This window comes from Castanea sativa, chromosome 5 (genome assembly GCF_040712315.1).
Source record: "Castanea sativa cultivar Marrone di Chiusa Pesio chromosome 5, ASM4071231v1".
Taxonomy (NCBI): Eukaryota; Viridiplantae; Streptophyta; class Magnoliopsida; order Fagales; family Fagaceae; genus Castanea; species Castanea sativa.
Window position 1 is genome coordinate 63,251,874 of NC_134017.1, and position 72,089 is coordinate 63,323,962.

The following is a 72,089-nucleotide window of genomic DNA, read 5'->3' on the forward strand; positions in this document are numbered from 1 at the left end:
ATACCATATCAATGTATTCAAATTATAAAACCATGCTGCGGAATAGAAACCTCAATAGTCATAGTACTGAACTTAACATATCCCTATAATGAATACAATTTTCTCATAAAGTTACATTTTCAAAACTAGAAATTTAGAACTAGCACCTGTTATATTATAACATTAAGATGTGAGAGGAAATAGTTGTTCCTATGTTAGGCCATTTCGACTCTTATTGCAATAATTGTATATATAATTATTTTTGTGCCTCAAACTAGTGCTATAAAAATAGACAATCAAGACTCTTTTCAAGTTTTTTATTTATTTTTTATTTTTTTTAATACAAGATAGAAATTTTATTCTAACTTAATTTAAGTGTATATATATGTGTGAAACTCCCTTCTGGAGACTTGAACCCTGGCCCTTGCCTGCCACACCCTACAAGCACTTATATTTGTAGAGTGACCATCGCATTAAGGGTATGCAGTGGTAAAAGAAATGTTTTCTAAAAATAGCTAAAATAGATGGTTACACATATAATATATTTATAATTAGTGTAGTTACTTTAATGTTTCAGCACTCTAAAAAACTCACACATCAAATTAGCGTAAAATATTTAGCTAAGAAAGTTGCTCACCACGCCCAGCGAGGACACTTCATCGCTATTGTATAAAAAGTAATTTTTATTCACTTATCATTCACTGCGTCTGGCTCTTCTCTCTCCATCTCTTCTTCTTCTTAAAAAAAACCCTTCTCTTCTCTCTCTCTCTCTCTCTCTCTCTCTCTCTCTCTCTCAAGGGATTTTCTCTCTCATTTCTCTAATTTTAGTGTCATTCTCTTTCCTAATCTTCTCCATAACCTTCCCTTCCTTCTCAATCACAGACCCTTTGAGCAACCTCTGCCAAAAGCCAACATGGCACCACCCTGACCCCAATGCCTTTTTCTTTCCTATTCTTCTCTACAACCTCAACAATTCTCTCAAACACCTTTGATTTGCTTTGCTTACCTAATCCAATCCTTGAGTTGGATTTGCTATACTTACCCAATCCGATCCTTGAGTTCGATTCGCTTTACAACTTGTGATTTTGGTTGAATCTTGCATGTGGGTTAAGGGCCTTAAGGCAATGGATGTTGCTGTTGCTATTGAGTGGGTTGATTGAATCAATTGTTGTTGAATTGGTTGTTGCTGAGTGGGTTGGTTTCGGTTGATCAGTATGGGTAGCTGGCTGCTTGTTGTTGGTATTTTTATTTTGATTGTTGTTGTTTCATGAACTAGGTTATCTATGGAAGTTAAGTTGATTCTGGTATTTGGCTATTTGCTAGGTTGTGTAGATGCTAGATTGTGGTTGTTTTTGTTGGATATATTTCAACAATTTACTTTTGTGATAAAGCAAAAGGAATAATACACAAATCTAAGAATAAGCAAAAACACAAATAGATGTGATAGGCAAAGGCAATTAACAAATACTGAAAGTATATATAAAGAGAAATTTGCAAAATAATTAACAACTCACTGACCAAATGCGTGAAGGATGAACAATTTAGATTAAATCTTGTGTTTGACACAATTACCTTAAAGCAGATTTCGCCCCTCACACAATCACCATGGCGCTTTGAGACTCATGGACGTTTGCCTACTAGGATAAAATGATCTATAGCACGAAAACGAGGCACACAAGGTCGTGCTCTGAGAATTACTCAATGTCTCTTTCTCTCTCTTTGACACAAAATAAAAATGCACAAAATATTCTCACTAGGAGAGATTTTTCTTCTTCTGAAAGTAGTTTTTATGAATGAGGGGAGGGACTATGTAAAAATTATACGTTACTGAACAGGCACTCTGTTTCAGTAATAACTGTTGTGCACAGACTAACTGACTCAAAAAATTAAAATAATAAAATATTATTGTTTGAACAAGTAGGCCCAGTCCACATATGCCAAAAACCCAACCCAATGTCCAACTCATGAGCATATAAACTCATATATTATCTCTTTCCTTTCCTAAGTAGGACCCATGATTTTTACCACTTATAATAACATCTTCAAGTGAACATAGAAAACATCAATTTCTTATTCAATCCATGCTATTTTTCCAACAATCTCCCACATGAATAGAAATTGATAAACACAATGCAAATGATGATGCAGACACAGAGAGTAGAAGAAAAATTACTGTATCGGGAGAAGTAGCTTGTGGCTTTGAACTTTCCTTTGTGAAAGATTATCGGTTATACCAACTAACTAGTGAATATGATGTCTTGAACTGTTCAGTCGTTTGTGTATACCAAGACAATAGAATTCACATAGCTCCTTTTCGGACATATTTCGTTCTTATAGTTGTGTTCATTTCGGTCCGGAACGTATCCTAGTAAATTCATAAAGTGCTTTAGAGAATTCAACCTTGAAACTCTCGTGGAAGTAGCCCACTTCACACTTATATAGGTGATTCTTATTAAGAGTATCCTGCTATACCCCACTCGGAATTCCAAGATATAAGAATCATTAAAAGCAAAGCTTACCCTAAACATCGCTTACAGGTATCACTATTTCATCACAGAAATGGGAGGGAGATGTTATCTCCATAGTGATACAACTAGTCTGCACGATTCGGTTGTCCCTTTGAACCTAGATCTTGGGATCTCCAATCAGCTAGGTTGGGTTGCCATCCCGGAGACTTTTAAGTAATAGGCTTTAACCCCATTCTTCTCGATGAGCAGTTTACTTGCTCTCCACTCAAACAACATATTACGGATTCGTTTTATAATTTGGAACAATTTCCATTTGAGAGCAATTGCCTCATGGTAATATGTCTTTGACAAATATGTCAAAACCTACCATAACTATGTGTACTACCAAGACACTTAATTCGTAATTACACATTTAGAAATAGGTAGCAGATTTCTCATGTCATTGTTTTGTATCTCAATCAAAACCTCTTTAAACAAGTCACCTTCTTTTTAAGAAGACACCCCCACATTTAAAGAATTATAAAAAGTTATTTGACCTTTCCATAATCCATAGAGTCTTACAAATTTTCTTTGAGGTTAGAGAATATAATATTAGCAAAGGAACTCTTCCTTTTGATATATCTAACACCTTTCACACCTGAGAATGTTTTTCCTCTTATGACTCACTTTGACATTGAACAAGTTCACATGGCTTAAGCATATCAATTAATCTTACAAGTCTATCTTGTCACTTTATATATCTAGGCCATGTGAACTCCTTTTCCTTCTGTAATATGCCAAACTACTTTCTCCAAAAGGCAATTAAGAGGAAAAGTTGAGAGAATCATATACACAAATAAAGAGAAGCCGAAAAGTAATAAAGTAGTCTAGATATTTACATCAAACACATATATAAGTCAACTGAAGATTATATATATGCTTTTACAATACAAAGGTACGTAAACTCCAAGCTGGCTGAATATATATATATATATATATATATATATATATAAAATTCATCTCTATATCATACAACTACAATATTACACTTAAATTATTACAAACCAAATCCACAGTTGCAATTATCCAAATTTACTCTATATTAAATTTGAATAGCTCATTGCTCATATAACCCTTTCCCATGTACATGCCATTCTTTGTGAGTACAAACTTGTCGGATTCAATGACCAATTTGAAACCATTCTTACTCAAAAGTGAGCAAGAAACAAGATTCTTACGAATATTTGGCACATGTAGCACATCATTCAAAGTAAGTTTCTTGCCTGAAATCATCTTCAATATTACCTTTCCTTTTCCTACAACCTTATTGGTTGAGGAATTCCCCATGAATATTTCTTCTCCATTGTCCACAGGGTGGTATGAAGAAAACAAATTCTGATTTAAACATACATGACAAGTAGAACTAGTGTCCATCCACCATTCCTTGGTGTCTCCTCCTATCAAGTTCACTTCAAAAATCACTGCAGAAAGGTCTATATCATCTACATCTTTAGAAAGATTTTTCATTTCAGTAATGTTGGCTTGAAAGCCTTTCTTGGTCCCTTGATCTTTATGCTTATGGAAGTCCTTAGCACGATGCCCCATCTTGCCACACACATAGCATTTTCCATTGAACTTTGTAAAGTTACCCCCGCTAGTTCTTTGATTCGAACTTTCACCAAAGTACTTCCTCTTATTCTTATTATGCTCCACAATGTCTGTTTTAGATTCCATGTAGTGATTCCCTACGGCTTTTTTTGAAGAGCGATTGTCTTCCTCAATTCTCAATCTTACGATCAAGTCTTCTAGCCACATCTCCTTGCGCTTATGCTTTAGGTAATTTTTGAAATATTTCCAAGATGGAGGCAGTTTCTCAATAATAGTAGCCACTTGAAATGATTCACTTACAGACATACCTTTAGCATGTATTTCATGTAAGATTACCTGAAGCTCTTGCACTTGACTAAGCACAGTTTTGGAATCCACCATTTTGTAATCCAGAAGTTTGCCCACAATGAACATTTTAGTTCCAACATCTTCTGTCTTGTATTTCTTATCCAAGGAATCCCACAATTCTTTTGCTGTCTTGATTGAACTATACACACTATACAATGTTGTTCAATCCATCAGATTGAATTCTCAAAATCCAACTAAAGCATTGTTTTATATTACACAACAACCAAAATATATAGACATGACACTACATTCAAGTATCACTTTAAAGTAAAAATCATATTCAATATAATAAGCCATCTAGTCTCTGTGCAAAGTCAGAATATACAAAGGATTTTGATAGTAAAAGTATTCTACATAGGTACCAAAGAAATTCAATCAAAATTCAAAAAGAGAGCATGAATTTGCACTACAAACAAATCAACAACTGACAATCACTTTTGTAGACTAGACAATACATAGCCAACACAATAACAGAGCTTTTAGAGTCACATGAATAAGAAAGATCATAGCATATATAATATTGTATCCAACAAGTATTTAAAATACCAGATTGCAAACACATACAGTGATTGAACAAATAAAACCAAACCCCAGCCAAACAAAAATTCAAGTTTCACAAATATCCTAATATAATATATCATAAGCCAACTATACTTCAAAACCAAACATTGTAGACACAATACCAGCAAATATATAGACCAATGCTCAGTCAAACAAAGATTCAAGAAGACAAATATCCTAATATAATAATATAATAAGGAAGAAGGAAAGATCAAGTAAAACAAAGTTTAATAAATGCCAATCCTCAAAATTGTATTGATACCTTTTTACACAGCGTTGAAAGATTATCAATATCTCTAAGATTAGTCGGTGATTGAATTGCAAAGATTCTGTATGCATAATTATACAAAACTATTCGCAAAGTTACCTAACCACTGTAACAAATCCTTTTACATAATTCACAAAAAGTAAATTACGAAATCAAGAAAATCTGCTTTAAGACTATTGGATATATTTCAACAATTTATTTTTGTGATAAAGCAAAATGAACAATACACAGATATAAGAATAAGCAATAACAAAAATAGATGTGATAGATAAAGGCAATTAACAAATACTGAAAGTATATATAAACAGAAATCTGCAAAATAATTAACAACTCACAGACTAAATGCGTGAAGGATGAACAATTCAAATCAAGTCTTGTGTTTGACACAATCTCCTTAAAGAAAATTTTGCCCTTCACACAATCGCTGTGGTGTTTTGAGATTCATAGACGTCTGCCTCTCAGAATAAAATGATCTATAAGATGAAAACGAAACACACAAGGTCTTGCTCTGCGAACTACTCAATGTCTCTTTCTCTCTCTTTGACACAAAATGAAAATGAACAAAATATTCTCACTAGGAGAGTTTTTTCTTCTTCTGAAAGTAATTTTTATGAATGAGGGACTATGTAAAAATTATACGTTACTGAACAAACACTTTGACACTCTATTTCAGTAATAATTGTTGTGCATTGACTAATTGACTTAAAAATTAAAATAATAAAATATTATTGTTTGGACAAGTAGGCCCAGTCCACATATGCCAAAAGCCCAACCTAATGTCCAACTCACGAGCATAAAAACTCATATATTATCTCTTTCCTTTCCTATGTAGGATTCAGGATTTTTACCACTTATAATAACATTTTCAAGTGAACATAGAAAACATCAATTTTTTATTCACTCCATGCTATTTTTTCAACAATTTTGTGGTCGGTGATGGTGGAATTTGGGATTAAAAATGTGAATATCAAGAAACTAGCCTCAGCACATGCTTAGCATGGGCGATGAGACTCTTTTCTTTTTGGGCTTAGTATCATAATTTTGCATTCATCACAATTTGAGGCATGTACATTTACAAATTATTAATATAAACAAGAGTATCATGAGTCTAACTTCAAAAAATGAACAAATTTACACAATAACATATGATTTTTAATGTTTTTTCGGTGTTTAGTTTTGGTAGCAAGTCTAATGACATTAATAGAAAAAAAAATCTGTAAAAAAAATAAATTGAACATACACACCATTAATATTGTTTAATTGCAAATCAAACTATCAATTTGATTGCAAAGACACTTTATCTGAATTGGCTAAATCAAACAATTGTCAGTTTGATTGCAAACTGTACAAATAATGTTTGAGCAATATATGAAGGCTACAATAGAGATTTGAAAATTTATTCACAAAATGTACATTTCTAAACAAACCCATCCCTCTTACTAAATGAATAAAATTCCTACAAAATAAAAATGAATCTTTTTTTTTTGTTGGCTCATACGTTCAATACAATTTATCATGAACAATAAATCTAATTATAGCCCCTAGGTTTACTTATGTTTCACATGTTAATCCTCTTTTTCCAAACTCCGCATTACTAATTAATATACAAAAAAGATGTAAAGAAAAATAAATACACTCATTTCAAACCAAATGTAAAAAACTACGAATTATTTTGACTCCAACAACACCGTTCTATTACTGTGAAGAATTCCTCAATCTCTATCTTTGTTACCATTATTGCGGTTGGAAATATTCTCCAGTGACACACTCCCAAGGGCTTCTTCATCGGAGAGTCCATTTTAACTGAGTCTTCACATAACTTGCTTGACTGTGTTCTTCCAATGCTGAAACCATTATGAACCAATTAGTTTTGAATTTACATAATTTGGGAGAGAGACCTAAAGAAACCTGAATTTATTGATGTAGTCAGAGTGAAAGATTTCAGACGTATTCGTTTGTAATGCATATTCAAGATAAATTGATATGTTGTGCTTTGATGGGATAAGGAAATGGTAATTATAACTGTACATGACTAATTCTCATTTCAAATTTGAATCCATTTTGTACGTGTGTGATCCCCATTTTGAATTCAAGTGCATGTGGGTGGGTTAATGGTATCGGCAATGAAGGTGGGTTTGAAAGATTGAATACGAGCGGTTTTTTTTTAAAAAAAAAAAAAATTTAATTCTTGTACTATTGTATGTGCCTACGTGGGTTTATAACTCTTACACAATTTTTTTTTGAAAATGACATTTAAATAAAGTAACATAAACATAAATATTTTTTTCCTTTTTGAGCAACAACATAAACATAAATATATATACATACAAGAATAATTTTGTAATCATGAATATTTTTTTTTTTTGATGTAAAAATACAAACATTATAAAAGGGAGTGATGTAAGTTACTTGAAGAATAATTGTGCCTTTTGCGTTCCAAAAGAGAGTGATGTAAGTTTCTTATTTTTAACTTATTTGTTGTTCAGTTGCTAAATGAATTGACTTAGTTTTTTTTTTTATTGCCTTTTGATATAACTTGATTATTTATAAGTGCCATATACCTTTTTTTTAACAAGCCATATACTTTTTTAAGTTACTCTTTGGTGAACTTTGTAAAAATTTTTTAAAGCGGGATCATTCTTCAGACATTTGCGTAAAGGATTTTTTTTACAACCTAAAATTTCAACAAAAAATAATGATGAAAGTGAACCCAACACACTTATGGGGCTCACAAATGGTGCACAATTCTCACTTTTGTAGCCACTAGATTCTATGATATGCGTATTATGGTACAATATATGATCGAGTCCTTTTGTTTTTTTTCTAAATTTTTACGGTGGCTCCAATAGTAGTGCTTGCATCTTGAATGAGTTATGAAAAGTAGTCTAAAGTTTTTAAAGAGCAATTCCAATTGTGCCTGCTCCCCATTTCTCACAGACTACAACAAAATTAAAATAAATAATACATTATAATAGCTTCTCTTGGAGAAAAAAAAAATTGGAGGCAGGCTCCATCTCTAGTCAAGGAAATGAAGAAATGTTTTATGGTGAAGAAGAAGACAATGTTTTCAGGCATAATAACTTAATTAATAACACAAGTCTATGGGTGCTAATATGCATAATATAAAATCAATTTGGTAATTCCGGGAACCGATATTTCCAGAGCAGTTGAAGTCTGGACGTCCTTCATAACTACTATCCTCAGTGTGGAGTTTCTCACGATGGAACAAGTTGGGCCAAAGAAGAAACAGGAACTGAGCAGAGGTGATTCATGTTTGCCCACGTTGGAAGAAAAAAACCATGGCTACATTATAGAATCTGGTTGACTTCTTTTAATTATTATTATTATTATTATTATTATTATTATTATCATCTTTGTTGTTACCGTTGTTATTGTTATTGTTGATGTGTTTATTTATTTTTTTGACATTTGGATTTAACAATATATAAAAACAATATTCATAACCACATTATTTGGGCCACAAGAGCACAAATATGTGGCATTCTAAAGGATCAGATTTGAGCATCTACATCCTACTTTTTTCAAAAATCATGATATATTATTATGGACAAATATTAGGTGGAGCTGCACATAAGTTTTATCGAAGTTGGAAAAAAAGATAAAATACACTAGTGGTCCCTCAAATTTCAAGTAAGCGCAATTAGTTCCTGAAATTTAAAAAAATGAGCACAAATGGTCTTTTTGTTAATATTGTTAGTCTCAATGCTTACTGTGGCTAACTAAACAATGGCATAACAATTTTTAAGTGACATGTCATCAGTTTTAATATTAAAAAAATTTGAAAAATCAAATCTAATGTGTTAGACTTGTTTGAAATGGGTCTCCTAAAATCAAATCCCCATTTTGATGCCAAATTTAAAATTGAAACGATAAAGAGGGAGAAAACTGACATATGCCCTCTGCCTTTGAGAATGACATTAGAAACAGAAATAAAGTAGATTCAAAAGTAAACCATATGGCAAAAGACGTTTTAGTAAAATCATATTGCCAAATCTAATTGCGATTTTATAAGTATATACTAATCTTCTGTTCAACACTTTTCATAACTAATCAACAAAAGAAAATGATATTATACTCACATCAATTAACCAAAAACTCGTGTTGCTAGTGTGACTTTCGATCTGTGGCTATGCAATGAATGGGTGACAATGAAATGACCACGAGATGTCTCTTTGAATCATTCCATATTGGTATATGTGGTCGGGGTCGCTTGCGCAGTGGCTATGCAAGGGATGGGTCGCGAGGGGTGGAGGACGACGACTTGGGATCTGGTTTCTTCTCTCTTCCTAGTTTCGCTTTTAAATTTTTAGGGAAAAATGCTCAAACACCCCCTAAACTTTCAAGTAGTGGTCATAACACCCCCTTAACTTTAATTTGGCCAATTTAGTCCTTGAACTTTAGACACCTGCCAAATTAATACCTCTGTTATTCTTCTGTTAATAAACTAACGGTAAATCTCAAGTGAGAGGCACGTGGGAATAAAAACCAAAGCTAAATAACCTGAAGGTCCTATCTCTTCTTCACTTGCACACTCAACACAGTAAAAATGGTGGTGTCTCTAAGACTCCCATCTCTCACTTCTCTCTTCTCTTTCGTTTCTACAGCGGAGTCGGAGCCACCGGTTTCAATCTTAGCAGCTGCCACCGCCGTCGCCGCTCTTAGCTGCTCGATTCTCGTTGGCTCAGGGAACTGCGGCTGCGGAGACGGCGAGCTAGGAACAATGAGTCGATAGCAACGCAAAGAGCCGAGTCAACCCGGATAGAGATTGAGCCATAACGCCTCGATCGCAAGACTTCAACGCTTGGTACCTAGATGTCATTGCCAACGCTGAGCTCGCTGACTATGGTCCTGTGCGTGGCACCAAGGTTATTTGGCCCTACGGTTATGCCATTTGGGAAGCAATTCAGGTTAATTCTATTTCCCAATGTAATTTCATTTCTCGAGAAAAAAGAGCAAGGAAAACTATTTCTTTTCATTTTTGGATTCACAGTGAAAATTTTTGGGGGTTTTGTTTTTGCAGGAATATCTGAATGTTAGGTTCAAGGAAACAGGTCATAGTAACATGTATTTTCCACAGGTGTGTTGTGGCTCTGAGCCCAAACTTTCTCCCTCTCTCTCAACGGTTCAGGACCTTCAGGTTATTCGGCTTTGGTTTTTATTCCCACATGCCTCTCACCTGAGATTTACCGTTAGTTTATTGACAAAAGAATAACAGAGGTATTAATTTGGCAGGTGTCTAAAATTCAAGTAGTAAATTTGCCAAAATTAAAGTTAAGGGGGTGTTATGACCACTATTTGAAAGTTCAGGGGGTATCTGAACATTTTTCCCAAAATTTTATTTGGGAGACCCATTTCATAACAGGCCTAACACTTCAGATTTGAATTAATGTCATATCGATAAAAAAAATTGCCAAATCATTCTTCCATTAGCCATCTAGACATTGAGACTATAATGGTTGTAACAAAATGAACAATTGCTCTTATTTTTGAAACTTTAGGGACCAATTGTACTCACTAAAAACTTTAGTGACTAATACTACTCAATAGACAAACGTCAAGGACCAATAGTGTAGTTTTGCAAAAAATATATGCAAAATGACATCTATACAATATAATCATAAAATGGTTATGTTAGCCGGTGTTCTTAGAGTAATTGTTAATAGAAAAGTGCTACGTCTACAACATTTTCACAACACTTTCGTAACAAATCATAGGTGGTAAGTTGTTTTTGGTTTTATTTGAATCACAACTTAAATTGCTTTTTTGCTCACCCATAAAAACTAATAATAACCTACCACTTAGGATTTGTTGTAAAAATTTTATGGACATAGCATTTCTTTTGTTAATAAGTCATTTTAGGAAATTTTTTATACTACTTTGTAGGAAATTGAAAAAGTTGTAAAAAAATTAATTTTTTTTTCTTTTTCTATAAAAATTTTCTTAAAATAATTCAGTAACAAATACCCTTAGGGCATTCATTAACCTTTCCAATCATAAAAATACCTAATCGTTCAAATCGTAGGTGTTGTTCAAAAATTTCAGCCACCTGTTAAATAAAATTTAAAAAAAAATCAACAATGACGTTAGAAATCAATCTCCTTTTGTTTCTTTTTCTTATTCATTTTCTCTTGGCTGTGTTAAAATTGAAAACCCATTTGGAAATCCAGCGATAAAACCCCAAAAGAAAATCCATAGCCAAGTCTCCATGGCTAAAGCTACCAGCTACCAATTTCTACACCACCGCCAATGGTGGTGCTTATCGGTGTGACCTCCTTGTCTCTCTCTCTCTCTCTCTCTCTCTCTCTCTTACCATTCTCCCAATCACACACACACTTGTTTAAGTATCAGACAACAAGGATGAAAAGAAGGGTAGTGTGGTTTGGTCAATGATTGTGAAGTTAATGGGGATGCAAATGGAGTTGGTTTGGGATTTTCCTATTTAATACGAAGGATTTAAAAAGTAGAACAATGGTTTCTTCAAACCAGATGCATTTGGGATTACGTTATCAAAGTAGATAGTAAAAATAAACCATTGGAAAAATGAAGATGCAAGCCACTTACAAATACTATCCTAAAAGAACATGAGAAAAGACCAAGGTTTTAAAAAGGTGACTGGACCGGCCGGTTCAATTGGGAATCAGACCTTAATCCAGTCCAGTTATTAGTTAAAACTGAAAATGAAGGAAAAACCAGGCAAACAGTGCAAGCTAGCGGTTCAACTGGCATAACAAGAAACAGTGCGGTTAAACCGGTTTTAGCACTTCTTCATAAATACTTAAGCTATTGTGTTTTTTAACCTCCAAAAAAAAAATTAAAAATTAAAAAGAGAGATCTTGTTTCAGATTTAAGAAGAGGTTTTGATTTTGAAAATGTTCTCTCAAGTATGAAGTGGTGAAGCCTAAGACACCTATAGTGACCCAAAAACACCAGATTTACCAATGTTATGAAGCTAAGCCTTGGTGAAGAGAAAATAAATAAATAAATAAATAAGAAGATAAAGAAGAAGAGGAGATGATGATGAGAACCAAGATTAGAGGAGAAGAGTACTGTTTTTGCTGTAGAGGAGATTCCTTGCTGGTTGTTGATGGCAACAATGCAACTGTAAAAATCAGAAAAATATGAGGTTTGAAATTTTGAACTAGCCTGACTCTAGGTGTTTCAACTTTCAAGAGAGAAATGTGAGACTTGAGAAAATTGTGATGTCTGAAACTTTAAATGATGAGAGAGGAGATAAAACTTAATAAATGTGAGATTTGAAAGCTCATCCATGTGGGTACCTGTGAAGTGAACATGTGGTTGTGAACTCTTTGGGGTTTTGTTTTTTATTTCTTAATTTAATTTGCTTAAAACTTGCATGCCACATAATTATTTTTAGAAAGGTGCTATGGTCATAATATTTTTACAACATTTTCACAACATTTTCACAACAAATCATAAATTGTTAGTTATTATTGATTCAAATTTGAACCTAACACTAAGATTACTTTTTTGCCCCAACAATAATAATCAGTAACAATCTACCACTTATGATTTGTTTTAAAAATGTTGTGAAAATGTTGTAGGCATATTATTTCTCTTATTTTTATAATAATAAATTTTATAATTATTAATTAAATTATTTATGACGTCACAGGTTCGACTATCAGTCGGACCCTAGTCCAACCAGAAAACTAGTATTCAGTCCCTTTTTCGGTTTTTTCATTGTACCAGTTTTTAAAACCATGGTAAAAGACATTGAGCTTTTATAAAAATTCAAATTCTACTAAGTGAAAGAGAACAAAGATATTGACTACCATTTTTAGAAAGAGATTAAATTCTATAAGGACTTGGTGTAAATCCTTTGGTTTACACCCCCAATACAGACATGCCATATTATCATATTACTAAAACATAAATACATCTAATCACATAGTATAACATCTCAATAAATACCAAATTTCAAGTTTTGAGTAAAAGGCTGATGTGATGTTATTAGGTGTGGTATAATAAATTGAGTTTTAAGTAAAAATTAGTTAATGTGATGATCTCTTATTGGATGATGTAAAATATAGAGTTTACACTCCATCCTTACCGAATTTGGGCTCAAAAAGAGATAGACGCAAATATTATAACTAGTGACAAACTTATACTTACATAATTTAAACTTTTAAATGTAACATCACACAAGAAAGTACGAACTTGCATTTAATTAATTGCAGAATTTTAATTAATTTAATAAGCATTATTTCTAAACATAAACATAGGCTTTTTTAGACATAAACACACAATTGTAACATATCTTCTAGAGTTCCGCCAGTTAAATTTCTTTAAATATTCACCTTTCATTTTAAATTAATGGTTTAAGATGCTAACACGTTATCAATCCACTAACTGAGTCTTTTAAAAACACAAAAAAGGAAAGCAGCCGTGAACCTTAACGTTAGCAAACGGAACTAAACTTTCTTTTTTTTCTTTTTGGATTGAACAAATCTCAAACTTGAGAAATTCATCAACCCACAAAATCTCACCCGCCATTTTTCCCATCAGAATCCAAAAGACACTCCTGGGCAAGAAGAAAACCGGACTTGAGATTACAACTCTCCTATATCCTTGAAATTTTCAATACTGTCAATCACAAACTGATGGATCCACACAGCTCAATCCCTTCAAACCGTCCATGGATGACCATTGAAAGCCCATTGTTCTCTATCTATTGTCTACTAACTATTAGTTTCTTCCTTTCCCCTATATGTATATATCGAGAGATGCACACGCCAGACCCGGTTCCGTAAAAGGAAAGCCTTCTTCGCCCTCGCACTCGCCCTCTCTCAGACTTTGAACCCTGAACCTTAGAAGTCAGTCATGGCGTTTCCGTATATGGAAGCTGTCGTTGGTACTCTATCTCTCCTTCTCCATTTTCTTGATCCTTTTTTCCGTTCTCTCTATACGTTTTATAATAATTCGTTCGATTAGGGATTTGATTTTAGGTTTTTAACTTATCAGTTGATTTTCAAGTCTTTCATTTGTGGTAGTTTATTAGTATTTGATTTCTTTTAAATGTTCTCTGTGAAAATTATATGAACACAAATATGTTTCATTTTTTAGATATAATTTCAGAGGGTTTTTGTTGTTGTTGTTGTTGACATTTATTTTGCAAACCCTTTTTGTTTCAAATACTGGGTTTACTTGTATTGGGCAATCTCTGCTTGAGCCTTGGGTGCTGAGAAAATGTACGTGAAGATGGTAAATTTGAATGTGATGGAGTGGTTATTAATTTTTTATGCTAAAAATGGTGCGGTTATTATTTTAGATTTGGTAAATAAATAAGTTTTTGCGTGTTTTACCCAATGGGCGCAGTCCAATACAACTACTGGGTGTATTTAGAGTGAGTTTTACATGATTTGTTGGCTGTAAAATTGAATAACTAGGATTCGAAGGTGTTTGATAAATGTTCTAGATAAGAAATAGAGCAGACAAAGAAGATAGTTGTACTAGTTTGGGCTCCATGGTGTGGGCCATGCCGTGTGATCCATACAGTAATTGGTGAACTGTCAAAGCAATATGTTAGCTGTGGCAATTGTTGCTGCACTTCACCTTGGCAAACTTGGGGCTAGGCTCATCAAGCTCAGCAAGGACCAGGCTGACTACATTAGTGTCCCTGTAGAGGGTCCATACAAGCCTGCTCACTATAGGTACCGAGAAGAGTCAAGAAAACAAGGCATATCGAGAAAACCAATATATTTGATATTTGGACCGGCTTGATGGTTTCTTTTACAATTTATGACTTTTATTAGGATGTTAGGTTTTGAATTTTTTTTTTTTTTTGGTAGGGGCTTTTGTGTTTGGTGGTGGATGTAATGGAGGAAAGAAATTTGTTGGTCTCTGTTGAAAGAAGACCAATTGGGGTTTCAACAAGGGTTGGATGGGTCTGTGTGGGAATATATTATTGACAGATGCTGTTTGGGTTTTAGTTGCATTTGTTATTAAAACCTGAAAAAAAAAAAGACTGCTATTTCACTTATCAAAAAAAAAAAAAAAAAAAAAAAAAAAAAATATATATATATATATATATATATATATGTTAGCCGTGCTGAAATTGCACTCAATAAAAATGTTGTGAAAGGTTTAGAGGGAACTATTCAGCAATTTTTGTCAATGTGGTGACTTGAAAATTGCATTTCAACCTTAGACCCAGGTTCAGTCTTCTCAATCTATACAAAAACATGCTTTTCATGACTTTTAATTAAATCTAGAACTTTTGACTTGACTGGTTCTTCACATGGATTCAATGAAATTTGTATGATGATTTTGGGGAAATTTGTATGATGAAATTTTTTGATAATTGCTTATTACCCTTTATTTTCACTCAAATGATAATTTTGAGTCTTCTTTGACACTTTGACACTTATTTTAATGTATCATATTGATCTTTACAGTCCCACTTTGACACTTTTTTTTTTTTTCCAGCTTCTAATTTCAGGTTCACTTGAAAGCTTGGATGTTGATGATCTATGATTGCACACTAATTATGCGGGTGGCTATCACTGAGTAGCATTCACAGTGGCTTTTAGGATTTAGTCCTTTGGAAAAAGGACAGTAGTAGAGAGATCACAATATTTAAGAAGAATATGTATCAATAGTGGCTAAAATGCTTCATGTATTACCAATGTTTCAATAGTTATAAATATGTAATGAATGGTTATTGGCAATAATATTAGTTTTATCACTCTTATCTTACTTTGTTATTTCATAGGTGCTTGTAAACTATACATGGCATTCTTATTGTGGATCTTTGGAGCCAATGCCTGCAGGTAGTGGTGGTACAACCCATGCCTTATTTGTCTCCAAAGATCGCAGAATTCCTAAGATTCGAATCCACACCCGGCAGCTTGAGAATCTTCTCGACAAGAGAATTATTGTGGCAGTTGATTCTTGGGATCGTCTTTCTCGATATCCTTCTGGCCACTATGTACGGACCATAGGAGAAATAGGTGATAGAGATATTGAAAGTGAGGTGGTCTTGATAGAGAATGATAGAAACTCGAGACCGTTTTCTTCTCAAGTTCTAGCATGCTTGCCACCATTGCCATGGTCAGTATCTTCTGAAGATTTGGCAAATCCTATTAGGCAGGATTTGAGAGATTTGCGTGTCTTTAGTGTGGATCCCCCAGGATGCAAAGATATTGATGATGCCCTACACTGTACAGCTCTTCCAAGTGGAAATTTTGAAGTTGGAGTTCGTTTCCTATAACCTGCTGAAAATTTCAATGTAAATGAATTAACTGCATTTTAAGGTTGATGCATTCAAAGGAAAATTTACATATTATATATTTTAATGGATAAATTATTGGGTTGCAGAAGGGAAATTCAAAAGCTTTGGATTTTGATAGTTAGATGTCAGTACTAAGTATTGATCCATCAGCTTTGGATGATATAGGATTTGGCACATGGTATTGTTTATTTAGATATTTTAGCTTTGAAAAAAAGTTTATAATCCTTCAAATTTATAATTTGAGGCCCTATTGACATTTTATTATTATTATTCTCCATCTGGAGTTTCTTGTGAATCTTCATTGTTTTGATGTAAAGTCTTTTTGTTGTCGAGTGAGAGACTTGGGTTCAAATATCACGTCCACAAAAAATATAATGTAATTTATTGCTAAACATTCAAATTGCCAATAATATTGATTTAAAATCTAGAAGTTTCAACTTTGCACAATGTACAATTGTTTTAAAGAAGGGAAAATGCTACATACCAAAGGCCTATCCCTTCTTTTGTAACAGGGACAATCTTAACAAAAGAAAAATGTAACATTGGTAGCATTAACAATGGTCTATCCCCTCCTCTCTTTTACAACAGAGACAATCTTAACAAAAGAAAAATGTAACATTGGTAGCATTAACAATGGCCTATCCCCTCCTCTCTTTTACAATAGGGACAATCTTAACAAAAGAAAAATGTAACATTGGCGGCATTAACAAAGGCCTATCTCCTCTTCTCTTTTTACAATGTCCATAGCATTGACAACATCAAAATCACATATCTGTACATATTTCAAAAACCCAAGGTTATCTTATGACAACTTAGTAAAGGCCAAAAAGAAAGAAAGAAAAAAAATTCCATCATTTGTTAATCCATACCAACCTTTGGGGTACAATCATTCATGGTGTCCTTGTTTTGACAAGAATTGTCCATCATCCTATAAAAATACAACCAAAAAATAAAATAAAATAAAATAAAAAACTCAATCCCAATTAACTTATGCTGAATATTTCAAATATTATTAATATACCAAGGTTTCATTACTAATATACTCAAACTAAATAAACAATTTTGAAACAATCATTGCAATAGCAAAACCCAATAACATGAAAAGCAAAGCACCAAGCAGATTTCCAAATCCAACAGCTAGCAAATCATTAGAAAAATTAGCAAAAACACAAAGCAAATTGATTTAACCAATATGCTGACTTAACTAAAATATACAGCTGATTTCTCCTCTGTCAAACACAACCATCTTTGGAATTTGAATTTTCCTTATCACCGCAGCAGATTCTGTATGAATTATATCTGAATGTTTCTATTGGAAACAATAAAAAGTGCCAACTAGCCAACTAAGTTACAAATGCTCTTTGCGAACACAAGTTATTTATTACTTTTTCCAACTATATATATATACGTATATGGTCTATTGGGAACTAAGCCTAACTCACCAATGATAAAAGTAGTAATCTTATAAGATATATTACCAATTAGGTATTTCTAAACCGATCCTGGATACTGCATTTTTTTGGTCCAGGCATGGATTAGTTGCTGGGTTCATAGCTATGATGCACGGACACGGACACGGACACGGACACGACACGGACACGGACACGGCGATACGACAATTTTAGAAAAACAAGGACACGACACGGCGTGGACACGGCAATTAAATAATTAATTAAATTTTATATTTAGGCATATTTTTAAATATTTTTAGACATAAAATACGTTTATATCTAGAATTTAAATTATGTAAGAACTAAAAATAAGTAAACTAACATCCAAAAATAAGTAAACTAACAAAAATAAGTAAACGTAAACTAAAATACGTTTATATCTAGAACTTAAATTATGTATGAACTTCATAGATGTATTTTTTTTGGTCCAGGCATGGATTAGTTGCTGGGTTCATAGATGTATTTTTTTTGGTCCAGGCATGGATTAGTTGCTGGGTTCAATGATGTATTTTTTTGGTCCAGGCATGGAGTAGTAATCTTATAAGATGTATTCCTTTTAGTCCACAAAGGAATGGTTGCTGGGTTCATAGAAATAGACCTCATTTTTCTTTCAAAATGCCCATGTATTGATGTATGCTTAATTACCAACAAAAGTCATTTGTTAAAAGGTTCATGGCGGAATACTTAACTAGTACTATAATTACTACATTATTCTATAACATCTGTTTTGGCCTTTTATATCGTCTTATAGTATCTGTTTTTGTATGTGACTTATAAAGTCAATGTATATTATTGTATAAAGTCGATGTATATATATTCGTTTGGATTGGAAAATCAAGTATCCTCAAAAAAAACACAAAACAAAATTGGATCCATAGATGTCAAAGCATTTCACAAGCAGAATGGTTAGAACCGAAATGTTCATCTCACACCATGGAGCCCAAAAAATAAAAAACACAGTACAGCTCTATTTCTTATCTTGAACATTTATCAAACACCTTGCAGGCAGAGGATATAGCCCAAAAAACACAGCCTTTCTTGAGCAATCATTAAACATTTTTGCAGTAGTAAAATTGCAAAACAACAAAAGTCTAATATCAACCATAGTCAGAAACGAAAAAAAAAATGAAAAGAAAGATAGCTAATATGAATAGACAACAGACAGAGAAACGGAAAAACGAAAGATAGCTAAAGAAACGAAAAAAGCGAGAAAAAAAAAAAGAAAGAAAGGAAGAAACTAATAGTCAGTAGACAATAGAAAAAGAACAAAGGATAGCTAATATACCTGGCCTCCATTGGGCTTTCAATGGTCATCCATGGACGGTTTGAAGAGCTGAGTGGATTCATCCTTTGTGATTGAAAGTATTGAAAATTTCAACGATGTGGGAGAGTTGTAAAAGAAAGTCCGGTTTTCTTCTTGCCTAGGATTGTCTTTTGGATTCAGATGGGAAAAATTGGCGGGAGTAATTTGGGATTGATGAATTTCTCACGTTTGAGATTTGTTGAATCCAAAAAAGAAAAAAAAAAAAAAAGTTACCTCCGTTTGCTAACGTTAAGGATGACAGCTGCTTCTTAAGGTTTTTTTTTAATTTTTTTTAATTTTTTATTTTTTTAAGAGTAAGTTTTAATGGGTTGATGATGTGGCAGCATCTTAAACCATTAATTTTAAATGAGAGGTAAGGATTTAAAAAATTTACCTAGTAGAGTACGTACCCTACGAACTCTAGAAGATCTGAATCCATATCGATATATATTATATATATAATAAGTAAAACAGAGAGAAACTCCAATTGTAATTTTTAATTAGAATCCTAATTTTGTGCCATGTGTCAATATTCATGTGGTTTCATTTGTCTAAATTTAAGTGGATCAATTGTAATTCTGGTGTTTTTTTTTTTTTTTTCCACACCTATGTATTTCAAGGTTCATCTCCCATTTTCCAATAATAACCTTCATATACAACTCCCATGTTGTCCAGTGAATGCTATAGAATTTGATAAGAATCTCTTGGTATTAATGATGCATGTATTTGGGTATTTCTGTATATTATATAAGAAGAGGTTTTCCATAGATTCAAATTGTACTCACAATTTTAATTGTCCTGATTTATGCTTTCTAAAGTTTAATTACTTCTTTCTTTTATCTGCTTATACTTTCGTTCATTTTTGTGAATAATTATTATTTTTTAATTATAATTTTTTTTCCTATCATTGATGTTGCATGTTTATTTTCTGTTTCATAACAAGTTGCAAGAAAATTCAAAATTTAATGGTCGTAATATTTACTAAAAGAAAGTGAAATTTTTTCATTAAACCTTGGTCCAAATAAATACCAGCGCACCGATAATCGCACAAGTTGAATAGCTCAAAATTGAAATTTGAGTAAAAATTCTTGTTTAATAGAAAATAAAGAGAATAAATATAGCCAACAACTTGAGATGTTAGATACCAAGAATATATATAAATATATATATATATATATATATATTAATACAAATTTATAATATGAAGGTATTAATTAGATATCCTACTACTATAGTGGTTTCCCTTATCTTGGTGGGGCAGCCTTCGTTAATGAGCAATAGTCTCTAGCTCAAAATCAAAATTTAAATCAAAAGCTCCTATTTAACAGAAAATTTGGTAAACAAATATAGGTAATAAATAGAGAAGTTATGATTAACATAAACGTAAACATAAACTTTGTTATCAATCCCAAAAACAAACATAAAAATGTATTGTACACATTAAAAGAAGTAAATTAAATGATCTTATTTTTATTCAATGTGTGCATATTTTATAATTTTACGCATAAGTACTCTCTCTATAGACACGCAAGTGGTTTCAAGAATTAAGTAAAAGGATTTAGCTAAACCTTCCATTATAAAGTATTGGTGTGCTTTAATTAAAAACGATGATTTTTGTAAAGTTGCTCGCAAGTTTGCTCGCACAAGCAATGTCACAACTTTTAGCCGTGGTTACAATAAAGTTTGAAGCTAAATTTTATTCTTATTTTTCTCTTTTTGCCTTAGTTTTTTGTTTTTAAAAATAGCAAAACTAGTTTTCTGTTGTTGTGTTTTTTTTTTTAATCTTAATGGCGTGGTGAATCAATGAGCCTGACCTTCTTATCAGTTTTAAGAGAAAAGCAAGTTTTGTTCAATGTAATAATTATTGGTATATATAATTCTTAGAATTACAAAGTGCTAAATTATTTTAGTTTTAAAAAAAAATTAGAGGAATAGTTCAAACAATTTGTGTAATTCAGCCCAACCTAAACAAATTCTAATAAAATAAAGTTCAATTTTAAATTTTTTTTATATTAAATTCTATTTATGCCCTCTTCTAGAAACTTTCTAATTAAAAATTTAAATTATTAATACTTATTAATCATATATGTATTATAGCATAAATGTGTCAAACTTTTCTTATTTATATTGTGGGGGAATAAAATTTAGTTTTCCTATGCATGGGGGAATTCTTAAATAGTCCGGGACTAGAAGGTCAGCAAGCCAATAGAGAGAAGACACATCATTAGAAAATGAATGACATTGGTTTACATGCCACATCATGCCAACACACCCACAGATTTTAACAACATCAGCGTTGTCCGTTAACCACGTCCTACGTGCAAATTTTAAATTTTTCATTAGGGAATTGAGCAGGTTGCCGAGAGATTTCAAATGGTAAAAATTTTCAAATTTCATTTTTCGGGGAATTCTCACTCTTATTTCTCTCTCCCTCTGTTATGGCTATAAATTTTCCTGTTCATCATCATCAATCATCACTATTTGCTGCCGTTTCTTTCCATCGCAACATTGGCAACACTTCAGCTCTGTTTCTATTTCGTCAATCCCTGCCCTTATGGCTATCTTACTGCCACTGTCATCATAGGTGAGCCACCCAGAAGATAAATCTAACATGGTCCATTTGTGAATTGGAGATAGGATCAACGTCATATATATATATGAATCAAGATAGGTTTTCACAAAACGGACATGTTTATCTTGATCCTATCTTGGAAGGAGGGGTATTAATCCAAGCAACATATAACTTTAAGGGCTAAATTCTAAAACTTTAAAGTGTAAAATTGAGGAAAAAACAAAAACAAACAAACCTTTAATGTGGCGTTTGGTATGGGGTAATGTTTTAGGATTCCCAGGAATGTTTAAAGATTCTCATGTTTGGTTACAAATCACACTAAGGAATCAGATGCCAGGAGAATGTGGATTTCCCTCTCAGTAGGAATGTGGATTCCCTTTAAAACAGGTGGGAATCCAGATTCCCAAGCTTAAAGGAAATTGTATTTTTTATAAATTGACAATTTTAACCCTTTTTTCATTATCATTTAAGCAATTAAGATCAAATATAAAACAAATTATTATGGATTAAATTCTTTTAAAATTATTATTAAGAATAAAAAAATTTGAGAATTTATATAGTTATTTTTGTATTGTACCTGTCATTTTGAAATGTTTAGACTATAATTTTAATGAATTTTTCATAATTAATAATTTATATTTGGCTTTTCATTATTTATTTAGATGAAGATTTTTTTTTTTAAGGACTTGATAATTCACATTCAAATCTAAGGATAGAATAGGAAAAATAAATAATTCATTTAAGATTCCTGGGAATAAACCAAACATTATCATCTCACATTCTTAGGAATCTTAAAATATTCCCAATGAAACCAAACACAGGAATAGCTACATTCTTAGGAATGTGATTCCTAAGAATCACATTCCTAGGAATCTGGATGACGAGAGTAATGTGGATTCCCCGTACCAAACGCCACATAAAAGTATAGTTTGCAGTTGAGCCTTTTTAAGTGTGGGTGGCGCAATGGTCTTGGGGGTGGTGGGGGCCAAAAATGTCTCTAGGCCCAAATCTATTAGTAAACCCCATCCATGATGAACCCCCACGTAGCCCTCATTTAGTGGATTGTAGGTCTAATGTTACTATGAGGAGAAGAAAAAAAAACCCGTGACTTAAAAATAGTTTTCATGATATACATCAGGCTAAAATGCAGAATTATTCCTTGAAGTTTTACTATTTTTCTTTTCAATTTTATAATTTTGGATTTTGTTATTTCAATTCTTTAAATTTTAATTATTCTCAATTAAGTTTTTCATTAATGTACTGTTAGTTTCTGTCATTAATTTTTATTTATTTATTATATATTTCTTAATTTTTGAAAAAAAAAACGTTAATTAAAAAGGGACAGAAAGCCAATTAAATGTGCATTCTCGTCAAAAGGGCAGATAAGAGAGAGTCTTCGTCAAATGTTGGGATTCGGTTCAGACCTGTTCTGTCTAGCCCAAGTTTCATGTTTGGAAGAGCAATATAATTCGGATAATCAAAGCTTTGACATAGTACCAAACTTGTGCTGTTTCATTATGGATCAAGATTAGATTTCCTGGATCCAAGAGCTGAGCAAGAGTACTAATATTGTTGCTTGATTTTGAGGCAATATTTGGGGGGAATGTGCAGATTAGCGGTGTGGATGACATGAATATAGTAAGTTAGGCATGGTTTGAAAGTATATAGGAAAATAGCAACTCGAGTTTTTGAAACTCGAGATTTACATAATAAATCGAGTCTCAAAAACTCGCTTTGGGCTCGCTTTGGGCTTGCTGACGTGGAGAACATGCCACCTGGATCTTGAGTTTCTAAAACTCGTTTCAAGTAACTCGAGTTTTATAAACTCGAGTTTTACTATATCTTATTTTAAATGATGTATTTTATACGCATGGAACTCGAGTCTTAGAGACTCGAGTTTTATGCTAGTAACTCGAGTCTTATAGACTCGATTTCCTCTGGGCATATTTATTTAAAACTCAGCCCGTGACATTTAACTCTCTCACAGAAACTCACCCTCAGTCTCACAGAAAACCTAAAACAGAGCTCTCAGCCTCACTAACTCTCACTCACTCACCCTCACTAACTCTCACTCACCCATAACTCTCTCACACCACTCACTCTCACAAAACCACATTCTCCACTCTCACTGCTCTTCCCTCTTAGCAAATTCATATCTAAGGTAAGAGTTTGCATAATTTGATTGTCATTGTAGTTGGGTATGTTGTCTATGGGTGTGGGTTAAAGAGTTTTACCATTTATTTTGTAGATAGTTAACATAACTTAGTTAATTTATCAATATTGTGAATTATAGAACTTTGTTTTGTTAGTGTTAATTTTTTGAGTATTTATTTGTATAGTTTTTGTTATCAAAATTTTATTCATCATTTTATTTTTATCATGATCTTAAAAATTTCTTTGACTTTATTTATCATTGGTTTGGGTATGAAATGGGTAGTGAATGAATGTAATGAATGGAAATGGGTATGTAATTATCAAAATTTTATTCATCATTTCTAGGCTTTTATTTTTATCATGATCTTTCAAGTTTTTTTGACTTTATTTATCATTGGTTTGGGTATGAAATGGGTAGTGAATGAATGTAGTGAATGGGTATGTAATCATGCTCCTCTACCCACCTAGTTCTTTCAGAACCCTTTTAGGCATTATAGGTCACCACACAATGGAGTAATAGATAATTCCGTCTCTCCATCCACTAGGATTAGAAGGTTTACGTCTTGGCCTTTAGATATTAATGGGCACTCTATAACCTGGGTTGAATATGTTCATTGGTAAGATTGCATTACTTTTTTCCCTCACTTTACGACTATGTGATTTAACTAACATAGGACTTGACTTGAACAGGTTCACGATGCCTGATATTGTTATAATCATATACCATGGTGGTCCGCTTAAGAATCCCAATGCGAACAAGGGATTGCCATTTGAGGGGCCGGGTATGAAAACCTATTATGCCGAAGTTGATCGTAGGTTGAAAACCCCTGATGAATTGAAGATATTTGTCATGGAAGAGTTGGGTAAGAATCCTGATGCGTACAACATGCAAATTACTTATCGTATGCCAAATGAAATCATGAAGCACCGGATTAATTACAAGTATATGCTGATAGAAAAAGACAAACATGTGAAGATCATGTTTGACAAGTTGGAGAGTATAGCTGAAGTAAGTAACATTGAGTTGTACATACAGTTGGAGCCGCGTGCAGGATGGCAAGAGGATATCCAACAAACAACCACAAGCTTACAAGTTGCGCTTCCGGATGCTCAATATGAGTATTCTACACATGTAGAGGATGATGATGTTCATGCCGATGGAGATGATGATGATGATGACGACGACGACTATGTTGATGAGACTACTACCGTTAACAATGATGATGACGATGATGACGACGACGACGACTATGTTGATGAGAATACTGTCGTTAACAATGATGATGACGATGATGATGATGACGATGATGATGACGACTATGTTGATGAGAATCTTGCCATTAACGGTGAAGATTTTGCCGATAAAGATGACTATGAAGACATGATTGAGAGAGGGGACTTTCGGGACTTTGAGAGGGACATTGATGACGATGAGACATTGGACGGTGGTGAACCTGATGCAGACAATGTTATTAGTGTCCAAAACATTACAAACACAATCCCTGCCTACGCACCTCCTGCGTTGTCATTCTCTGCAAATACTTGGGAAAATATGGTTGATCATTCGCATATTGAGATGCCATTTGTGTCTACTTGGAGAGAGGGGATGAATTTGTGCAAAGGGTTGACTTTTGCCAGTAAAGTGGAGGTGAAGCGCGTATTAACAATTTGTGCCCTCAAGGAAAACAAACACTTTAAGATCACTAGGTCGACGAGGAAAAATTTTTGTGCGAAATGCGTGCATGAGTCATGCAAGTGGTATGTCTACGCAGCTATGAAGCCCGAGCTCCATAATCTATGGATGGTCACCGTGTATGTGGGTCCTCACACGTGTATACCGACTGGGGTGCGAAATGATGGTAGAATGATGAGTTGTAATTTTATTGCAGCAGAAATCCATAACAAGTTACTTGAGGATCACACCACTCAAATTAAGCATCTCAGATCTCTGATAGAGGCGAAATATAATGGCCATAAGCCTTCTTACTACAAGGTATGGGATGCGAAACAAAAGGCGATTGCGCTTATGTTTGGAGATTGGGAAGAATCTTACCAAAGGCTGCAAAAGTTGCTAATGACGTATATTGATCAGGACCCGACTACCCAGTTTTGCTATCGTGTCACACCCACCGATGAAGATCACACCGTATTGTTGCATTATGTGTTTTGGTCTTTCGGTCCATGCATATCAGGATTCAAATACTGCAAGCCGGTTATCAGTATTGATGGGACCCATCTGTATGGTAAATATCAGGTAAAGTTGTTGGTCGCAATGGCAACCGATGCTAACAACAAGGTATTCCCTCTCGCCTTTGCTGTTGTGGATTGTGAGTCAGGGTCCAGTTGGAGGTGGTTTTTACGATGCCTCAGAGAAACGATTGGCCACCTGATACCTGACGACGGCATTTGCATAATTTCTGACCGACATCTCGGTATCAAAAACGCCATTGCAAACTGGCCTAGAAGGGATGATGGAAAAGCAGGGGTATTTCATAGATATTGTCTTCGACATGTTGCTAGCAACTTCAACACCCATTTTCAGAACTCGACTCTAAAGTCAGCGGCGTTGAAAGCGGGATATGCTAGTCAGGTAGTTAAATTTGCTACCATAATGGACTCCATTAAGTAGGTGGAAATTGAGGCCATTAGGAAGAAGAAGAAGGTGACGGGGAGGGATGGTAAGGAAAAGAATCAAGATTATCTTCCATACACATACCTAATGAGTGAGGATGGGGACATGTGGACCCAGTCATACGATGGTGGGAGACGTTTTGGAGCAATGACAACCAATATATCAGAGTGTTTCAATGGTGTGCTGAAAGGTGCACGGGGCCTTCCTATTGCCGCGTTGGTTGAGTTCACTTGGAGCAAACTTGTTCAATATTTCCACGACCGGCACAAAGAATACCATTATGAGTTGTCAGAGGGTAAGAAATGGAGTGAATATGCCTTATCCACGTGGGATGGAAATAAGCGTAAATATGAGAAACACTATCTCAAGCCATTTAGCAATGAAGAGCTGATATTTCAAGTAGTTACCCAACTCAACGTGTGTAGCGCAGGAGGGGGAAACCACAGTTACAAAGTTCGGTTACAGGAAAAACATGCAGTTGTGGGAAATGGCAAAATATAGGGATCCCGTGTTCACATGCAATTAGAGTATGTGACTATTTACATATTGATTTGACCACGTATATTCACTTATGTTATGGTTTGAACCATGCCCTTAACACTTATGAGCATGCATTTGTGGTTCCTAAGTCATAGTCATTATGGAGGGATCCCATGGGGCCAAAGTGGTTGCCTAATCCGGCATTGTTGCGGGCCAAAGGTCGACCGGTGAAGTCACGAATAAGGAATGAGATGGATGGAGTGAGGAATAAGGATCAAGAACCAGGATGGCGGAGGGAGGACGCAGATTTGATAGAGAGTCAACCGAAGCAGACATGTGGACTGTGTCATGCTTCCGGGCATAACCGCAGAAAATGTCCGCAGTCCCGTGGTGCTTCCACAAGCGGCCATGTTCCACACTAGGTAGGTTGGCAAAAAGTTATGCATCGGTTAAATAATTGTTGTTCATTCGATGTTTACCTAATGTTTACTATCTTGTCTCCTAACGTAAATACTCTACGTTTTTCAGGCATCCTTCCATGGACGACGTTTTTGTCATGCGGACCGCTGATCTTAGGAAAAGTGACTACGTTGTATTGGCTGTATTGGCTCTATGTGAACTTTTTGATTGTTGTTGAATGTACTTGTAATTCTCTATCCAATGTACCTCTATGAAGATTGTGATTTGAGTAGTATGGTTAGAATTGCAAATTAAGCGTGGTTGGACATGTTTATAATGGTGATATATTGAGAATGACTTTGTTGTGATTTGAGTGCATTTACATTGTAAAACAATGCCTGAAACAGAGCATTTTCTGCTGGGAAAAAAAAATTATACCCAGTAAAAATCGAGTTTTAGAGACTCGAGTTCCTTGGGCTATATTCACTGAAACAGAGCATTGCTCTCTACTTGAAACAAAGCATGCTGTTGGGAAAAAAATTTGCCCAGTAAAACTCGAGTTTTAGAGACTCGAGTTCCACTAGGCAAATTTTTTTGAAACAGGGCATACCTCTCTGCCTCTCTGCCTGAAATAGAGCATGCTGTTGGGGAAAAAAATTTGCCCAGTGAAACTCGAGTTTTAGAGACTCGAGTTCCACTGGGCAAATTTTTTTGAAACAGGGCATGCCTCTCTGCCTGAAACAGAGCATGCTTCTACTGGGGAAAAAAATTTTCCCAGTGAAAATCGAGTTTTAGAGACTCGAGTTCTTTGGAAATCTCGATTCTTTAATGCTCGAGTTGTAGTGGAAAATAAAACCGGTCCATTTGGTCTGATTTGGTCTGATTTGGTCTAATTTGGTCCATTCAGTCCACTTTGTTCCATTTTGGTCAGTTTCGATCCATCTTTGTGTGCTTACATATATAATTGGAGACAACAAGTTTAGGTTGAGAGCCCTTATTCTAAATCTAAATTTATTAAAACAAATTCTCGAGTTTGGGGGTCAGCTGTCCACCATTGCTACACTGATATTCATAGTGCTACATGTGCTGCTCAATAGCTCGGCACTGTTGAACCCTATCTACTCATATCATTCACACTCACGTCAATACACAGATCTGCATCATTTTGCAATGCACTGTTTTCAAGAATGCAGAAGACCCCTGAAAAGTTTATGATGCATTTAACACAACTCGGTATTGTCTTGTCAAGTTCATGTCAGATGAAACACAAGCATGTTAAATACTCTTCACATGAATACTGTTCAGCTGAATAGTCATGGCAGTACACTGCAACTACTGCCCAGAATAAGAGAATCTCACTGTGACATTGGGAACATTTGAACAAAAATTTCGTATCGTGGTTTTCCAGCCTGTATTGACATGACAAGCCTAAATATGTTAAATTTTATTATTGAATACACAGTGGAATGAGGTTATAAATGTACCACAATTCTTTTCTTATTCCTACACCACTAACTTTGTAGGTTGAGTAAGCTATGAGTCGCAACGCCTCAACATCATCTCGTACATGTAGAAACAAGTTTCAATCTACTTCAACAAATGAATCATCACAAGTTCCAGCAGATCAACAACTACAAACATACACAGACCACTATGGAGGGAAATGGGTTGGAAAGAAGAGAGATTTTGTTAATATGCCAATATACACGTACGAGAGTCTTGGAAGCGTTGGCCACATCATGGTCGGCAAACCTACAAAACTAAGTACAGATACCACCGCAATGGAGTTCACCGTAGCAGAACCACCATGGTCAACCCTATACGAGAAGAGGTGTGAGTTGGAGGTGTATTGTCGATGGCACGGGTTACGAGTTCCTAAGGCACGCTCAGCCGAGTTACCTAGAGCTGAACCTGCCAACATACTTGCTTGTCTTGAACAAGAGAACAATCAAATGCAAAGGCGGCTAGACCGTTTTCATGCAGTCCAAAAAGCTAGGAAGCATCTAAAGGGGAAGGCGCAAGAGCGAGCCATGAAGTCTATTAATGAAATTACTGCGTTAGATGATGAAAGTGACATTTCAGACTTCTCAGATTCAAGCAATGATGACTTCCAAAAATTTCTACCTACGAACATTCAACGTTGTTGTTGATGTCTACACGTTTTGTGAACCTACAAAATGTGCTAGATCGTGAGGGCAAATGATCCTATTGTACGTGCACCTTTTGCAAATCTAAAGATGAATTGTTCATTACTTTTGGCTAAGTTTATATGAAATCACTTGCTCATTTTTTCCCTGCTGTTCGTTGTTGGTATGTTATGAAAAGGTGTACTTGTATTAGTGTTTGCAAGAATTATAAGTGCTTGGTGAAAATTATGGTCTAAACCGCACAACTGTGATGCATCAACACACAAGACGGCCAGCAAAACTTATATTAGATCAGCAACATTCATAGGCATTTTGCACAATCTGAGTACTGTAGTACTGCTCAATGGCTCGTAGGATTTTAATATCATCCCTTTTGACAAAGTTTATTGCAACACCCTGCAAATGTCAAATAGCCATTTTCAGAGACAATGAATTATGGAATTGTTGTCAAAAATGAATTATGTATCATCTTATGCTGTAATTGAAATTCTTAAAAGAGGTTTTAGTCTAACAATAAGATAAACAGCGGCGTATACTGGAACATACTGAATTTAATGTGTCCTGAAACTGAAATTGAAGCTTAACAGATAAGTACCCAGTCCAGCTGAGATGGTGGAAAACAAAAGACAATACCAAGAGAGAATTTACTTAGAGAGAGAGAGAGAGAGAGAGAGAGAGAGAGGAGAGTTAAAAGAGTAAGGTTAGGGATCACAAAACATAAACTTACAAAAATTAACAATTTGATGTGTGTAGTTTTCAGTGTTCTCCTTTTGATCATGTCACAAACTCTACCTGGAGTTCCAGACACCACCTGATGGCCTAATTCTAGCTTTCTGATATCATCACCCACACTCTTGCCTCCAATGCATGCATGTACTTTAATACTTATGAAATTACCCATTGCCAATATCACCTTCTCTGTCTGAGATGCCAATTCTCTTGTTGGTGACAAGATCAAGGCCTGAACCCTGTTTAATTTTAGACATTTAAAAAATAATAATAAACCAATATGATCATAAACCAGCTGTAACAGAAAAATGAAACCAAAACATAGAAGCATCCCAATAGCTCCTAGCTATAGAGGTAAGTCATCATGAAACACATGATAATGCTTAGAATGGTCCATTAAGTGATATTTTGTTTACCTCAAGAAGTCACATGTCCTGATCATTAATCGATTAAAATAGTAAAGATTGTTTTTTTCTTATTTCTGTGGGGGTAGCCTGGTTGCTACAGGGACTGAGGGAAGTGTGCAATTTACACGCAAGCTTCTTTGCATTACAGACCTCTTGTATTGAAATTATTTTCCTGAATTCAATCATAGAGACTCTTTCTCTCTCTTGGCTAAAGCAGAGGATGTCTTGATTGAACTTAAATATAGTCCACTAAAATACAACATAATCCAGAAATTATTGCACTCGCATTATAGGCAACAGATGGAATGGGACACTCTGGTCATGTAGGTAATCAATTGTGCAAATGGATCTGAACAAAACTTTTAAAAACCACCACTTTAGAGTTGTAGTTGCATCGATAATTTTCGAGTTCCAAGAACTTGAAATTGTATATGTCAAATTTCTCTTGTCGTTTGGCAGCGAATATATGAGATAACTTGCAATTATGAACAAATCCTAATATTAGGCAATGTGATTTCTTAATAAAAAAGAGGAAGAGAACAAAAAAATCAATTTGGTTTGGCTTGTTATTTCTGTCAAGTTTGCTAATCAAACATGATGGTTAAAATTTGCTTTTGAATTTTATTGCCTTGTCAATAGACCTTAAATTGTCAAAATTTTATTATTATTCAGACAAGTGATTAACTTCAAAAATTTTAACATCAATATACAACCATGGTCTCCCTTGAAAAAGTTATATGATTTCACCACTGAGCACAAGCTTTAGAAGAAAGACCATCTTGTTATTAATTTATTGGACAGTTCACAATAAGTTCTGGAATAGAAACTCTTAAGTATTAACATAAATTATTACACTTTAGAAGTTGGCATTGCCAGATTAGCTCCAGTGCCGCTTGGCAAATCCTTCCATTGCTGAGTGACTGTTTTGATTTGGGTGAAAAAATTAACACCAGCCTTGCCTGAAAATTAAATAATAAAAAAATCAATTAAATACAAGTAACCACTACAGTGAAAGAAAAAAAAATGTAGTTACAGATCAAAGGAAGGAAGATATTTTACCATAGAAATTGAGATCGCTCGCAAAAGATGCCTTACAACAAGGTAAATGAGAAGAACGGCAAAGGAACTGGGATAGGAACATTGATGCCAACTCGAGTCAAAACAAAAAAAGTTGAGAATTATGTATTCCACTTAAAGCACTGGAAGTGGAAAAACTATAGTTTAAGAAACCAATACAGCCCAACAAAGAATTTATCTAAACTAATGCTAATTCAACCCACATATCTCTCTTCTTTTTTTATTAGTAAGTTATACACACAGTATAGGTTACAAACTACCAAATAAGCTAACTACAGGGTAAATAAGATCCGCTCTTGTATGAAAAATGAGCAACTGAGATGGAAGCACGCTTCAGTTTTGATTTTGTTGTGGACGAGCTGGAAGTAAACTACAAAATGTGCCCAGTACATATACAAATCAGAATAGTAGATGACGGGAATTGTTTGTAACTACTTACATGATGAGGGAGGCAAGCTAAAAGATTTACAATTAACATAAATTAGAACCCCCCCCCCCCCTCCTTGGACTTACTGCCTATTTTCATTCTCAGTTTCCTCTGGAGTATTGTTCTTCTCTTGAATGTTTCAGCAACATCTGGATACTTTCCCTTGATGAAGCTATCCAAGCATTTGCGGTAGGAAAAGTCTTCTTTACGACCATCAGTTGAGGCAACGTAGGGCAATCTAGATAAGTTCCTAACCTACTGGCTCCTGTCTCCTGCCACTAAATTTAAAAACCATATACAGCTATGATGATCCCCACATAGCTAGCGGTTCCTAACAGCCTATGTTCACTTTTTCTATGTTCTATATCCTTAATACTCTTTCTATTGTAGATTTCATCGATTGTAGTTCACATTTTTTGTAATTCTTTAGGTTATCTAGTGTAGACATCCCAACATCCTATGCACATGAGGTAGTAAGTACATGGAAGTACTAAATAGTCAAGTCTAGAAAATCGACCACTTTCTTGCTTGACCCAAGCAACATAATGTCCCGAATCAGCACTCCTACCCTTGTGGGTCAACACACAACCAAATCATAAATTCCAGTCATTTGTGTTCCGCTATCGGATGGAACACCTGCATTTTAGTATTAGTCAAACAGTGAAAAGGAGGGACCACATGCACTGGACTTCCAAAAACTCACATGAAATCTACAGTAGACTCCCTAATTTCAGCTAACATGGACATTTTAGGTTGATACCTTCTTCAGATGTAGCTATAGATGGTTCACCACTTCTATTTGATGATCCCTGTGTGCCAAGAAGAGACATGAGATAATTTTGTAATGAGAAAGAGATACATGTTTGGGTGTTTGTATGGATAGGTTGTGTACCTCTGCATCAGACATCTTGACATCATTGTCTTCTGCCTAGAGCTCTTTTCGCTAGCTTTCAAACCAAGCTTTTTACCTTCCTCGTCCCTTAGGATCTAAATTATAAAAAATATACATGAAAATGTCCAACACAACCAAGCAATCAAATATTTTTGAAATGGAGATGTAACTTTAAAGTTCATCAAAGCCAAGGGCAAGCAAAAACCTTGCGAGGAGCTTCCAATTTTTTGCGGAGATCATCCGAACACAGATCATAAATATCCAACTCCAAAGGATAATCCACTTTCTGAAACAGCAGTGAACAAATTTTAAGAAACATGAACACTGTAAAACTTCTCACCAAGATAAAGAGTGGTGAATGCTAATGAAAGAAGGCAAGACACAGGATGCACTATACAAATATTACAAAAAAAATCCAAGCAATTTTCGTATGGTTTTGCATCAATTACCTCTTAAAAAAGGGCAAAAGAGCATGAGCCTAACGACCCCATTAAGCTTCGAAAAAGGAAAAAAAAATCATCATTCTAATATAGATTTAAAAAAGAAGAAGAATAGACCTGGGATTATAGGCAAAAAGAAGGGATTACCTGAGTGGCAGAGAGAGAGAGAGAGAGCCCTTATGAGTAATGAGTAGAGAGAGAATATCTGAGAGAACAAAATTTGAAATTAGAAACGTTTTGTTATTAACACAAAATTTTTCCATGAGAGAGCGAGAGAGCTTACTAATAGAGAGTGGTGGTGAAAACATGCCTCAGAGAGTGATGGAGAGGGAGGGAGAGAGCTTGGAGCCTGCGCGATAGAGGGCTGCAAGTGAGAGAGATATAATGAGCTCCATGCATTTACTGACTACATTATTTAGCAATGGCATTTGTCACTATAAGTCCCCCCCCCCCCCCCCCATCAGAAATTTATGGCAAGAAATGCACAAGCCCTTTAGGCAAAATCTTTTAGTGACACTTTTTGCTGGTGGCTGACAAATTCATTGTGGAAGTATCCCTTTCCCAGTGAAGGGTGCTTGGCTGCTAGGTACAAAAAAAAAAAAAAAGAATTAAGAATGCATTATTCGCCGGCCTTCTTTAACTGCCAGGGAACTTTGCCGCCAGCAAAAGGTTACCATCAATGGCCAAAATGAGGCCATTCATCAAAAACAACTTAAATGAATAGAAAAATGATAAAAGATATTTCAGCATACTTCTTTTTTTTGGCCCCCGATAAACAATTATGCTTTCGTATCTATTGTTTTATGTTGCACTCTATAATGACCTACACATTTATTGTGTGAACAGAATTTTTACTTCGCTTGATGAAAAGAGAAAAAATTTAACAGTTTGATAAAGTTTAAAGTTGAACGAAGAAATCACTTTTAAAGTTTTAGAGCACAATTCGTCGTCGCACGATGTATATTTGATCACCGTGGCTATCTTCATTATATACATCTTGATTCCTATGCCAAGTCCATAAAGCATATGTAGAATTCATAACCTGCATTAAGAAATAGAAAGGCAATTAATGAGGGGAGTAGGAACTAAGAACGGTAAGTATATGAAGGCAGATGTCATAAAAGATCATAATGGAAATGTAAACCAACATGCTCTTCATTTTTTTGAGCATTTTCTGTTTTTAATTAGATAAAAAATCTGTAAACTTTTCATTTGAGCCACTGCAGACTGGATGATGTGCTTAGAATTATCAAAGGTTTGCATGCACAACATACATGTTCCAAACACCCCTCTTTTTTATTATAAGAATACATTTTCCAAACGTAAAAAACAAAAGTTGAACCTCATAATCACTCGTGGTCAAGAAAGCAGCCCCATTTAGTTGATTTATAAAAGAGAAGATCCTTAACATAAGTTACCCATCCAAGGCGAGCTTAGACTTTAGGCTTACTACCATTCATGATAAACATATTGCTATTTATTGACTGAACCAATGAGTACTCATGTTACTGGGGATCATTTAAAAGAAGGGCTAGGTCAATGAAGTGTGAGGTGTACATCTAGAGTCTTGAGAACCCCATATTTTACAATAAACTTAAATGGGGCCATGTAGAGAATGGTAGTAGGAAACTGATACACAAAAACTGTATAAACAGAAGGAACAAATTGATTTCCACTGGAGCTCAAATAACATTTTTGAGTTAGAAAATTCAACTCTACATTAAGGGCAAATAAGTAACTAAATTTTATAGATGTCCCCAGTATAATCCCAAGTAGCACTAGGATTAGGCAGTAGGGATAAAAATTTGGGTATGAGTTGTCAAACCTAGGAGAGGAATACCGGAAAAGTACATAATGTGACAGGCTAGGATTGTACCTCAAGTATTCCATGCCCAAAGCTGCTTTCTCTATATGCACTCCAGTCTGGTTGCTTGTTCCAACAAAACTGCCCTTTAGCAGGACCAGAAGAAAAATTCAAATGACATACCCCTCCAAATTCAGGTGTGTTATCTCCAGCTGAAGGACACTTTCCAGGGTCATCAGCAAAATCAACATCAACTTGCTCAATATTGCCACCATCTCCAACTATTATATAGACAGGCCCACATGGATCCAATGTATAGTTATAAACTCTATTCATTCGCTCATAAGCATGCACCTGCAAAGCAGAAAATATGTTGCACTTCATTCAATATAGAAGAAAATTTCTTTTTTGAAATATTTAAGGTATTTTCCAGTTCTCCTTATATCTATCCACTCAATCATATCATAAATACAGGACAGACCACCACATGTCTACTGATTTATGCAAATGGCCATTGATGCTCCATTTTGAGTGATAATTGTTATAAATAACAAAACAGAAGTAAACTAAGCAATACTTTGGAAGGCGGAAAAGGACAATTATTTAACATCAAATTCTTTACCTCTGATAAATAAGCACCTAAAAATGTTAAATGATTACAATCACATGCTCTCTAATCAATGAGTGTAGGATAGGATAAAGTTTGACTTACATGTCCAGAAAAAATAATATCAACACCATATTGATACAAAATTGCTTCCATTTCCTGCCTCATGCATTCAAATTCCTGATAGTGTGAAGAATAGCGTTATACCATGGTGGATGCCATGCAGCTACCAGCCAAGGGGTTACAGTGCGGTCCACTAGATCTAAATCTTTCTTTAGCCAAGCATATTGAGCACCTGAAAGAAGATTAATTGAAAAACTCCAGTCACACAAAACAATCTAAAAAATAACATACTGGGTGGTTTTGGTTTATATATTTATAGAAGTGACAGTATCAGTTACCAGTACTGTTATAGTCAACATATGCCCCCAACATGATAAAATGTACTCCTCCAGCATTAAAAGAGTAGTATAAGTTACTCTTAGATCCACTCTCTGCTGAAGGAACTGCAAATCTCGTCAAATATGATTTGAATGTGATCCCAGAAACTTGGGGCTCAATCTCGTCAAATATGATTTGAAAACACGTATAATAATCTGAAAGTCAACCCAAATTTGTTAGCTTTCTAATTTAAAGCATGCGGGATTGGTTGTCAAATCATTCATACCACACAAATAATTCACACCGTACTGATATTGGAAAAGTGTAGAAGGTAATAATGGTTTATGGTGCATAAGGAGACACATTAAAAATATTTATTGAGATCTAGCATATAAGAAAATAGTTCAGTTTAGAGGCAATAAAGTCAAGAGTACTTGAGGGAACTTACTCAAGCTGGTAGTTATCTCTTGTTACAAGGGTTATAAGGCTATAAATAAACTCCAATGGAACTAGAGAGTGACATAAAATATGAAGACTTTATTGGTGAGAGTAAGATTTAGGTAAAAAGAAAATGATGGATCAGAGAAATCTCACCATTTATTCAAAGCTTAAGATTTTGGGAACACTTGTTATCATGGTGTAGAGCATAAAAGGAAAATCTAATTGTATTTTCAAAGAACCTGGCAAAAGGATTTGGAAATAGGACTCTAATGATAAATTTTCAATCGATCATATTCAAGCTTTAATGCAGGAGATAAGGAAAAATAAAATGTTAATTAGAGAAATCTAGCCATTCATTTACAGCTTAAGCTTTTGGGAATGTATTATCATGGTGTAGAGCATATAAGGAAGATATCATTGCCTTTTTAAAGAACCTGACAAAAGGATTTGGACATAGGACTCTAAAAATAGATTTTCAATTGATCATGTTGATATTCTGATGCAGGATGTCTTAGTTTTCCTTATAGGGGAGAAGTGACTTCCCTCAAGTACAAGCCTCCATTTTAATGACCTCAATGAACAAAATTCTGACAAAAACATCATTTAAACCACCACATTATAAAGGATAGCATACAAAATTGAAATCAGCCATCCAACAAATGCAAATTGGTTGCAGTCTCCATTTTAGTTTCCTCGTTGCATTCTTGTTTCCTGATTTTACTTCCTCCATCAAGATTTTTTTTCCCTTTAGTGCAAAAATTATTAATAGGATTGATAGAACAACATACATCAGACTCCAAAAAAAAAATTTCACAGATTCTTAAATCTTTTTTTTTATATACAACTCCAAAAGTTTTGGAGTCTTTTGGAGATTAGACTCCAAAACTTTATTACAACACTTAAGACCAAAACGTTTTATGCCATTTATACAGTTCACATAAGTTCTATTTTATTTATATTTTGGAGTAATTGGAATGGTCCTTGAAGTTCTACCCTTTTCTTTTATTACAATACTAAAATTCAGAGAAAAAAATATTGGTCTTTTACAGATGCATGCCCCAACTCTTTTCATAGACAGGATATCTTTATTTAAAAATTAAAAAATGTTTTTAAATATTTTATTCTAAAGAAGTAATTGGCCAGCAAAAACTGCAGGGAACTTATTATCATACATTTACCAATCAGTCATATTGTCAAGGCTACATAAAAATTTGCCATTTTCAACGCAGGAACAAGCAGTGACAAATTAGTTCAGCGCAGTATATTTTATTCCATATTGTCTGTAGTTACTACTTACTCATTTATAATTTAACTAATTCTTGCCCATATATTTACTGAGAAACCAGCCAATGACCACTAAACACACATCATGATCATGATTTCCTATACCATAAAGAGGACATTATTATTTTATAATAAATTTAAACCAATGAAAGGGGCTCAAAATCTTACCAAGAAGGTGTTCAAATTAAAAATTAGGCAGTCTCCATCAGCTGTGCTAAGGGTTCAAGAGCCTGTCCACCAATTGCAGGAAAAAGAAAGCATTAAAACTTCATGGTTTACATCACGAGACTTTAATTGACCAGTAGGAGTTCCTGCCAATTTACTGCATTTACATCCCGAGACTTAGACATTACCTCTGTAACAAACCTCTTTTTCAAGGTTCACCAATTTTGCGTTTTTTAACCCTCGTGTAATGTTTGGGCGGGGGAGGAGGCTGCGGGGCATCATCCTTAGGCTCATCATCGTGCTGCAAAGACATTAGATGCATACAATCAATATTTGGTGAAATGATAAGGTGTGTGAACTGCAAAATAGGCCTATACATTGTAATTAATGGTATCGTACCATAGAGCTGCCTTTGTGTCCTATTTTGTGTCCACCTGTCCCACAAGTGGGAGCTCTTCTAGCACGTTGCAGTCGACCTCGTGGGGGTGAGGGCTGATGAAGGGGATGCTCGTCCGGTACATCAGTATCTGGCTGAAGAGTGTCAATCCCAACTGGAGGTCCTAGAGGGTCAGATGAGGATGACGTAGGTGGGTAATGATGCTCTATGTACAGGCCAGGAGTGGGGATCATTGACATGGGTTCAGTACGGGGTGGGTCTATGGGCAAAGTGGGTGCACTGGAGCTGGTGGATGGGTTTGAGGGTGATCCGGGGTGCATAGGGGTCAACTGAGAATGAATACCGAGATCGAAACTGGGCTGTGAAGGTGGGGTGGGTGAAGGGACCTTGGGCTGAGGAGATGCATCTACCATGGGTGGAGGGACCTCAGGCTGGAGAGATGCGTGCGGGATGGGTGCAGGTATCTCAGGACTACTTACAACCCGAGCAGTTGTTGCACACTGACCACGGCCCCTAGCTGCACTTGTCCTTCGGCTTGCTGTAGCAGGCCGACCATGGCCCCTAGTTGCGCTTGTGCTTGGGCTTGCTGTAGCAGGCCCACCACGGCCCCTAGCTGCAGTAGCACGGGTCGGTGTACGTACAGGTGCTGCGCTTGTGCTTGGGGTTGCAATATCTGCTGATTCAGTTTCATGCCCATTGTTTGCCTCTCCATTTGGTGCAGGACCACCACCAAGCCCAGCCAGATCATTTAGGACACGTCGGACATGGTTGTGGGCTCGGCTGCCTACAGGAAGCATCTCCAACAGCGCTAAATGGCTTTCAATCTGAAACCGAGAAAGAACCAGTACAATTAGATTTGAGACATTTACGTATCAATTGTAGAATGGATAATATAGTACTTATTAATCTACCTAAACACTCAACTAAGATATATCTAATTAGAACACATTACCGATATATCTAATTTTGCGCTGTTGCGGTCGACATACTTTCGAGTGACTGGACGGTACCAGCGGTAATAGTCATGATCGCGAGGCATCTCACTAGTCTGAGGAGGTGCATGGAAAAGTCGTTGTCGTCTCTCATCCCATGTAAGGATATACGGTCCATGCTCCTCCCTCCAATTCTTCTCCACCTTCCCACGCAAGTCTATTCTATGCAGTCTTTCATCGTACACAACATGGTCGGGTCGCTCTTGCGCCAACCCAAACTGACGAAGGACACGATCTGGGTGGTGTATCTCTACTATGCAAAAACACACAAGTGGCACCCTTGCCGTCCACGTATCCCTCCCTGCAACGCAAAAGTCAGGAAGGTGGCCGAAGTCTGCCTCGTATGGCTGCCACACAATCTACAATAGAAACAAAAAACAATTATCATAACATCAAGTTTATTAAAACAAGGGAGAATACATAGATAAAGGGAAAAACAAAAATTAAAACAAAAGGATGAAACAATCATATTCTTAAGGAAAATTAACATAACCAAACAAAATTTTTGTTTGCCATACTTGGTCCGGCTGAATTCTAACTAATTGCTCGCGATAGTGGATCAAGGCCATGCCGGATGGCCTACTCTTCGAGCTTGGCACCCGCACCCACCTACAGTTAGAAGCGAATAACATAAGATAAGATAATACCCATGTTATAGTTACTAAGAAGAGTACATTGCACACACAATATTAGAAAAATACTTACTTAAATGCAAGTGGAGCATATGGCCATGGGCCATAATCACATCCAGGTGGGGGCTCTATCCTCGGGCACAAGAATGGCAACCTTGCCCATGCCCAATACTGGACCAATGTGCACACCCCACCAATCTGCGATGCCCCTTTCTCGCTTGCCCGACACAACTCTCTGTACAACCAGGCCAAGCAACCACTACCCCAACTATACTGTAGCGGATCACAAAGGTCACGCAGGAACGCCAAGAACATCAAATGCACCCTATCTCCCGACTTGTCCATGAAAAGCTTATCCCCTAGCAGCGCTAAAATATAGCACCGAGCATACTGGTGTATCTGCATCTCCGTTGCGTCATGAGGCAGTGGCACTGCAATGGCGTGAACAAGGCGGCTGATGAGAATTCTTTGCCCCACCAAAGTTTTGTTGTCATTCGCCGGAGTAAAACCAAGCAACTCCATGCACAGATCTCGCCAATCCCCATCCACCACAGCAGTCGGCCCAACCAAGACCTCACTGTCTATAGGAAGTCCGAAAATGACCTCCACATCTTGTAGGGTGATTGACATCTCACCATGTGGAAGATGGAACGTATGCGGCTCCGGCCGCCATCGCTCAACTAGGGCCAAAATTAGGCAATGATCTATCTCTCTGGAAGGGGCCCTAAACAATCCTTCCAGCCTTAGCAACTTGATAATGTCAATCACCCGATTATCTTCCATTTGAATGCTTGCCATCTCCTTAGTGCGACCACGGCACGTAAGTGGGCCCGGGTCCTGCAAAATCCATAAAAATTATAGCGGTTATTACAACTACAAATTGTGTTTTGAAAGAACTTGCTAACTAAAAGTCAAAAACAACGTAAAAATTAAAGCGATTGTTAGAACTAGATATTTCACCTCGCCATTCCAAATGTCCTCTGATCGATGATATCGTTGTCGCGTCAACAATGACTCGTCAAGTGGACCAGGGTGCAAGACCTGTGGCTTGTCATCAATCCGAGGCTCCATATTGCAAACATTCAGATACTCAACTGTGAGATCATTAATAGTGTGGGGGCAAAGGAATGCTATTCTACATGCAAGGAAATGTGACTAAACATGAGATAGATCCCCATTCAAAATAAGACTATATATTGCAACATCTCAAAATGGAATACAGAAAAAAACTAGTTGGGACAAAGGGAGGAATGATTTAAATGGGAATGCTAAAACAAGAGTTTTTGGATACTTATAATTGAAATGTGTTTTGATGTTATGATGCCCTTGAAACTCAAACTCTGTTTTATGACACCAAAGCACCCATCTGTATACCGGAAAACCAAGCTCAACATGATGAACTGAATAGATTAAGGTGATTGTCAAATTGTTAAGGTAAAGTTTGAATCCAAAGAGATTTGTTTAATCTTCTGAAGACAGCAGTGTGACAGTCTAACAGATGTTGTCTGTTAAACTTAAAGAGTAGTTAGAATTATCTTGCCTAGTATACTAAGAAATTTTCATAATATGGGAGACTCAAAAATACCAAAGATTCACCACTATAGTTTCCATTTCAGTTTGAAAATTCTAATTTGAATAGGATTTTTGCTGATATAATTAAAGCCTTTGTAGTTGATTTTGACATGATGGGTTGCAAAAAAGAATGGAAAATCAGTTAAATTTTTTTGGGTAACAGTAATTTTATTAATTAAAAATTAACTAAGAATTCATGGTGAAAAAAATTATGTACCTTATTCATAGTATAGAAAAGAAGTTTTCAAATATGAAAGTGAAGTGTAAGTATGTAGTCCAAATTTTGTAGGGGGGAAAAAAAAAAAACTTACGGACATGTTATTTTATTAGGCTAAATTAAGTAACCTAATAATTTAGTGATAAAAACAAGTGTAACAACTTGTTAGATTCAAATAAAAGTATAAAAAAATTCAAAAAATAACATTTTAAAGCATATGTTTTTTACAATACAATAAGCACACTATATTTTATGATTCATAAACTCTTCCTATATGAAAATATTTACACACAATACATTACGGCCACTGATGTCTTGTATAACCATTGTTGATTCCATCTATTAGTGTACTTGGGAGTTTGATTTTTTGCATTCAAATGGGAATAGAGTGGCCAAGCTGATGGATTTACATGGTAGGTCTTGTTGTAATGTTATTGGTTAGAAGACATACCTCTTGGTTTCTGATGTTTTAGCATGATGTCCATTCCTTTTAAGTTAATGAATAAATTTTTCTAACATTTTTTCAAAAGAAAAGAAAAAAGGGGAAATAATGAAAGCTCTTCTGCTTTCTCTCTTTTCTCATTTTCTAGTTTAGAATGAACTCTATCAGCCTTCTCTCTCTCTTCTCGCCCATGTCTCGATCTCGCTCTAATGGTTATTGTCTCACTTGATCAAACTCCTCTAATGCTTGTTCTCTCACCCGATTGAACACCGGTGACATAAATTGGTGGTCATCAATGCTGCTGGAATTATAATTTCTTTGCTCTTTCTCTCTTGGTCAAGTATGGCAGCCTTTGACCCTTTCTCTTATCCATGAAGGCTTTTTTATTTTTATTTTTATTTTTTAAATTGCTTCGTCTTACTAACTGAACTCTGGGGGAACGACAGTGTGTTGGGGCTTTGGCCCCTTTCTCTAAGCAGGCTGCTTTCATTTGTTAAACATCATTGTTAAAAGTTAAAACTTCAAACATAGTTACATTTATTTTATCATTATTACTATGTTGTTGTTAATGTTATGTTATTAAATAATGTAGAAGAAGAGTTAGTTGCTTGTTTTCAATTATTGTTTTTAGTAGAGCACTTAATTGCATATTTTTAACTGTTACTTTTAGTTGAATTTTTTTGGATATGTTTTCAAACACCTTTGTGGTTACTCAGTTAGAATACGTAAAATAAACATAAATATGCCTAAAAATATGTAAAATATACCTACACATGCGCTCGCGCACACACACACACACTTATTAATCAATTTTGTGTCCCCACCATGTTGTGTCCTATTTTTTCAAGAATTGCTATGTCATCATGCCTCATGTTGCATCCGTGTTCATGTTTCTTAGGTTATGACTTATGAGTTCCAAGATTATCCATATTATATGCTTGCCAAAAAAATTTGAAGGATTTGAAGAAGGATGATGATTATATTGAATAAGCTGGCTTTTGGCGAGTAAGTGTTAAAAGAGTAGCGTGTTGGTTGAGATTCACGATCTAGATCTGAAGGAAGAGGGAGTGTGTTATTTCTTGAAAAGTGGTCAACTATAGAGGGCCTTAAAGCTAAGTTAGATATACTTGTTAACTTTGAGTTAATTTCATGGTTGTAGAAATCTAGTTAGTATGGATTAATGAGGGGAATAATAACACAATTTTTTGAGTCCAAATTCTCTCAAAAGAGCTAATTTTGTTATGGAATTTAGGGTTGAAGTTGTAATTTCTATGAGAAGACAGAAGTGAAGGATGAGATTTTTTTGTTTCTATTATAACCTTTACAAATGTATATGTTGATTGGAGATTGAGGATGGATGGTTTGCATTTTTTTATCTATTGATGAGGAGGATAAGGGAAGGTTAGAGAGAGCATTTGATATGGAAGAGTTGTTAGGGGCTCTAAGGTGTATGTGGTGATAGAACTCTAAGACCCTACGGTTTCACTATGCAATAATGTTAAAGTAGATATTATAATGTTCTTGGAAAAAATTATGACATATATATATATATATATATATATATATATATATATATATATATATATATATATATATATGAGAAGCACTTAATTGCTCCTTTACTCAATGATGTCTAGAGCTCAAAACATTAGTGATTTTGGTCAGTTGGTTTTGTTGGAAGTGTGTGAAAAGTGCTGGCCGAAGTATTAGACAATGGACTCAAAAGGCTGTTTCACAAAATGCATCTGTTGAGGGTACACAGATTTTAGATTCCATCTTTGTGGCTGACAAATATCTGGATGGTAAATCATAAGTCATACCCCATAAGTTATTCATCAGTTGGATATTAAAAAAGCTTTCGATCATGTTTATTGGGATTGTTTAACTTATTTGCTATGAAGGTTTGGTTTTGATGGAAAATGGAAGAAATGGTTTCTCTCTTGCATTTTTATGTGAGGTTTTCAATGTTAATTAATGGCTGCCTCTGGTTTCTTTAGTAGTTAGAGTCTTGAGGTCAGGTGATCCGCTTTCACTTTTATTAATCATTCTAATAATGAAAATAAAAAAGGTAATGAATGGGGTTATGGTGGGGGCCTTGTTATTTGGTTTCAGGATATGAGGAGTATGGTAGATTTGGAGAATTTTTTTTTTAATTTGTTTATTTTTTATAGTAAATAATTCATTAATAAAGCAGAGTGGTGCTACCAAAGTACACTGATGTATACAGGCAGCAAAGCAAACTAATAAACAAATGAAAGCGCAAGGTATCTGGGAACTCTAGAAAGTTTGCTATAGAAGACAAGAGGACATGTTGAAGTCCATTTGTATAAGGTCTTCAAAAATAGGTATTTCAATTTCAACATGTGTAACTCTTGCCCCTCAAAGCAACGTGCATTCCTTTCCCTCCAAAGACACCACATTAGATATAAAAGGAACAACTTCACAGATCCCCCCGTTACTCCCCTTGCCAAAATGCCCTGTCCAACATGATGACTTCTCCATCACAGAATAAGGCATTACCCAAGAGACACCAAACAAGAAGAAGACCATAGATCACAACTCCCAAGCTACCATACAATGTAAGAAGAGATTATTCACATTCTCTCCATGGCTTTTACACATAAAACACTAAACTACAATAACTACCCCTTGCTTCCTTAAATTATCTATTGTCAATGTCCTTCCTTAATGCTGCACACTACGAGAAGAAAGCCACCCCTCACGGTACTTAAGCTTTCAACTTCTCTGCAAAGGCAAAGCTATACCTCTTCCTCCAATATTTTATAGTAGCTCATCACTTGGAAGCCTTGTTTTCAATGAGATCCACTTTAATTTATCTACCTTCCCCATGTTGAAACTTTATTTCATATATATCTTCCAATAATTGTGCCATAGATTCTACTTCCCAATCATGCAACACTATGAATAGAAGATTCCAATAAAATTGATCATTTCTGAACTTTATATAGTCTGCCACTCTGGGCTTTGTATCTCTAGTGATTAGAAAAAGATTGGGATAGCTCTCCTTTAAAGTAGTCTGACCATTCCACAAATCATGCCAAAGATGAATTTTAGATCCATCACTAACATCATTTATGATAAAACGTTCAAAATTGTCCCATTCTCTATAATATGCTATCACAAACCCACTCAACAGGATTGCCTAACCTTGCCCGAACGCCAGTTCCCCAAGTGGTGCTATACTTTAAAATCCATTGCCCTCTTCCATATACATTTACTTTTAACACATACTGCCACAACCACTTTACCAACAATATACCCCAAAACTAACACCAAGTTGATTGAAAATACAATGCATGTAGTAACAAACCAACAAGAAAACAGAATATGCCAGCAACCCAAATCATACAACAAGTAACAAACCAAATTCGTCTAACTTAAATCTTACACTAACAAGAAAAACTAAAGCACTAACAACAGACATTATCAAACCCAAACACTTGGCAAAACCCAGATGGAATAATTATTTAAAAAGCTCAAAAACATACCTGCAAACTTCCGTTGAAGGATCGCCTGAAGCCGGTTGTGAGGAAAGAGGAGACCGTTTGAGGGTGAGGGTGATTTCCGTTGAACGCCGAGGGGTTGAGGGTGACTGCTTTGGGTGTTTGAGGGAGAGTGTTTGAATTTTTAGTGAGAGTGTTTCAGAGAGAGCGTTTGAGAGATTGAGAGAGTGTGAGTGTTTGAGTGAGGTTGAGAGAGTGTGATTGTTTCAGCGAGGGGTTTGAAAATGGGCGTGTAGATTTCGAGTCTTATAAACTCGATTTCTACGTGGCTACACGTGGAAAATTTGTCCACGTAATGGTATTGCCGACCACTGCAAATCGAGTTTTAAAAGCTCGATTTTTTCTTGGATCTCGAGTTTATAAAACTCGAGATGCTAGTTTCCTACATTCTTTTAAACAGTGACAACTAACGAAAATGTTAGATATCTAATGGTAAATGGCAACAAAATTCCAATATTTGTGGACCAGATGGGTTTGTTTTGATCTTTGACATGGAGTACCACGTTGTTCTATTTGAAACCCACACTACAGGTTGTTCTCTGCAGCTCTATAATACCAAATTCCAACATAGCAGCTTGTGGACACTCCGGGACTAAAGAAACCTCACCATCTCTGATGGGTTTGCTGATCAGGTTCTGACAGTCGTCGTGACGAATCTCTCTTAGGTACTGTTTGGATAGAATGCACATTTAATTTTCTTTCTGTTCTTTTTTTTTTTTTTTAATTAACGTTTTTTATAAAATTAATAAATAAAATATAAAAATAAAAGTTTACGGTAGAAATTAACGAGTCCGAATATTCTATTCCACTCTTCCTGCTCCTCTATATACTTTACAAATAAAAACATGCCACATGTCCATCTAATTTATTAAATGCTAAATTTATGCCTTCTATTATTTCAATTTCCTAAAATAAATAACCCATCATATTTAGGTAATTGAAATAATAAAAGGCATAAATTTAACATTTAATAAATTAGATGGACATGTGATATATTTTTATTTGTGGAGTATATAGTAGAACAGAAAGAGTGGAATAGAAGATTTGGACTCAAAATTAATAGCACATGAATAGAAGACATAATTAGAAAGGAATGAAACATAGATGATTGAAATGACAAAACTCTAACTTATAAGATTGAAATGAAAAATGATAAAACTTAGAGGGTGAGTTTTGTATTTTAGTCTTTAAAATATTTATACTACTAATAACATGATTTCATGTTTGAGTTTTATCATTTTGCATGCTAAAATATTCTTATACAAATTCTTAAACTATCTAAAATACTCCTATCTTTTAGTTAAATAATTTTAAAATTTAAAAAACAAACTAGTTAAAAGAGTAATTTAATATATATTTATATTTTTAAAAAGGTTCATAAGTTTTAGGATTTTTCCTTTCTCTTCTTTAGTATGAATTACCACCCTTTATTTTAAATTCAAACTTTTATTTTATTTTAAATTCAAAATTTCAAATTTTTATCAACTCTCACATAGAAAAAGATCCTAAAATTTAGTACATTATCTCTATCTCACTTTTAAACATTATTCTACATTAATTTATATATATATATATATTATTTTTTTTTCTTTTTTTAGACAGATGACTTCTCTTATTTGAATACCAATGCCTTTACATGAGAGTGGGGAAAAAATCAAGAGTTTTAGTTTCAAATAGTTTCTTCCATTCATATTAACTAATAACTCATGTACAAATAACTAATTAGAAAAAAAAAAAAAAAAAAAAAAAACCTCACTTAGAAAGATCTTAAAAATTATGACACTATCTTTATCTTACTTTTAAATATTATGACACTAAATTAATTAAAAATAAAAAATGAAAAAGAGCCTCATCACACATATAAAGCACATGTGATGAGACTAGTAACTTATATTATAATTGTGTTAAACGCAAAGCAATTTTTCTTTGTTTTTGTATTTTTTGTCTAAATTTTTTAAAATTACTTTTCTTGAAAGATATCAAATCATATTCATCTGTGTGCTTACTGAATTATATGTGTACTATTTGTTTTACGAACTATGCTTTAATATCATTAGTTAAAAAACATAAACATAAACTTTTGTTGTGAACATTTAAAGAAATAAAATAAATATTTTTTTAAAATTTTTACATATAAATGTTTGCTCTAGAGATATGCAAATTGTTTTAGGAATTAAGAAAAATGATGCAGCTATACTTTATTTATAATTCTCTTGTATTCTTCAATTGAAAACGAAGATTTTCATAAAGTGGGGAAAAAAGGGGAGACAAATAGTGTTTAATTGTAGATTACCCAGTTTAATGATGGCATGACAATAGGCCCAAGCCTAAGATAAAAAATATCATTAGGCCCAAAGCTGTTAATAAACCCTATCTATGATGAACCCCTAACCCTAAGGAACTCTCGTTTAGTGGTTTTCAAACCTTTTGTGAACTATGAAGGGAAGAAAAACAATCATTGACATAAAAATAGTTTTCATGATACATAATATATTATTATATTTCATAATATACTACAACTCTCTAGATTTTATGGAGAAACAAGAGAATATTTGAGAAGTTTTATAATAAAACTCCGTAAAGTGGATCTCTTTGTTTTTGTTTTTTTTTTTTTTTTGGAACATAAAAGGTTTTTTTTTTTTGGTAAGGATTGTGAGATTTGAATCCTAGATGCCTTTGATAAAAATACCACAAGGTGCTAGGTAGTTGAATGTTGGCTTAATAAATCATAAGTTCCTGAGCTGTCTTAGAGTATTTCTTTTAAGGCATGGTTAGGATTTACATTTTATAAGAGATTTATTAGTGGGTTCCAGTTAGCTCAATTGGTAAAGTTTCTGATAGTTGAATAAGAGATTTTGGGTTAAATTCCTGCTTATACCAAAAATTGATTGGTGTCTTGGTCTGATGATAAAGAACTATTATCAGAAATGCATGCCATAGGTTAAAACGCTCTAAAAAAAATAAAAATTAAGGGATTCATTAACTCATTTCCTTCATAATATAAAACAAAGAGAATAAGTAGATTTCAGTTAGCTCAATTGGTAAAATATTTTATCGTCAATACACACACACACACACACATACGCACATATGAGCTTTACCCACGCATAAAATTAATTGGTGTCTAAGTGTACGTTTGGGTGGGGCTGAAACGCCCAGCGTCTGCGCTTCAGCCATAAAGAATTTTTTTTTTTTTAGTGGACGCGCTATGGTCACTGTTCATTAGCCATGAACAGTGATTTTAGGCGTGAACAGTATTTTTCACACATTAAAAAATTATTTTGCTACAGTGTTTTTCAGATATTAAAAAATTATTTTGCTACAGTGTTTTTCAGTTTTTAGTTTTTAACTGTATCCAAACGGACCCTAATTGTCTTAGCTTGATGATAAAAAACATTTATTATGAAAATAATGGCACCATAGGTTTGAAATACTATCGTATTTTAAAATAAATAAATAAATAAGAAAAAAAGAGAGAATAAATTTGATGCCTAAATTCTAGGTACGTAGAAATTATGTCCATCTTTAATCACAAAATACTATGATTCTTATCATCTAGAGTTCTTAAGGTACCCAGCTACATAGAGTTTTTTTTAACCTTAAACTCTAATTTAAAAACTAGTAGTTAAGAGCATCCACATCAGTGGATGCAAAATTTTTGCAAATTTAATCATCTAAAACCTACTTTTTCTATTTTACACATCTACTTATCTAAAACACCCACATCAGTTTATCTATTATACACACTATTTTCTTTAAATAATCAATTTATATTATTTTTTTATTATTTCCACAACCTCCTGGTCAAACCCACTTTCCCACTTTTTCTTTTCAGATACTATTCTCTCTATCTCTCCTTCTCTCACACGGTGAGTTTCCTTTCTTTTTCTTCTTCTCTCATCTTTCTTCACCGGTCAAGTTTTCTTCTTTTGCCCATTTCTTCACCGGAAAACTCCATTAACAAACCCAAAAACTCTATTAACAAACTAAAAAACTTCACTTCAACACAAACCCATGTCAATCTAAGTCCATTTGGGTTGAATCTGGCGATGGCAGCAAGGCAGATGCGGCGGTGGCAGCAGCAAGGTAGATCCGACGGCAGATCTGATTGATTTCCGTTGGGTTTTTCATGTGGGTTTCTGTTGAATTTTTCTTATGGGTTTTCCGTTGGATTTAGTTTTTATTGATTTTGGTTTGGATTTGAAATGGGTTTTTCGGGGGGTTTGGGTTGCGGTGGTGATTGTTGGGTTGTGCTGAGTTAGTGGTTGGAAAATTGTCTTCTTCTTCTTTGCTGAGTTGCTGTGATCATTGGGACAGAGAGGGAATCCAAATGAGGTGGAGAGTCAGATCAGAGAAAAGAAGAGAGAGGGCTGGAGAGAGAAAAAAATAATAAAATATCAAATACACCAGTTACAGTAACCGTGTATATATACACGGTTACTGTAGCATTTGGACATTTATGCACAATTATACAACATTTTACACCCACTGATGTGGGTGATTTTTGGGCCAAAATGTGTAAAATGGAGGGATTTTTGTATTTTAGAAGATTATACATCCACTGATGTGGATGCTCTAAAATTACACATTGTCATTAATTCTTGGACAAAACTTAAAAATAGTTTTACATGCACAAACTATTTTACAACATTTTTATAAATTGTTGGTATAAGCGTGCAGCAAATTATTATTGGTTCTCTGCTGAGCCTACTACTGACATTACATTTTTACGTACTAATAAGTACCCATCATATCAATAGTTTGTAAAAAAATTTATAAAACAGTTTGTGATTTTAGCATTTTTCTAAAAATAAATACCACATCGGCTATTAAAATGGACATGTCACATTTTGAATTTATTTTTAGCTTGAAAAAAAATAAAACCCCAATCTTAAAAAAAAAAAAAAAAAAATCTTACTGCCGTGCCAACACTAACGAGTAACGACACACCAAACTTGTCTCCGAGACCTAGAGCGGTGAAGGTGAAAGAGCTTCATTTTCAGATCTACCCGAACCCATTTCCTCGTGCCAACTATTTTTAGACATGGGTTATAGAATTGAAGTGCGGACCTTTTGTTACAGTGGATATAATTCTACGCAAGACGAATTGTCTAGGAAATTTCTTACTTTCTTAATCCTCTCGCAGTGAAAGCAATCTCTCCATTTTATAAGTATGGACTCCACTCACCCTAGAATGCATCATTAAATCCACGACTCAACAAATAAAATGATATAATAATGAATTCAATTAACAGCAGGAGAAAAACAATTTGCACAGAGCCACAAAGGTATATTAATTTATACTACTACCATTTTAGGGGTTTCTCCCGTTTGGAATCCTTATTTTATTTTTCAAAAATACCTTTATATCCTTATGTTTATGTAGAGACAAAACTAAAGAACAATCTGATAAAAATATAACCTAAAAAATAAGATCACTTTCGTTTTTTTTTTTTAGTTGCAAAATAGGATCGCTAAAAAAAAAAAAAAAGATTCATCGCACACATGAAGTGCGTGTGATGAGGCTAGTATTAATATTGGTTGTACTAAATCAGTTGTTTTTTGTTTTTTTTGTTTTTGTTTTTTTGTTTTTTTTGTTTTTTTTTTTTGTGAAACAATAAGTTGTCTTTCTGTCACTGAAAACTGCCGCCAAGTTATCTATTCATTCCGGCGCCGAGATCTCACTATAGGCAAGTTAGGTGCCGTTGGTGTTGGCATAACAAGGAAATTGGGGTTCAGAATGTGACATATTCATTTTAATAGTCGATGTGACATTTATTTTTAAAGATGTAATTTGAATCATTAGTTTTTAAATGAGTGGTCAAAATTAAAAGAACATGATGTGATAGAATACTCTAAAAACTCTAGAACATCTTGAATAATTTTACTTACCTGTAGAAATTAAAAAAGAAGACTCCGAAAGCACATAAATTAAACCATCATTTCTAAATAGCACATCATATGCAATAACAAAAGTGTGTCTCATAAAAAAAAAAAGTGTCTCTATCCTTAGACACAAATTCATAAAACAAAATAAAATAAAAGTCATAAAGCCACACCCTTGTTCAAATATGGGAACCAGCCTCTCCAAAACAAATAAAATTGGAGTTAAGGCTACCTCCCATTTACTCACAAAAATATGAGTTTTATATAGGTACAACATCTTCAAATTAGACGTAATTCTAGCTTCGCAATTATTAGTTTTCTCACTCACATAAATAATGCGTGAGGGAGACAAGAGTAATGTCTCGTTATCTAATCCTAGTAACAAAACAAAACAAAACATCATTATATTTATATATCGATTTTTTTTTGATAGATGAACCCTAATAACTTGCATGACACTTATATCTCACGGTGAGAGGCGGTAATTATCCCAATAACTGGTGTAGTGGGTAATAGGTTTATATACCTGCCGCAACCCCGATTCATATCCATAACCGTATCCATAAGATGGTGGCAATGGTGGTGGTGGAGCCAGCGGTCGTTGAGAGAAACCCCATAAATAACGAGACGGGTTGGGGAATATCCATGGGAATATCCATGTAGGTCGCGGTGTCCTACGAAATGCACGCTGTGGTGTCCTACGATAAAACCTTGAACTACTAGAGGGAGGGATAGAGCTACCTATCTTGCCAAAACAACACTGACCGTGTTTGTTCCCATTCATTGTGGTGTGACTTGCACTATTCTTTCTGGACGTGTACTCATCAACAAAATCATCATCATCTTCTTCTTCTTCTTCATCATCATCATCACATGAAAACTGAACTTTTTTCTTGTTGTAGGAGCTACTTCTGTCTTGCGAGGGCGACTTTTCAAAGAACCAAACCTCTGCCGTTCTTCCCATCTTTTCAAACCTTTGCATGAGTTTTGTAAGGTCTATGTCACCAACAATAGTGACCGTCCCTTTTTTTGAATCAATGTTGACGGAATTCACTCCTATTCAACAAAATATGTGATTTATACATATGAAATCAAATTGATTAGGAAAAAAGATGAAGAGGAAGTAAAAAAATAGAAGAGGAAAAGGGCACGAGTATTTATATATGGCCACAATGTTCACGTACAAAAAAGAAGAAGCACAAGAGATGGAAAACACACCATTTTGCTTCAGCAACTTTTCCTTCAATTTAGTGGGACACTTATCACAGCAATTTACGTCCACTTTCAATTTACAAATCTGCATGGGCAGGAACACGGTTCAAGGGAAAAATATATAAAACTACTTCATTGAACTAATTATTATATAAAGAAATAAATTTATGTAATGTTCTTAACATCAATATTAAGAATATATAAATTTAATTAAACAAATTAAACGTAAAAAATAAACCCTCTTTAAATTGAATTAAATAGATGAATTGGTAATTGTCAATGCATCAAAATAAACAGCCTATAAATTTCATGAAGTAGAAGAAAAATTAGTGTAAATGAATAATATTTGTCTAAGTGTGGATGACATGATAAAAGCCTTTAAATATAACCAAGTGAAAGGTGAAATTATGCATTCCCCTACATATATCTGATTCCGCAAGTAGGTCTCACATGAAGAATCCACATTTATCTGAAAACGAGGTGATACACTGGGTTTATGAAATAATTTCTCGACCTAGAAAGAAAGTTAAATTTTTTTTTTTTTAGCCAATATGTTTGTAAAGGAAGTCATAAGAAGTAGTTGCTAAAAAAAAAAGCCATTAAAAATTGAAATAAACTACCAAGAGCTCAATGGCAAGAGTGGTTTCTTTTATTAGGAGAATCAAATCCCTTTTCAATATTATTGTGGTAACTATTGAATTTAAAAGAATAATAATAAAATGAAGCAAACTATAAAACCTAGATATATGGACCACTAGAGGAAGTCAAAATCCACGGGCAAATCTGTGGGATTCTTCATACCCAGACCCAAAAACAAAAAAAAACAAAAAAAACAAATTTCCCTAATACGAGCTATTGATGAATCTAGCTATACATGTCTAGGAATAACATTTTTTTTTTTTTTTGTAAAAAAACAAAAAGCAAAAAATAAAGGGTATAACATGTTCAAGTACAACGTCAAAATCAATCAATATATACCTATTAGGGTCTTTTCTGAATTTAGGGCAAGCCATATTTATCAATATGTCCTCTCATGTATAGATATAATTTACGTTTTTTTTCTCGTAACTATGCCCGTAATTATGTGTTTGGGAAAAAAGAAGAAGAAGAAGAAATAAATACCGGTGGTGATGGCGTTTGATGGTACTCCATTGGAATAGCTTCATATAAACCAGAAAAATTTACCAGAAAATATGCCTGCGGGTTGGAGAGGGAGAACTATCTTTTATATATATAGGAAAATGTCTACGTTGAGAAGGCGTCGGGGACTCGGGGTAGGTATTTTATTTATGGGCAGGCTTAGGCTTCTTCTCCAGTATTAGCTCTACTATTGCACTTAAAAGGTTAAGAGATCTTAAAACTTCCTTAAATATTGGTATGCGAAAATAAAGCAAAACGTTACATCATAAGACTATCGAAAATTTTGCAAGAAAGAAACGAAAAGGGCAAAAAATAAATAAAATAAAAATCACTGTGATCTTTAAAAGAAATCATAATCTAGAGAATTATATAAGGAAAATGTTTTTTATGCCCAAAATTAATTTTTTTCTTTAATTATGTAAATACATGAGCAATGAAAATGAGGTTACTGACAGAGGAGGATTAAGGGTGTCATAGACGACAATATTTTAGGCTTTTTCCTAGGCGGAAACATTGGTGGTTCCATTGTTTATAGGAAGAGCAGATTTGGTTTCTGATTTATGGATTATGGTATAATTTTAGATATGCGTTTGTGGCAACTCGAAGAAGAGAAAGTAATAGAAAAGAATTAAAGACGTATGACTAGGGGTGTTCACAGTGCGTTGCGGTATGATGTAGTTTTGGGCCATTTTTAGTATTGCACTTTGCGGTGCAGTTGAGCTAAAACCATAAGTATACTGCACCTTATTTTTGCGGTCATGTGTGCAGTGCAGTGTGGTGCGGTGTGGTTTAGAGTTTAGCCAAAATCATTACTGCACCGCACCTCATTTTTGCGGTCATATATGCGATGCGGTGTATAAGATGTGGTTTTAACGGTTTGAAGTCAGTATATTTTTTAAATTTTGGGTTTTTCTTACCCAGTCCAAAACTAAGTTTCCCCTTTGTTTTGGACCAAATTTTAGACTATTGAGCTAGTTTTTCTATATTTTGAGCTGGTTTTCCTAGTCAGCACTTGCTAGAGTTATCAAACTTTTTTTTTTTTGGAAAACTAGGGTTATTAAACTATTAATAATATATTTAATATGAATAATAAATTAATAAATTAATATAAAGAGGGTATGGTGTGATGCGGTCTGTGCAGTTTCTTATTATAAAACCGCACTGCAAACTGCACTGCACCATGCGGTGCAGTGCAATTATGTCGTTTTGCGGGTGGTTTTGGGGCAATTTTTACGGTTTGTGCGGTTTGATGAACAGCCGTACGTACGGCCTCAAAATTTTTTTTTAAAGCATTCATTGATATTAATTAGTTACATGGTAAATTTTGATCTGATATCAATGAAAAATTAGTAAGTACTCTCGAATACATGATCAGTTGCTCCAATTGGACCAAGGTGCATGGAGTTAAATGTGTTCTCTTTTGGATGAGCAAAAGTTGTGACCAAAAACCTGTACCTCAATGGTATTGCTCATTTCTTATTATATGTAGAAAATTTTGGGTTCAAATTCCTTTGTCCCCTTATGGTAAGGAGGAAAAAAAAGGATTGTTGTGTAAACCCATATATGCTCCATAAACATAGGTTGAAACTCTCAAATATATATATATATATATATATATATATATGGGTTGGGTTCAAGTTACACCTAGTGTAACTCTAAGCAATGTTACGCCACTCAATAACTTATTATTGAATTCATATTTTGAAAATCCAACCGTTGTATTATGTTCGGACATATGTCGTTCACTTGATAAGAACATATGTCATTCTTTTATGTAATTGGCTAAACTTTTGACAAAACACACTTTACTTGTAATTGGGTAGATCTAAGATGTTTTTGATACTTCAAGAAACAAGGTTTCAAGATCAAGTGTTAAAGTTATGCAAGTCTGTCTAAGAAACAAGCTAAGAGGTGCTCTTCATTAAAGCTCGACAGCTGCATCTATCGAGCTTTAAGAAGCTGTTCCAACCCTGTGGCTCGACAACTGCTCGACAGCACCTCGACACCTCTAGCTGTCGAGATTTAAGAAAAACAGTTTTTCAGTACTGTTTTGATTCTAATCCGTGGATATGTCTTTGGGCCTTATTTTCTCAAAACTCTAGACATATAAAAGGATTATTTTAAGGGCGTCAAAGGAAGCATAAGTTGCACAAGCATTGAGCAAAGTCTGTTCAAGCAATTTGTGACCGGAGACAAAGTTTGCCCTAGTTCATCTCTTCGTGAAGAAACTGCTGTGTCTTTGCAACATAGGGTTTTGTAACCAAGCATCTTCTTGTTCTTCATTGTGAGGATGAACTGAAGAACTTTGCAGCTAATATCTTTCTCAAGTTGATGATTGAAGTCGCGTACTGGGATCCGCGCAATTGGTTAGTCACGTATTGGAAGCCGTGCATTGAAAATGAGAGATTGTCACTACAGAACAAGTCCAATTAGGTATTGGGGTAAGGGTTCAATTGTAGGTTGGTAGAAGGTACTGGGATTCCTTTACTTGTAACCGCTTATTGTGATAATAGTGGATTCTCGGGAGTGGTGACCTTAAAATCACCCAGTGAGATTTTTGCCTTGGAGGTTTTCCCCATTCGTAAACAAATCGTCATGTCAAATTTATTTTCCACTACACTTTAGTTTATTGGTGATTTTTTTGTGCTACCATGCGTTTGCATGTTAATTTGATTAATTAATAAACTTGGCTAATTAATCAATTTAATCCATCACAAGGGGTCAATACGTTTTTGGCCTATCAAATTACATGTTTTATGTGTTCTTAACATGCATGCCAAATTTCATGTTAATCAAATGTAATTTACCATTCGATCTACAAACTAATCTTTTATGCATTATTTCAAACTACAAAAACTTAAATTTAAATAATTGATTGATGACATGGTTATTGATCTTTGATCACCTTGAAATTTTGCAAGCATGGAGAATATATGAAGATAATGTAATCTAACGGTAAATTTGTCAAAATTTGCATTCAATTAAAAACTATTGGTTGGTGTAACATTGTTTAGAGTTATACCATGTGTAACTTGAACCTAATCCTATATATATATATATTTCATTATTTGGTATCAGAGCCACCATATAGTTTTCACATCCTTTAATTAGTATACTTTGATTATTGTCCTGATTAATATGCTTTATGATTTACAATTGCCACAATACATGGATCCTTTGTATTAGTCACATCAGAACACTGAACTTGATAATCAAGTAGAACACTAAGGAGTTTATTTTCAAAACTTCCAAAGAATCCAATTTTCTATTGTCACCTTGTGGACGTTTGAGCCTAGAGTTGGCGTTCTAGTCCTGTTAGTTTTGGATAAACAGTTCTTTCTTGAAGAAACTATTATGGTCAGTTCATCTTCTGTAGTTACAGATAACCCTAAACCCTCTTTTGATCTTTCCCTTCGTACATCTACTACAAATAGGTTAGACTACTTGTACGAAATCTCTCATGTACCCGAAGATAGTAAAATTCCTATTACTGACTTCCCTATTGTAAATCCTTACACTATGTTTAATAAACCCCAACCTTCTCTCAAAAAAATCATAGAAAAAAATTATTGGTCCTTCTCACCGTTCTACTATAAAAGAATATGTTCAAGCTTCCAAGTTTGATCAATTCAATATCCCAGCAAGTGAAAATGAAAATTTTATCACCCTTGCTCTTCCCAGAAAGTTAGTAATTCCATGGCAAAAAAAAAGGGTACACACATCTTCATTTTGGTGTGGTAAGATTAGCACTAACTTTCCATAGAAGAAAGGGACTCCCTGTAGCCTCTAGGTTTCACTCCTTGACTCCAGATTTTTGGAATATCAAAATGCGGTCATAGGAACTGTCCAGGCCACTCTAAATGCGAGAACAGTTTTTGTCACACTCTTTCCAAACTTCAATATGTCCCTCAAAGATTCTTTTGTGATGCTCTCAAGGAGCAAGTTCAGATTACAGGAGCCTCTCAAGTACAAGACACATATGCCGCTACACTTCACACTATCAGCTTGCTTACAAGCTTCAAAATCATGCCTTTGATATGGCGGTCCTAGACATGGCCCAATCTAATGATGCTTTGTTAATCCAAGTTGATCTAGGAATGACCCCTATGTGTACGTTTGTCCCAAGACAATTCACCAAAGATCAGATGACTTCTCTTTTCCCAGAATCATGGATTACGAAATATGAGACACTTCACCAAGCGGCTAAGCTAGTCCAATTGAACAATCCTTTCTTTATCAAGAAGGAAAATGGTGAAGTTGAGACAAGGTTTTTGGCGGCCCCACCAGAAAAGAAAGATGTGATCGTTTTTCCAACTTAGATGGTTATGCTTCAACCTGTGTCATATATTTGTGAAGATGGCCTTAAGATTAAAGCATTTTGTGAAGACGGAAAGCCTTGCTATGAAGGCAAATCACCCTTTAGCCACACATGGTGGGATATTTGTGATTGTACTGAATGCAAAAAAGAAGAAATCCTTGAGGAAGATCATTCAAAAAGAAGGAAGAAAAAATCCACTCAATAAATCTTGAAAGAAAGATATGAAGCAGGTGATCCAGAAGTTGATCTCCTTGGAGAACCCTTTGGAAAATCTAACTATTATGTTCTTTATCCTAGAACCAGAAAGCAAAAAAATCCCTCCTTCTCCCCTATGTAAAGAAACCAGGTTCAAAGAAGATCATGATCAAAACCCTAAACCTCCACTAATCTCATACTACTAGAAAGTTCTTCCCTAAATACCTAGATGCCAACCTTTTCCTATTAGTCAAACCCACCCACAAAAAATCTTATCTTGTTACATGTTTGACCATGCTTCACCTTTCTACTCATAGGATTTTCCTCCTCTTGAAAGCTTTGAACATCCTTAAACCAGCACAAAGCATGTTTGAAAAATCAAAAACCCTGTTGGAACCAACCCAGATGGAACCAAAAGACATGTTTCGTCAGCAGAATTCTAAATTGGCAAGTAGAAAATGTTGTGGCACAAAACCAAGCCCTTTCAAAAATCCTTGATAACCAATAAAAGTTAGCTGAGGTAGTTACCCACACCTTGTCATCCTTAGGCCCTCTTATTGATGATTTGAAGAAAAAATATTAATTTGGTTGTACAAGAGCTTGCAACAATTGTATCCACAGTCAAAGATGTCTGTTTCTTTCCCTCTCATAGGGCAGAAAGAAAAGGAAAGAAAGCAATTGCTGACAGAACTTCAATCCATAGAAAGATCACAAAAGACAGTTACCCAACCTTCCCCGATGCTTGTCTATACTCGATACCAACCTTGACAATCATTATATAAAGACCAGTCCATATCTTTAACCTCTCCATTTTCATCAACCTCTCCTAGACAAAATATCCAACCATTAGCCATGACACATCCTGATTATAACCCTTTCAAGACAAGTGGAATTCTCCTAGCCGTAACATATCTATCTCCACCTAAACCACAATCCTAAGCTAGGCCACAAAATGAACCTTCCCCTAGGAAAAGGGACAAAGAACCATTATACCAACCTTTGAATCCAACCATTGGTGCTGCTTCAAAACCTTTGGACATGAACATATTGGCTGTAGATCCTAACCCTCCTAATCCAATTTCATCATTCTTAAAAAACCTTACCCTTGAAAATCCAAGAGATCCTTTTGTGCTCCCACTTATTGATGCCACTGATTTAGACCTGTCTGATCTTGGTCTAGAAGAAGTGTTGATGCACCAAACAAATGACTAGCCAACTGTAGAAGAAGACGATGTCCTCTGCCCTAAACTGCCTTTACCACCACCACTAATTTTTCCTCCACCACTTTTTGTCCTTGACAACTAAACCCATTTAACCCACTCATCAAGCACAGATTCAAAACACCTATTTACCATTGATAATATTCCTCCTTCCAGATGGTATGATGAATTTTTTAACATGTTTTCCTGGTGTACTACTAAGCTCCAAGCCCCAAATTCTACTATTGCCCAGGTTATTGCTAAGTTCGTTGCAAGACTCACTGGAAGAATAAGTGAATGGTGGATCAATTTAGGAGAATTAGAGCAAAGACAGGCAACCCAATCCCAAACATTAGAATATTTTTTCACAATTCTTCATAATGAATTTCTTGGCTGGCTGGCACATTATACAGAAGTAGCACGAGAAGAATTCTTGGCCATGAAGTGTTGCTCATTTGAAAGAAAAGACCTGGAGAAACACTTTGATAGGATGTCAAAATGATTTTATTCTATCAATGGCATGAATGATGTCAATATCTAGTGCACATTCCTCAACTCCCTCCCAAATCCATTGGGAGATGAAACTCTTCGCATGATGAACCTCCAAAGAATAACCCTGCAAAAAGCCTCCTTGGAGAAATCTACCAGCATATGCTCATTGCTCTAGAAAAGCTCTACAACTAAGAAAATTTCTTTCAGAAATTGAAAAGGTTCATAGTAAACTCAAAGACAGTTGCAAAAGGAAAGATTTGTAGATAAAGTGCTATGAGAAAAGTCGTGACTGTTCAACAAAAAAAAAAAATAAGAGATCATTTCAAGAAGTATCCCTTGAAAAGGAGACACCATGTAGGACCAAGGAAGAAGTTTTTTAGGACAAAAAAATGGAAGTTTTTTAGAAGAAAGCAATTTAAAGGAAAGACTTCAAAATTCTGTTTCATGTGTAGAAAGCAAGCCATTTTGCAAAATATTGTCCAACAAAAGAGAAAGCAGCAAAGCTTCTTGAACAAGTACATATTCATGCAGGTGACACTCCCTTCTTAGATGTAGAATCACTTTTTTCACTTGATGATGACTACTCTCCTTAAGCTTTAGTAGTCATGACTTATTCCACATCAGAAGGAGATTCAAACTTAGACAGTTATGATGCCTCAGACCTAGAAATCCAAACCATTTATACATCCCAGCCCATTATAGCTCCTTTAACTAGCCCCACTCCTATAGCCCAAGTACATATCCTTCTAGAAACCTACTCTAGACCCATTCCAATTATAGCCTTTTTTTATACTAGAGCTGCATCAACAATTTTTCATCCTAAGATTCTGCCCGCGGAATTTTGGTTGCCCCATAACCAAATGTTTTGTGCAGTAAATGGAGAAACATTCTTAATTACCCAAAAAGTAAGCCCATCCTTATCAGAATTTTCCCAACCCTCATCATAAAATATCAAGTCCTTGGATCCCCTTTTACTGGCAAAGACCTTCTTATAGGTTTTGATCTCCTTCACCAAATACCTAGCCTTAGATGGTCTTCAAAAGGACTTTTGCACAAACAACACTTTCTCACTTGGACTCAAGTTCCTCATCAATTTATAGTTGACCCCTTTCACTCTTGAAGAATCCAGATCATCAACGATTGTTGTGCAAATAGCCATTCTAACTTCCTCCTTAAGAATCCAAATCCTTATGAAAGAACTCAAACTTTTTCATACACCTTCCCTTCAAAAAGAATGAAGATGTAAACTCCACAAAAGCCAGCCATAAAGGAATGAACCTAGAACATTTAGCGTTAGCCAAACAAGAGCTATCTACCCTCCTCTTAAAAGGCCTCATTAAACCCACAACCTCCTTGTGGGCATGTGAAGCATTTTATGTCAACAATTATGCTAAGCAAATTTGGGGAAAACTCATATTTGTAATTAATTATCAAGATCTTAATCATTTTATTGAAGATGACAAGTTCCCTTTGCCAAACAAGAGTGCTCTCTTCCAACATCTTTCAAATGGAAAAATGTTTTCAAAATTTGACCTTAAAGCATGATTTTGGCAATTAAGAATCCACCCAAAAGAAAGGTACAAGAAAGCATTTTGCATTCTAGATCACCGTTACCAATGGACAGTCATGCCCTTTGATCTCGAAAATGCCCCATCCTAGATCCAAAAAGCAACGGCAACATTGTTCTAGCCAGTTTTGGCCAATGCATTAATTTATGTGGATGACATCCTCTTGTTCTCAAAAAATACAGATTCTCATGAAAGGTTGCTCACTGAATTTTATAATTTAGTGAAATCTCAAGTAATAGTTTTTTTAGAAAAGCAAATGGTCATTAGATAGTCTTCTATAGATTTTTTGGGAGTAAGTATTTTAGATGGAAAATATACTTTGTAGCCTCCCATTGCTGCCTCTCTTGGTGAATTTTTAGATAAGCTCACTAGTGCCAAACAGATACAACAGTTTCTTGGAATTATTAATTATATGTCCGACTTCATCCCGAAGATTTCTAGATACAGGAACTATTTAGCTTAACTACTGAAGAAAACCCCTCCATAGTGGAATTCTGTTCACACAGAAGCAGTCCAATAATTGAAAAGATTAGAATAAAAGCTTCCCCCTCTACAGATTCTAAGACTAAGCAAATGAATTTTACAGACAAATGCAAGTGACAAGTACTAGGTAGTAGCTCTTTTTGAAGAAATTGATGGAAAAAGAAACATTTGTGGATATAAAAGTGGTGCATTCAAGCCTTCGAAACTTCAATATCATTCCACTTTCAAGGAGATACTTGCAGTAAGACATGGAATTGAAAAATTCCAGTTTCATCTCATCGGGCATAATTTTCTAGTGGAAATGGGCATGTCCTCTTTTCCAAAAATGCTTAAGTTCAAACAAAAAATGTTCCCTCATCCTCAGTTACTTAGATGGTCAAATTGGTTTTCACAATGGTCCTTCCAAGTAAAGCACATCAAAGGAAAAGATAACATGATCACTGATTACCTTTCCAAAAAGCCTCCAGCCATTAACACCACAATTGTTCGTCCACCCTTGTGTGTATATCCTATTACAGATCATCATCCTTAGGCTCTTCCTATTTAGCCCCTGACGGTATCCTTAATATGATAAAAAACCTACCTCCAGCATAAAAGACCAAATAAAACCTTGACCCTTGAAGCCAGATCCAAAAAAAAAAAAATCATCAAAGTCCTCCATAATTACCTTAAGGAACACCACAATCACTTTCTTGCTATTTGTCCTGACTTGGACCAACCATGGAGAACCCCTTTTTCCTCTGGATAACCAACTGGACTGTTACACATTATCTTTACATGTGATATTTACTCAATGAGTATTACTTGTGTTTTCATTTTGAACCAGGATTTTAAAGACTTGTTTTTCCTCACGAAAATAGATATTTTCAAAAATTTTGGTTTGAAATTCTGAAAAATGATGCTCATAATGGAGATTGGAAAAGGTAACCCATCATAGAATATCCAAGATTTGGTCACAAAATTACTACAGGATGTATAATTGCTAAGCTTAATTCAAAAAAGGACACCCGAGCAAAAGGTATCTTTCACCTGTCAGAAAATTCATTGGGTCACTAACCCAGATGACACCCTCCGTTTACACATGGACACCAATTGGGTATCTTATTACCATGCTCTTACAAGGGCAGAATCCCTTAATATGGGAACCTGATCTAAAACAGGACCAAGCACCCTAGAAGCTTACAGACAACAGTGGCCACATAAAGACTTTTGGGAAATGCTTAATTCTTTTATTGGATACGATGACCCATATTATGATAACCATGACTTAGATGTTGACGCTGACGTCGACGAAGAATGGTTCCAAGGAAGAGATGGATGGGACTAAACAGGTCCAACACTTTAAAAAAAAAAAAAAAAACTGTCCTAGAAACGTCCTGAAGTAGCTCAGCCTTATCCATGCATGTCAAGAACATTTATTTCCCCTACAGCAGCCTTATCCAGTAGCAGCTTTGTCTCCAACTAGGCCCCTACTTCCTTCAACATCTATCAATCACAAGGTAGGCCCCTATCATTTCATGCAAAGCTGATTGTAAATTGTATTTGAGTTTGTTTTGAGTTTTGTGGTCTATAAATAGCCACTTTGTATCATTGTAAAGGCAGAACTTAGCCTCCTTCAGAAATCCATTCCTTATGACTTATGTAAAGAGTTTGTTGAATCTAGTAATATCAGTCAGCTTATTGTATCTATTTTTCTATTCTATTCCATGCTTTCAAGTAATTTTCTATATATATATATACACACACACACTCCATAAACAGTATAACACATAAGAAATCTGACAAAATATATGAAAAAGAATATTACCTCTATAAAGAATGAACAGTATCTTCTAGCTTAGTGACTTTGTAGTAACAAACTACCAATGAAGAAAGAAAGACTTATTTAACAAAATTTCAATTCAAATATAGTGCAAGTAATGGACCAATTTAGTACATACTACCCAAAAGGGGGAAAGAAGGCCCTAAAATCCAACAAACGTAGACTAATTAAAAGAATCTAAAGTACTGTTTGTCTTCACAATTTGAAAAAATTCTTAAAAAAGAGAATAAAAAAAATCAAATAAGAAAATGCCTTCAGCTTCAACAACTTTCTCCTAGGCACATTGAACCACCTTTGATTATTCTTTTGCAATTCTCACTGACCCATCTTCAAATCCCTCTTATTAGGAGCTTTGATGTAAAGAGCCCTAAGGAATGCTTCCAGAGAAAGAAGCAGTTAGTGGCGGAGCCAAAAATTTATCTTTTGGGGGCCATATTTAAAACCCAAAAGTGTACTATATTCTGAATAACTATCATCATTTTTCTTTTAAGAATGAGTCAATATACTAAACTTGCCTATGAACCTAGATTTATCAAATTAAATTATCACCCACTAAATAAAATGACTGAGATTTTTAAAAAAATATTAATAATATACTAATAATCTAAAGATTGCTAAATAAAGACAAAAAATCATTCAAATTTCAATGTGTAAAGTTGTGATTTCCAACTAGCCTTTGTTGGCTCTAATTCCATGCCAAATTTTGATTGTAATTTCTTCAATAATTTCCTTGTATTTATGTGGGTTTATTTGTAAGGGATGAGTGTAAGAGATTGGTGAAGAATCAAGTTTCAAAGATAAATCAGTGCAATTCGTGACTAGCTTGCAAGAAGTTCGCAAGAAGAGTAACCCACGAAAAGGTCACATGTGAAGCACATGACCGGAAGCTTAAGAGTCATGCCAGGCTGTCAAGTTTGTGAGTGTTTCATGAGAAGGGCCATCCCGCGAGGTTCCCGCGAAACTCTCTGTTTGGTAAAAATATAAAGTGTTTTACCAAATTCTTTACCTACACTATAAATACCCTCATTACCTATGAATTGTAAGGAGTGTTTTTTAGAGAGAAAACCCTAGCAAATACACTTGAGAGTCAGAGATTGTTATACCCATAATCATTTACACATTTCTTTATGGATTTCCTTAACTTCTACCTCTCCATTTGTACATCCTTGAGAGGTTCATAGCCCAAACACTTACCACACCAGATTTGAGTGTCAAGTGAGGTTTTAGTGCTATTGGGAAGCATTCGAAGGAACCATTTAGTGGCGGATGCAATCGGGATGAATTGCGAGATTCAGAAAGCTAGAGAAAACAAGACTCCGAGAAGTCCGTTGGTAGCAAGAGCTTGGAGGGCTCAAGTACATGGGGTAGACTAGGCGTGGAGGGTCATTTGTTATTCATGTACTCCAACTTTATTCTCTAGTAGATCGACTTCGACTTGAAGGGTCACGGAGAGATTTTTCGCCGAGTTCTTTAGTTTCCTCTTCGATAACATGTCTTGGTATTATCTTGTGTTTGCACCTCTCTTCCCTACTCTTTATTTTTTCATTTTATTAGTAATTGTTGATGGATATGGCTTAGAGTAGTGTAATCGGTTCATTGCGCATATTTACTCTTGGTCCGCACTTTGTTAAGTTTGAGTAACAACAATCTAGCTGTAATTTTTAATTTGAGGTCTGAACAAGCTCATGTGTTTTCACACAAATCTGAGCTATTACAATGCATACAAAAATTATTAATATAATAAACAATAATTAAATAAGTAGTATATTTTAATCAAGTATATTTATAATGCCATATGGTATATAATATATTGATTATTACAATAACAAATAATATATTATAAGGAAACTTTGTTAGAACATTCACATCAAGAATGCTATAATGCTAAAATGCTATATTTGACAACCAAAACACCAAAATACCTGCTACGTCAAACATGCCAAGCCAAATGTTAAATTCTTTAACACTCAGCCACAGTGAGCTGTCATCTATAATAGCTCATTGTAGATGAATGTTAAAACCAAATATCAATTTTTTAATCCCCATCCACACATGCCAAGGTGTCCCTCTACCCTTTCTCACACACATTGCCTTCTCTCCCTTTTCTTTTCAGGTTCGGCCTTAACCCATACTGCCCAGCTCCCTTACCTTCTTCTCCCATATTGCTTCCAACTTAACCAAGCTACCAAAAAACAAGAACCTTTTCCCTTTGACCGAATCCAAAAGCCCATGCTGCCAAATCCATGCTCTGCACTTCTCCCTTTGACCGAACCCAAAAAGTTTGAAGAAGCCAAATGGAATCTGTCTCCCTTTGGGTCCAAATTTGGGGTGCATCGTTTGATATGATCTCACCTCAAGTAGCGAGGGAAATGGGGAGTAGGCTAGGCACTGTTGAGGAGGTTAAACGGAGGAATAGGAAGGACGATATCAATATGTTTATGAGAGGATGAGTGGCTCTACCAATAACAAAACCTCTCCGTCGAGGAGGGTTTATTGCTAGATCAGATGGTGAGATGTCGTGGGTGTCATTCAAATATGAGAGATTGCCTATGTTTTTTCACTTCTGTGGAATCCTAGGTCATGACTTGAAGCACTGTGCTGCCCACTATGCAGTTGAGAAACAAGGAGGACGGGTTGAATATCAATATGGTGAATTTCTTAAGGCAACTGGGAGTTTTCCAAGGGCTTCAACAAGTAAGAATACCAATCCTATGTCCAATACAGAGGGGGGTAATGGGAGTGAAGCAAAGCAGATCTTAGGCCAGGTGGTGCAAGGTGTGTTGCAGGAGTTGATGGCGGTGAGGGAGAAAAGATCGGGAAACCCTAGTAGTCTGGATAAGGTTCAGTCTGAGAATCATGGGATGGACATTGAAAATATGCATGGGATTAGCGTGAATTATAAATGTCATGCTAACTTAAAGGAGCTTAATGCTAAAATAGGGGAATTCAGTCCAGAAAATATGCTCACTAGACAGTCTACTACAGAATTAAATGCTGAGATTGATAAGGGATTGGCTCGTTTCAAACAAGATGAAGGGTAATCAGATATTATTTCCTAGAAATCCATAATCATGCAATATCTGATAATAACACAACATTGGACATGGTTGGGCCAAGTATTTCTAAGCCCAATGGAACGTGGACTCGCAACAATAGGATGGACTTCGGGTTAGGTAGGCTAACTAGGGCTATTACAATACCTGGCTTGGGAAAGAGAAACTCACGTGAAGTACAGAAGGGGCAGAATGTTGACCAAGCTATTAAACGAGGGAAAGTGAGTAGTGATGATGGAAGCATTGATTGTATATCGGCGAGGGTGGAGAGCCACAATTGTCGAGAGCTATGAGACTATTAAGCTGGAACTACCAAGGGCTTAGGAACCCTTGGACAGGTCGAAGCCTTCACAAGATTGTGAGGGAGCAAGTTCCCATGGTTTGTTTTCTTATAGAGACAAGACTGGACAAGGAAGGATTTGAAAAATTGCATGGAAATTTTTCGTTTCAAAATAATATTATTGTCAAACACCCTAATTCGGGTGGAGGGTTAGCATTTTTGTGGAAAAATAATATTCTTTTCGAGGTTATAAATTTCACTGTCAACCATGTTTTGGCTAAAGTTTTAGAGGAGGATGGCTTTGTCTGGTATTTGACTGGATTCTATGGCTGGCTGGATGCATAGCAGAAGGAAAATTTGTGGAAATTATTGAAGTATTTACAGACATTTGTGGAGGGACCATGGGTGGTTATAGGGGACTTTAATGCTTACCTACATGCATGAGAGAAGAAGAGTAAAAGACAGCCACAAAATTCACAGATTGAAGCTTTTAGTGAAACTTTGGATTTTTGTCACCTTCAAGACCTTGGATTTTTGGGATATCCTTACACTTGGAGTAATAAGAGACCAGGGGAAGCAAACACCAAGATTAAGCTTGATAGAGGAGTGGCAAACAAAGAATGGATGGAGAAATTTCAGATGAGCAAAATTATACATCTGTCCACACATGCTTTAGCTCACTTACCTGTTATGCTCCATGTTTAGACTTATTCCCAGTCAAGGCAAAAAAGTGACAGGTGCTTCAAGTTCGAAGAATCCTGGCTACTTAGAAGTGAATGTGAAACAGTAGTGCAGGAGGCTTAGGGAAGAGCAAGTGAGGATAGGCTTAAGTTAGCATCTATTCAGGAAAAAAATAAATTGTGAGGAGCCGAGCTTATGGCTTGGGGTTCATCATCCACTGATCTGGACATTAGAGCAATAAAAGAACTCCAAAAGAAGCTGGAATTGTTAAATGAAGCTAAACCTACAGAGGCTGCCAAGGCCGAATATCTGGAATTGAGTAAAAGGATGGATGAGTTATTACAAAATCAGGAAATATTTTGGGCTCAACAGTCTAAAATAAATTGGTTAAAACATGGGGACAAAAATACAAAGTTTTTTCATGCTAAAGCCACACAAAGGAGAAATAAAAATAATATAAGGGGTATCCAAAATGCATATGGGCAGTGGGTGGAGAATTTGGAGGTGGTGGTTGAAGTTGCTTCAGCCTATTTTGATAATCTTTTTCATGCTGGTGTGGGAGATCAGATGGAAGAGTGTTTGAATGTAGTTTAGAGCAAAATAACTGATGATATGCGGGAGGTTCTATCCAGTGAATTTACTGGTGAAGAAGTGAAGGTGGCTTTATTTCAAATGGGACAAACAAAGGCTCCAGGACCTGATGGTATGAATGCTCTATTTTATTAAAAAATTTTGGCATGTTGTGGGGTGATAATGTAGTTTTAGTTTTGTTGGATTTTATAAATAATGGGAATATGCTACCTAAAATTAATCTTACAAACATTGTGCTTATCCCTAAAGTTAAAAACCTTATGAAGATGTCTGACTTTAGATCAATAAGTCTGTGTAATATGATTTACAAAATTATTTCCAAATTGTTGGCAAACAGATTAAAACAGGTACTCCCTCAAATTATTTCACCCACTCAAAGTGTGTTTGTACCGAGTAGGCTGATCACATACAATATGTTGGTGGCCTTTGAGACACTCCATACTATGCACTCCAGAAAAAAGGGGAAGAAGAGATCCTTAGCATTGAAGTTAGACATCAGCAAGGCATATGATAGGGTTGAGTGACATTTTCTGTAGAGCATTATGGAAAAGATGGGATTTCCAATTACTTGGATAGAAAGGGTGATGAGTTGTGTAACGACACCATCCTTCTCTATTCTGCTGAATGGGAAAGTTTATGGCATGATTTACCCATCTAGAGGAATACGCCTAGGGGATCCTTTGTCGCCATATTTATTCCTATTGTGTGCAGAGGGTTTTACTGCATTGTTGGCTAAAGCAGAATCAAAAGGGAGGATTAAAGGAGTATCCATTTGTAAAGGTGCACCAAAAGTCACTAACCTAATGTTTGTAGACGATTCTTTGCTTTTTTGTCAGGCAATGCAGGCTGAGGGGGAGACTATAGCAGAGATCCTCCAAACTTATGAAAGAGCTTCAGGGCAAAGCATAAATTTGGAAAAGTTTTCAACTTATTTCAGTAGTAATACTTTAGATAGCCAGAAACAACAGATCTTGGAGTTTTTAGGAGTTAAGGAGGTGAATAGAATTGAAACTTATCTTGACTTACTAACCTTGGTTGGGAGGGCTAAGTACCACACTTTTTCATACTTGAAGGACAGAATATGGAAGAAGCTTCAAGGTTAGAAGGGCTTGTTGTTGTCAAGAGCTAGCAAAGAAATTCTCATCAAGGCTATGGCACAATCCATACCTAAATACACAATGAGTGTATTTCAACTACCTTTGAAATTATGTGATGAACTTGATGCTTTGTGTGCAAAGTTTTGGTGGGGTCAGATGGGTAATGAACGAAAAATTCATTGGAAGAATTGGGATAAATTGACAGCTTCAAAAAAAGAGGGAGGAATGGGGTTCCAAGATCTAAGAGCTTTTAATCTAGCTATGTTGGCCAAGCAAAGGTCGAAAATGGTTCAATGCAAGGATTCTTTGCTTTATAAATGTTTCAAAGCAAGGTATTTTCCTCGCTCATCGTTCCTGGATGCTAAAGAATCACCAAACTGCTCATATGTATGGAGAAGCTTGATGGCTGCACAACCTATTCTTTTATCTGGACATTGTTGGAGGGTGGGAAATGGTCTCTCAATTAATGTTTTCAAAGATAGGTGGATTTCCAACTATCCAACATATAGAATTTTACATCCGGTTCATGGGAATGTGGAGGAAATGATGGTTACTGATTTGATCGACTCGGATTTACATATTTGGAGGAATGAGGAAGTCATGGCTACTTTCCATAGGGAGGAGGTAGAAGCTATTTGTCAAATTCCATTGAGCCAAAGGGGTGTTAATGATGCTATAATTTGGTTGCCTAATTCAAAGGGGTTGTTCACAGTTAAGTCGGCTTATCATGTGGCTAGGAAGTTTTTAACTGATGGCAATCAGGTAGGAACTTTAGGGGGTAGTGCTGAAAGGAAGATGTGGACTGCAATATGGAAGCTTAAACTTCCAAACAAAATAAATATATTTGGTTGGCAGGCCTGTCATGATATATTACCGACTACAGTGAATCTGACTAGGAGGAAAGTTATTTTGGAAAACAATTGTCCCTTATGTATGAGAGAGTTGGAATCAATCTTCCATGCCTTATGGGATTGTGCTGCGGTTCAGGATATTTGGGCTGGCAGCATTCGAAAATTGCAGAAAAGTAGTGTACACGAGCAGACAAATATGAAGCAGTTGATGGAGGATTTGTTGGAGCGCCTAATGTTGGATGAAATGGATTTGTTTTGGGCTCAAGCATGGTTCATATGGAATTAGAGGAACATTGTGGTGCATGGAGGCAAATTGAAGGACCCGAGCAGCTTAAACAAGAGAGCAGAGGAGTTTGTTGATGAATTTAAACAAGCCCAAGATCATTTGATTGTTTAGACTAGACAGCAACTCAATGGGGATGGTTGGAACCCTCCATCACAAACGGAATACAATTTGAATTTTGATGCAGCAATTTTTTCGGGCTTGGACAGATTTGGCTATGGTGCTATAATCTGAAATGACAAAGGTGAAGTTATGGCTGCTATGACTGCTAGTGGACCGAAGGTGAGTACGAGTGATGAGGTTGAATTGCTTGCATGCCGAAGAGCTTTTGAATTTGCCGTGGATGTTGGGTTCTCAAGATTGATAATTGAGGGAGATAATAGTAATGTAATCCAAGCCATCTCTTCTCCTCCAGAAAATTTTTTGCTGTTTGGGAATGTTGTTAATGACATTAGGCATTTGATTTGGGGGTTACAGTGGACTAGAGTTTGCTGCATTAGGAGAAGGGCAAATAAGGTAGCACATGCATTAGCTCAATATGCTAGGAATACATTAGATGAGGATCTGTATTGGATGGAAGATTCTCCCCCACCAGCCTTAGAAGCCTTGTATCATGATTCTTTATCAATTTGAATGAATAAATATTTCCCTTTCAAAAAATAAAAATAAAAATAAAAGCTATTCATTTGAATATACTAAGCGATATTTGAGTTTGAAAATACCCACATATGGTAGTATATTTATAATATTGTGTTAATCTATTATGGCTTTAATACACAATTCAAAAAATTAATAACAACCAAAAATATATTAATTATAAATAGAGAGTCAAATACATGGTTCATATATGCATAATTGTTTTTAAAAGATAAAATTCATTACTTTGT

At 35.1% G+C, this 72,089-nt stretch overlaps 1 protein-coding gene, 4 long non-coding RNA genes and 1 pseudogene across 5 annotated transcripts; all 6 read right to left on the reverse strand.

The window, feature by feature from the left end:
* Window positions 1-16,871: 16,871 nt before the first annotated feature.
* LOC142636806 (uncharacterized) lies at window positions 16,872-19,488 on the reverse strand. Its single transcript, XR_012844398.1, has 3 exons — window positions 19,220-19,488; window positions 17,357-17,411; window positions 16,872-17,255 (listed from the first exon to the last, which is right to left on the reverse strand). It is a non-coding gene; the product is annotated as an uncharacterized LOC142636806 (long non-coding RNA).
* Window positions 19,489-32,362: 12,874 nt separating this feature from the next.
* On the reverse strand, window positions 32,363-33,472 carry LOC142635590 (ubiquitin carboxyl-terminal hydrolase 6-like; annotated as a pseudogene).
* A 114-nt stretch (window positions 33,473-33,586) lies between these two features.
* Window positions 33,587-34,040, reverse strand: LOC142633237 (uncharacterized). The gene is made up of 3 exons (XR_012843849.1): window positions 33,877-34,040; window positions 33,741-33,798; window positions 33,587-33,648 (listed from the first exon to the last, which is right to left on the reverse strand). It is a non-coding gene; the product is annotated as an uncharacterized LOC142633237 (long non-coding RNA).
* A 1,089-nt stretch (window positions 34,041-35,129) lies between these two features.
* On the reverse strand, window positions 35,130-37,388 carry LOC142635591 (purple acid phosphatase 23-like). The gene is made up of 5 exons (XM_075809731.1): window positions 37,379-37,388; window positions 36,406-36,600; window positions 36,235-36,299; window positions 35,470-35,751; window positions 35,130-35,222 (listed from the first exon to the last, which is right to left on the reverse strand). The coding sequence occupies exons 1-5, from the start codon at window positions 37,386-37,388 to the stop codon at window positions 35,130-35,132; spliced, it is 645 nt and encodes a 214-aa protein (XP_075665846.1).
* Window positions 37,389-38,310: 922 nt separating this feature from the next.
* Window positions 38,311-38,797, reverse strand: LOC142635944 (uncharacterized). The gene is made up of 3 exons (XR_012844217.1): window positions 38,675-38,797; window positions 38,464-38,576; window positions 38,311-38,340 (listed from the first exon to the last, which is right to left on the reverse strand). It is a non-coding gene; the product is annotated as an uncharacterized LOC142635944 (long non-coding RNA).
* Window positions 38,798-39,767: 970 nt separating this feature from the next.
* On the reverse strand, window positions 39,768-40,478 carry LOC142634116 (uncharacterized). Its single transcript, XR_012844045.1, has 3 exons — window positions 40,370-40,478; window positions 40,183-40,273; window positions 39,768-40,023 (listed from the first exon to the last, which is right to left on the reverse strand). It is a non-coding gene; the product is annotated as an uncharacterized LOC142634116 (long non-coding RNA).
* Between the last annotated feature and the right edge of the window lie 31,611 nt (window positions 40,479-72,089).

What these genes read in the sequence shown, in the direction of transcription:
- LOC142635591 (XM_075809731.1), bottom strand. An exon ending in TGTTGACTATAACAGTACTG is followed by an intron (nt 36,300 to 36,405) that starts GTAACTGATACT and finishes ATCTTCTTTCAG; the next exon opens with GTGCTCAATATGCTTGGCTA. An exon ending in TTGGGCATGGAATACTTGAG is followed by an intron (nt 35,223 to 35,469) that starts GTACAATCCTAG and finishes TTTGTGTATCAG; the next exon opens with TTTCCTACTACCATTCTCTA.